General features: G+C 35.1%; 3 protein-coding genes across 4 annotated transcripts in view; 2 read left to right on the forward strand and 1 right to left on the reverse strand.

Annotated features, from left to right (window-relative positions):
• Positions 1 to 13,343: 13,343 nt before the first annotated feature.
• Positions 13,344 to 32,066, reverse strand: LOC101496170 (pyruvate kinase 1, cytosolic-like). Of its 2 annotated transcripts, XM_004491873.4 has the most exons (17): positions 31,932 to 32,066; positions 31,715 to 31,833; positions 30,644 to 30,740; positions 29,511 to 29,608; positions 27,852 to 28,007; positions 27,272 to 27,349; positions 26,541 to 26,672; positions 26,043 to 26,123; positions 25,467 to 25,538; positions 24,841 to 24,930; positions 24,631 to 24,775; positions 24,335 to 24,423; positions 22,891 to 22,986; positions 22,691 to 22,758; positions 22,431 to 22,530; positions 14,530 to 14,589; positions 13,344 to 13,677 (listed from the first exon to the last, which is right to left on the reverse strand). In XM_004491873.4, the coding sequence occupies exons 2-17, from the start codon at positions 31,781 to 31,783 to the stop codon at positions 13,525 to 13,527; spliced, it is 1,584 nt and encodes a 527-aa protein (XP_004491930.1). In that variant the 5' UTR covers positions 31,784 to 31,833; positions 31,932 to 32,066; the 3' UTR covers positions 13,344 to 13,524. The 2 variants fall into 2 exon arrangements, with proteins under 2 accessions (XP_004491930.1, XP_004491929.1); XM_004491872.4 differs by lacking the exon at positions 31,932 to 32,066 and having other exon boundaries at positions 31,715 to 31,924.
• A 2,144-nt stretch (positions 32,067 to 34,210) lies between these two features.
• LOC140920050 (uncharacterized) lies at positions 34,211 to 35,348 on the forward strand. The gene is made up of 3 exons (XM_073367361.1): positions 34,211 to 34,620; positions 34,750 to 34,837; positions 34,929 to 35,348. The coding sequence occupies exons 1-3, from the start codon at positions 34,211 to 34,213 to the stop codon at positions 35,346 to 35,348; spliced, it is 918 nt and encodes a 305-aa protein (XP_073223462.1).
• Positions 35,349 to 58,513: 23,165 nt separating this feature from the next.
• LOC101496723 (pre-mRNA-processing ATP-dependent RNA helicase prp5) overlaps positions 58,514 to 72,089 on the forward strand; it is a 15,566-nt gene continuing 1,990 nt past the window's right edge. The window contains exons 1-5 of the mRNA XM_004491874.4: positions 58,514 to 58,979; positions 59,817 to 60,392; positions 60,855 to 60,943; positions 67,546 to 67,645; positions 71,336 to 71,590. Coding sequence (XP_004491931.1) covers positions 58,824 to 58,979; positions 59,817 to 60,392; positions 60,855 to 60,943; positions 67,546 to 67,645; positions 71,336 to 71,590 — 1,176 coding nt within the window. The 5' untranslated portion in view covers positions 58,514 to 58,823. The remainder of the gene's footprint in view (positions 58,980 to 59,816; positions 60,393 to 60,854; positions 60,944 to 67,545; positions 67,646 to 71,335; positions 71,591 to 72,089) is intronic.

Below are 72,089 nucleotides of genomic sequence, written 5' to 3' on the forward strand. Positions count from 1 at the left end.
TATGTTTGAATTGATTGATTTTGGTGTGAATTGGCGGTAATGAGTTGTTTTCAAATAAATGAGTTTGAATGTAACACCCCGTTTTTCAAAGCGAGGGTATATTTTTTTTTCAAAGAATTTAAAATAAAGCAGAGAAATAAATAAAGAAATGCTTTTGGATAAATAATTGAGTCATTATAATTTACAGGCGGCGGAAAAGTTACTCCAATTATAAATCCAAACCATTTACCCAACAACAAATGGTACATGTAACCCATCGAAAATAACATGTCAAGCTGACAATATTAGTATAGGTACAGTCTTCCATTTTAAAATAAATGTAATACAAAAGAAAGACATATGTTCCCTCTGTGACAACCTAGTCTGATCATTTTACAAAACAACTAAACACCCTGACTGATCTCCACGCGCCCCGTGAGATCCTCCTATCGTAGCTGCAGTCAAGCGTTCCCATCTCCATTTTCGTCCGTAGGGTACGAACCGGTAAGACCGTCCTGACTCTCATCTGAGGGCAAAGCCCAGATTTCCACAATAATTGTAAAGGTCACCAACCGAAAATAACAGTTAACACATAACATTTAAGTTTTAAATGCTAAAAATAACTTTTCAACTAAGCATGCACCTTAGTAGGATTTTCAATATGCGAACAGTTCATACAATACTTTGCCAGTTAAAATGAAGGTAAAATGAGGTTCTCAATCCCCTAATTATAACATAACAAATCAAGACATGGATAGTTTCATGAGCAAACAATCATACAACTAAAACTGAGGATTTTCACTGAGCCAATCGATTAGGCAATCGATTGGGGTGAAGGATTTTGATGAAACAGAATCCTGGGCTGAAATCAATCGATTGGGAAATCGATTGAGTGAGTACTGAGCCCCTGACTTAATACCAATCGATTTCCAAATCGATTTCCTGAAGGTTTTTAGTGAAATTTTGAACTCTGGCTTGATTCAATCGATTGGGAAATCGATTGACAGGGTAGCTGAGCCCCTGACTTAATGGCCAATCGATTTCCAAATCGATTTGGTCGAATATGGATGAGTCCCTGACTTAGGCCCAATCGATTGGGCAATCGATTTCGTAAATGATTTTCGAAAAACTGATTACAAAATCGATTGGCTAATCGATTTTGTCCATTTGGCCAAGTCCCTGTTTACTATCCAATCGATTGGGAAATCGATTTACCTGTGTATTCTTTCAAAAATTCATAAACTAACTCAATCACATTCATGCATAATCCCAATTCTTAACACTTAACACTGATAACACAATTACTACGACATCATGGATTTCGAAATGGTATTGCAATCAACATTTGGCCAAGTCCCTGACTTCCATCCAATCGATTGGGAAATCGATTTCCCTGATCAGTTTTCCAAAAATTCATGAATTAACCTAAGTCATTCCTAATCAAGTTCACCACTTAACACTTAGCAATTTCTACGCGATTACTACGACACACAAAGGTTCGATAACCATCATACTCACACACAATACACAACACATAGCACTTAACACCTTCATCTCAGTTATCACGATAAATCAAAATTCGAATCACTCAATCATAAACTCAAATCAAACATGACTCGCGTGCCAGGCACCCTAATGCAATGCGTATATGCCAAAATGCATGGACTCGGAATTCCAAACCAAAACCCTCCTCGAAGGGCCGTAAATCATAATTGTACCGCCTATCGCAGGCCAAAGTACCAATTACCGAGGTGCCACCTATCACGGGTCAGCACAATTCACCAAAAATGTAAATCGTAAATGTACCACCTATCACGGGTCAGTACAGTTACCATGGTGTCACCTATCACGGGTCAACACGATTTACTAAAATATAAATCGCAAACGTACAACCTATCACGGGTCCGTACAGTTTACCAAGGTGCCACCTATCACGGGTCAGCACAATTCACCAAAAATATAAATCGTAAATGTACCACCTATCACGGGTCAGTACAGTTACCATGGTGTCACCTATCACGGGTCAACTCGATTTTCTAAATAGTAACTCGTAAACGTACCACCTATCACGGGTCAGTACAGTTACCATGGTGTCACCTATCACGGGTCAACACGAATTACTAAATAGTAAATCGTAAACGTACAACCTATCACGGGTCAATACAGTTTACCAAGGTGTCACCTATCACGGGTCGACACAATTTACCAAATGAAATGCATGAGCATACACAGACTCCATTCACAACAATCGTTAAGCAAATGCAGATATTAAAAGATTCCCCATTTTTAATACCCATTTAACTTAAACGACTTTCAAACAACATTAATTAAATAAGTCATTAAGAGATTCCCCGTTCTTAATACCGATTTAACTTAATGATTTTCAAAACAAAACGTTAAGCAAACAGTCATATTAAGAGATTCCCCATTCTTAATACTCATTTACCGAAACGATTTTCAAAAACGATAGTTAAGTAACCGAGACATTAAGAGATTCCCCATTCTCAACGCCCAGTTAACTTAAACATTTTCCTCAAATACACATTAAGTAAACCGAGGTATTAAAAGATTCCCCATTTTTAATACTCGTTTAACTCTAATGGTTTTCAAATTCCACAGAAACAAATTCAAACATACTTTCACATTCAAACCATAATTCACAACAACCACACCAATTAACAAACATCAAGTACGAACACACCAAATACAACGAACACAAATCACGCAACATAACACCCAGATACATCAAATTTCATTTACCCATAATCATACACAATGACATTCAAATTCATTTACCACGAAACATTCATCACTATAAACAAAACCTAACTCTAAGGTTTTTACCCATAACGCACTAGTTTCGTTTTTCCCCAAATCGATACATTTAACCCTAACAAATTCCTTCCCACACAACTACAGATAAGTCCCTAATGCAAGCTAGAAGTTTGGAAGGAGCCCTTACCTCAACGTTAGCTTTATCGTGCGTTTCCGGTACCGCGAGTAATTCCGGTAAAATCTCCGCTCGCAACGCCGCTTCCAAATTAGTTCACTAGCACCGTAGCGTGGTGGTGAGCAACTTTCCCTTCTATCTCTTCGAGAAATGAGGTTTGGATCTAGAAGAAACGGAGGGGTTTGTGTTTGGATCTCAAAACCGTTTTTCTTCGTTTTCGAATCAAAGAGGAAGAGTGGAGTTGCAAAAACCTTGATCTAACTCTCACCCAACCTTGGGTCACTAGCTTTGAAGAAAAGGAAGCAACGAAAACGAAAAATGGAGAAGGATGGATTTTCTTGGGTTGCTTGCGTGAAGCTCAGAGGAAGGAGATGGAAATTTTGAAATTTCCTTCCTTTCCTTTTCTTTCCTTTGTTTTTCCTTTCTTCCTTTTTCCTTCCTTCCTTTATATACTATTTTCTTTTCCTTTTCCTTCCTTCTAGTTTTCCTTTCTTTTTCCCTCCAAACAAACATATATAAATATAATAAATATAACTTAACAAATATCTCAAAATCTAGATATTTATTAAATTACCGTTTCACCCGAAACGCCTTAAATTCTCCGTAAAGTATTTACCGCAGTTAAATTCAATTTATTTATCGACGAGAAATTCTAATTGGCATCGAAATATCTTTTTGATTATAAAACTCCAAAATATTATTAACTTTGGCTTAAAAGCCTCCGAGCCAAAATCCAAAATATACCAAAAATACATAATTGGTACTTTAAAATTATGGGTCTTACATTGAACTAAAGTTGATATTTTACACACAAAAATTAGAGTTGTTAAAGTTGTGAAGAAGTTCAAATTTTAACTAAGTTAAAGAGTTTGAGCAAAAAGTTAGATTGAAATTAAAAATTGTTAGAGTTTAAAATGTTACTCTTTTAATTACTCTTGGGCTGAGTTTAAAAAGAAAAAAGTTTAGAGTATTTTATTAACTCAAAATTTTTGGTGCTTTGATAGTCGAGTGTGTGTATGTGAGATTTGGAAAATATTTGTTTTATTTAGTTTTAACTAAATAATGTAGATTATTTGGTTTTAAAAGTTTGGTGTGTTAAAAAGATTTAATTTTGGGACTTTTGTTGTGGTTGGATTAATTTTATTGTGAATAAATTGTTATAAATATTTATGTTTATGTAGTTAGCTCCTTGAGTTTCGAAAAGGAATCGAGACCGTTGACACCGAGTTAGCGGTGGGGAAAACTCTGATATATTAATGTTGTTGTGATGATTAAGTTTTGATGTGATTGTGTATTCATAACTGATAATATGTGTGTTATAAATTTTATTGAGGAAAATCTGTTTTGAGTATACTCTATGATATGTTTGAAAAATCGTTAGTGTTAAATGAGTATTAAAAATGGGGAATCTTTTAATAGCTGCATTTACATAATGATTATGGTGAAAAGAGTCATAGTATGCTCATGCATTTCATAGTACATTGTGATCACGATGGGGCCATGGTGATAGTGATGACCGTGATGGGCCACGAGATGATGCCATGTGACACGTTGGTTCATCTTATCCTTACGAGGATTATCGCGTTGTGCTAATCTGTGAGAGATTTCACCTTGGTAATTAGTGTTGATCTGTGAGAGATTGCACCTTGGTAGTTAGTGCTAGTCTGTGAGAGGCTGCACTCTAGAATGTGATGATCTGTGAGCGATTGCACTCTAGAAAATCGTGCTGATCTATGAGCGATTGCACGCTAGTAAATTGTGTTGATCTGTGAGAGATTGCACCTTGGTAATTAGTATTGGTCTATTAGAGGTTGTACAATTATGATTTACGCCCCTTCGAGGAAGGTTTTGGTTTGGAAATTCCGGAATTCATGTGCATTGGCATATACGCAATGCATTAGGGCGCTTGGCACGCGAGTCATGTTTGTTATACTATGATGATTGTATATACATATTCGGTTGTTATTGTGATTTGCCATAATTGCTTTGAGGTGTGAATTCGTGGAGATTAATTTGGTGTTAATTATGTGTTAATAATTGATAGTATGAATGTTTGAAGTGTTAACTGATTCAGAGCCATTTTAGAACTAAAAATCTTCATTTTCTCATTTGTATTCGACTACGACAGTGCAGTTTGTCAAAGGATAAAAGGTTGATGCCAGTTGAGCGAGAGATTGCAGGATCGTTTAGGGGTGCCGAGTCAGAGCTTCCATTTCCAGTGAATGATCCATTACCGACTTTCGCTGAAATAGCGGACTATTTTGAGATCCCAGCGCCGCCGAAGCCACCTATCTCATGGGTGGATATGACTTCTGAGGATATTGATCCTTCTATGAATGATGAGGAGGAGGAAGTCACTTCAAGGATAGATGTTGCATCAAATGGGACTTGCGGAGTGTGTGGAGGTCACTCGTGTTATGGTAGTTGCAAGGGTATGATCAGATTAGTTTCGTGTATAGGGACTTGACGTCTTTTTGTTGGTGGTTGTAAATATTTTATTTTGGGATGACTGTAACTAAACTTATACGATCAGTTGACTTTTTTTTTGTGAGTCCATGTTCTCTTTTTTTGACGTGACCATGGGGTGGAGTAGCATTCTTGGAGCAGTACTTTTGTGTCGGTGTCGGCCGAGAATATCCCAAGGTATGAGCGATGCCTGATAGGTCTCATAGCCCCAATGTATTTTGTTTAGTTGTATAATTTGGATAATCCTCTCAAAAACTATTTTAGTTTGTTTGTCGTTTGTGTTACGATTTGACATCTTTATTATATTGGTTTTAAAAATAAAAAATAAAAAGTACACTAGTGAAGTTTAAAAATCGGGGTGTTACATTGTGCATCTAATAAGTGCGTTTCTATCATTGGATTAACATTGATTGTCATTTTCGACATCCTCCGAATTATTGTAATCCATTTAGGATTTTTAAACAATCTTGTGCATCCATTAAGTGTGTTTGTGTCATTGGATTTACATTTAGGTCCTTTTCATCTTACTTCGACTTATTCTAATGCATTTAGGGTTTTTAACTAATCTTGGGCATCCAATAAGTGCGTTTGTGTCATTGGATTATCATTTAGGTCATTTGAGTCCTCCTTCGACTTATTATAATCCATTTCGGTTGTTTAACAAATCTTGTGCATCCAATAAGTGCATTTGTGTCATCGGATTAACATTTAGGTCATTTTCGTTATCCTTCGACTTATTCTAATGCATTTAGCGTCTTTAACCAATCTTGTGCATCCAATAAGTGCGTTTGTGTCATTAGATTAACATTTATGTGATTTTCGTCTTTCTTTGACTTATTCTAATCCGTATAGGGATTTTAACGAATCTTGTGCATCCAATAAGTGTGTTTAATTCATTGGAATAAAATTTATGTCATTTTCTTCCTCCCTAGGCTTATTCTAATCCATTTAGGTTGTTTAACCAATCTTGTGCATCCAATATGTGCGTTTGTATCATTGGATTAACATTTAGGTCATTTTCGTCATCCTTCGACTTATATTAATGCATGTAGGGTTTTTGTCCTCTTGGACTTATTCTAATGCATTTACCGTTTTTAACCAATCTTGTTCATCTAATAAGTGCGCTTCTATCATTGGATTGACATTTAGGTCATTTTGGATCTCCTACGACTTACTCTAATCAATTTACTGTTTTTAACCAATCTTGTGCATCCAATAAGTGCGTTTGTGTCATTAGATTAACATTTAGGTGATTTTCTTCTTCCTTTGACTTATTCTAATCCGTTTAGGGATTTTAACCAATTTTGTGGATCCAATAAGTGTGTTTGAGTCATTGGAATAACATTTAGGTCATTTTTGTCCTCCCTAGGCTTATTCTTATCCATTTTTGTTGTTTAACCAATCTTGTGCATCCAATAAGTGCGTTAATGTCATTGGATTAATATTGTTAACATTGAGAAGAGGAAGAAGAGAGACAACCACTCAAGCGTTTCATAACATAGAATGAACCAAACTTCAGTTAATAGGGTTACAATGAGTATATATATAAAAGAATAGGAATGTCTAAAATACCCTTACTACTAATATATAATAACATTATCTAACATCTCCCCTCAAACTCACGATGCATTAACATGGAGCATCGAGAATTTTTCAACTAAAAAACAAAAACGTTTAATGGAATGCATCTTTGTGAACAAATCAGCAATCTGTAAAGAAGAAGAGACAAACGGTAGAGTAATGGTTCCATGTTGAAGATGATGATGAGTTTTGATCTTGTATACCCAACGAAACCCAATAGCACGTTTTCCAAGAGGAAGAGGTACTAATTCCCAAGTATTGGTTTTGGGCAATGCAGATAGTTCTTCTACCATAGCCTGCTGCCAAAGAGGATCAAGAACAGCCTCTTTATTGGAAGAAGGCTCAGACAAAGTTGACGAGAGGGGTAACGAGGAAGATCAACAATCGCAGGAGGTGGTTGGACAGCCGGGGGGGACAAGAGGGATGTCACCAAAGAAGAACCAACAATCAAAGAGAAGAACTAACAAAGAGAGAAGCAACGAAAGAAGAAGCAGAAGCCAAAGAGAGAATCATTAGCTATACCAAACAATCACAATAAAGAGAGAAACCAAACCAACAAGAAATCATATCAAATAGTCACAATCAAGAGAAGAACCAAGCCAACAAAAAATCAAACCAAAAAAGGAGCGATCAAAACAAGGAGCAACAACCATATCAAAATCAAAAGATATGAACAACCAAAGAAGTAGCACCACGAAACCAAATAGAACCAAACAAAACTAAATCATATCAAACCAAACTAAACTACACCAAACCAAACTAAACAAAGAGAGAAGCAACCAAATAGATGAACCACAAGAGAGAAGAGCAAACAAATAGAACAAAACAAAAAATCAAACCAAAAAAGGAGCGATCAAAACAAGGAGCAACAACCATATCAAAATCAAAAGATATGAACAACCAAAGAAGTAGCACCACGAAACCAAATAGAACCAAACAAAACTAAATCATATCAAACCAAACTAAACTACACCAAACCAAACTAAACAAAGAGAGAAGCAACCAAATAGATGAACCACAAGAGAGAAGAGCAAACAAATAGAACAATCAATATGGAGAGAAGCAACAAAGCAAATCACTAGAGAGAGGAGTAATCAAACAGAAGAAGCAGCAGAGAGAGCGACAACACAGAAGAAAGCAACCGAAGAGATAGGAGAGACGAACAATAAAATTACCAACCAAATCAGCAAAGAACCACAACAATTGAAAGCATGTGAACCAAACCAAAATCAACTCCTTAATACTAATCATAACAAACAAGCAGTTTCTTATGAAGTTGTTCTGCAATATCAGATATTCGGGAAGCAGTCTCAGATGAGTATACAGAACCAGAACTAGAGCCAAAGGTAGAAGGAGCAGAAGCCACAATATTGTATGATGGCCCCCTAAAATTCTTCTTATGTGCTCTCCCCAATTTCAGACAATGTTTTTTCCAATGTGCTTGAAGAGAATCATCCTTAGCACCAGCCATAACAAATAATGACAGAAAATACGAAAAACACAATCACTTAGACAAAATAAATTAGGGATAATCTGGTGCTGTGAAAGCCCGATTTCTCCCCCTACAGACGTTGTTTCGCCGATCCAACCGTTGAAGACGAAGACCTGAATGTTGCGAACCTGCTGTCCAAAAATCAGCCTGATCCATCGGTTAATGAAGTCACTCTCATCATCCTTCGACTTAGTCTAATCATTAAGGGTTTTAACCTATCTTGTGTATCCAATAAGTGTGATTGTGTCATCGGATTAACATTAAGGTCATTTTCGTCTTCCTTTGACTTATTCAAATTAATTTAGGGTTTTTTACCAAACTTGTGCGTGAAATAGTACGTTAATGTCATTGGATTAACATTTAGATTATTTACGTCCACCCTAGGCTTAGTCTAATCCATTTAGGGTTTTTAACCAATCTTGTGCATCCAATAAGTGCGTTTGTGTCATTGGATTGACATTTCAGTCATTTTCGTCCTCTTCAACTTACTCTAATCCATATAGGATTTTTAACCAATCTAGTGCATCCAATAAGTGTGTTTGTGTCATTGGATTAACATTTAAGTCATTATCATCATCCTTCCACTTATTGTAATCCATTAATGGTTTTTAACCAATCGTATGCATCCAAAAAGTGTGTTTGTGTCATTGGATTAACATTTAGGTCATTTTCGTCATCCTTTGACTTAATCTAATGCATATAGGGTTTTTAACCAATATTGTGCATCCATTAAGTGCGCTTCTATCATTAGATTTACATTTAGGTCATTTTGGATCTCCTTCAACTTACTCTAATCCTTTTACTGCTTTTAACCAAACTTGTGCATCCAATAAGTGCGTTTGTGTCATTAGATTAACATTTAGGTGATTTTGTTCTTCCTTTGACTTATTCTAATCTGTTTAGGATTTTTAACCAATTTTGTGCATCTATTAAGTTTATTTTTGTCATTGGATTAAAATTTGTTTCATTTTTGACATTTTTCGACTTATTCTAATCCACTTAGGGTTTTTAACCAATCTTGTGCATCCTATATGTGCGTTTGTGTCATTGGATTAATATTTATGTCATATTCATCATCCTTCGACTTATGTTAATGCATGTAGGATTTTTTACCAATATTGTGCATCCGTTAAGTACGCTTCTATCATTGGATTGAAATTTAGGTCATTTTGGAGATCATTCGACTTATTCTAATTCATTTAGTGTTTTTAACCAATATTGTGCATCCAGTAAGTTTGTTTGTGTCATTGGATTAACATTTCATTCATTATCGTCAACCTTCCACTTATTGTAATCCATTAATAGTTTTTAACCAATCTTTTGCATCAAAAAAGTGTGTTTATGCCATTGGATTAACTTTTAGGTCATTTTCGTCATCCTTCGACTTAATCTAATGCATGTAGGGTTTTTAACCAATATAGTGCATCCATTAAGTGTGCTTCTATCATTAAATTGACATTTAGATCATTTTGGACATCTTTCGACTTATTCTAACCCATTTGTGTTTTTAACCTATATTTTGCATCCAATAAGAGGGTTTGTGTCATTAGTTTAACATTTAGGTGATGTTCATCTTCCTTTGACTTATTCTTATCTGTTTAGGTTTTTAACCAATCTTGTGCATCCAATGAGTCTATTTGTGTCATTGGATTAACATTTAGGTTATTTTCCTCATTCGTATGCTTATTCCAATCAATTTTGGTTCTTTAACGAATCTTGTGCATCCAATAAGTGCGTTAATGTCGTTGGATTAATATAGAAGTCACTCTCATCATCCTTCGACTTAGTCTAATCATTAAGGGTTTTAACCTATCTTGTGAATCCAATAAGTGCGATTGTGTCATTGGATTAACATTAAGGTCATTTTCGTCTTTCTTTGACTCATTCAAATCAATTTGGGGTTTTTTACCAAACTTGCGCGTGAAATAGGTGTGTTTATGTCATTGGATAAACATTTAGATTATTTACGTCTTCCCTAGGCTTAGTCTAATCCATTTAGAGTTTCTAAACAATCTTGTGCATCCAATAAGTGCGTTTGTGTCATTGGATTAACATTTCGGTCATTTTCGTCCTCTTCGACTTACTCTAATCCATTTATGATTTTTAACCAATATAGTGCATCCAATAAGTGTGTTTATGTCATTGGATTAACATTTAAGTCATTATCGTCATCCTTCCACTTATTGTGATCCATTAAAGGTTTTTAACCAATCTTATGCATCCAAAAAGTGCGTTTGTGTCATTGGATTAACATTTAGGTCATTTGCGTCATCCTTTGACTAAATCAAATGCATATAGGGTTTTTAACCAATATTGTGCATCCATTAAGTGCTCTTCTATCATTGGATTGACATATAGGTCATTTTGGATCTCCTTTGACTTACTCTAATCCATTTATTGTTTTTCACCAATCTTGTGCATCCAATAAGTGTGTTTGTGTCATTAGATTAACATTTAGGTGATTTTCTTCTTCCTTTGACTTATTCTAATCCGTTTAGGGTTTTTAACCAATTTTGTGAATCCAATAAATGTGTTTGTGTCATTGGAATAACATTTAGGTCATTTTTGTCATCCCTATGCTTATTCTAATCCATTTTGCTTGTTTAACTAATCTTGTGGATTCAATAAGTGCGTTAATGTCATTGGATTAATATTTAGGTCATTTTTGTCATTTTCAACTTATTATAATCAATTTAAATAAGTTAAACAACCAAAATGGATTAGAATAATCGTAAGGAGGACCAAAATGACCTAAATGTTAATCCAATGACACGAACGCATTTATTAGATGCACAAGATTGGTTAAAAAACCAAAATGGATTAGAATATGTTGAAGGATGACGAAAATGACCTAAATGTTAATCCAATAACACAAACACACTTATTAGATGCACAAGATTGGTTAAAAACCCTAAATGTATTAGAATAAATTGAAGGATGACGATAATGACCTAAATTTGAATCCAATGACCCAAACACACTTATTGGAAGCACAAAATTGGTTAAAAACCCTTAATGGATTAGAATAAGTCAAAGGATCACGAAAATGACTTAAATATTAATCCAATGACCTAAACGCACTTGTTGGATGCACAAGATTGTTTAAACAACCAAAATAAGTTAGAATAAGCCGAGGGAGGACAAAAATGACTGAAATGTTAATCCAATGACACAAACGCACTTATTGGATACCTGTGTATGTGTGTGTGTGTGTGTTGGAGCAGTATACCTCGTGGAGCTCACTCGCGAGAAGATCGATTATTGAGTACCCTCAGGATTGGTGCTCGAGATGAATGGAGGAATGGAGCATGGGAAGATGCAGAGTGTGTGGAGGTCACCCTATTATTGTAGTTGTTAGAGTATGATCAGATTAGTTTCGTGTATAGGGACTTGATGTCTTTCTTTTAGTGGTTGTACTTATTTTATTTTGGGATGATTGTAACTAAACTTATACAGTCAGTTGACTTTTCTTTTGGTGGGTCCGTGTTCTTTTTTTTACGTGACCATGGGGTGGAGTAGCATTCTTGGAGCAGTACTTTTGTGCAGGTGTTTGCCAAGAATACTCCATGGGTATGAGCGATGTCTGATAGGTCTCATATCCCCAGTATCTTTTGTTTATTTGTGTAATTTGGATTATGGTCCCAAAAACTATTTGAGTTTGTTGGTAATTTTGATGTCATTATTTATTATTTTTGTCTTATTGTGTTACGACGAGTTTTCTTTATTAAATTGGTTTTTTTTTTAAATGCACCCGCGTTGTTAATATCGAAGTGATACATTTAGTGGTATCAGAGCTTTGGTTTAGATTGTAGGTCGACCTGTAGGTTAGGAGTCGTTATTTGATCATGTGTCGGGGTAAGTTTTCTAAGTTGTCAGATCTGGAGTAGTTGTTATGTATTGATGTAGTCAAAAGTTAATTTTGGAATTATTCTAAGTGGTGAGAAGATTTCTTCTTGATGTTGGTTTTGAAGGAAACAATGCCTCCAAGAAGGAACGACGTTGCGAGAGTCAACGTCAATAGTGATGACCAAATGGCTGAAGCAATGAATAACATGGTTGCTTCTGTTGCTGTACAGACTGCTGCAAAGACACTGTGGGATCTGGAAAAAAGGAAAAGAGAGATACGTGCTGCTGAGAGTCAAGAGGATTGGAAGATTTTCTTCGTTACAATCCTCCAAAGTTCAAGGGTGATGAGAGCCCAGAAAAAGCTTATCAGTAGATTCAAGAAGTGAAAAAGATCTTCGAGATGATTAATTGTCAGGGGATGCTGAATATTGGTGGAGAAGTACAAGACTTTTAATGGGACCAACTCATGAGGAGGTGAACTGAGAATCATTCAAAAGGAGGTTTTTAGACAAATACTTCTCGATGAGTACCAGGACTAAGCTGGGTGATGATTTCCTTAAACTCTACCAGAAAAACATGACAGTGGATGAATATGCCATTAAGTTTGAATCGTTATTAAAAAAAATTACACTATTAATATATATTAATTAAAGAATTATTTAAATTAAAATAAATACAAAAATTATAACACAAAAACTATACTAGTTTCTTTATACTTGACTTTGAAAATTAATTGATTTGTAGAATTTAACTTGAAAAATAAATGTGATCTTTATCTTGTAGAATACTTAGATATCGTTGTGTGTACATTATTATTTTATAGAAGTTCTGTGTACATTTTACATTATAAAGTAATTCTTATTTTATCTATAAAGCTTCAAACTCAACTATGACTTGTGTTTGAATTCAAAATTCACAATTATGTACTAAATTCTTTACCGATTCATCTATGGATAAATAAATAAAAAATAATTCATATTATTATTAAACTAGTTACAATATTTTAGGTTTGAACTTGACCAGTCACAATTGTGTGCGAATTTTTTTACCATTTTATTTATAGAAAAAAGCAATAATTCTTATTTTTATGTTGTATAGATTATTACTTTGACATTTGTTTCCTGTCAAAAAATTATTATTACAAAATGCAACATAAAATATTAAAACGAAGCAGATATATTACAATGCAGCCTTGAAAATGATGCAGATTCTAATTTTCAAGCTCGATTATCTTCACCACCGATGAGTCACCAACTTTCTGGCAAATGACGACTCGATCATGTGACTTTATGATTCCATAAGCTTTGCCATGGTCTAAAGCAACCTTCAAAATTGATTCGTTTGTTGCAGTTTTAGACTCAGCCTACACTCAAAATACAAAATGGTTAACAACAGAATTGCCTGTGATGAAATACATCCAAAGATAGGATGTTGATATTATATTTTTATTGAATGAAGACTTCAAATGATAGGAATTAGGATTTAACCTTTTATAAATTGGAAATTAGGGATTAGTTGTTTGGGTTTGGAATATTTATGTCATTTTTTTTTTTGATAATATTTATGTAATTTTAAGTTGTACTACAGGAATTTTAAGTTCACCTCTCTAATATAAATTTTTTTTTTAATTGCAGTTTTGATTTTTTTTATTTTCATCAATTTGCGAAATTGACCTATTTATTATATTTCAATAGTTTCAGTCCCTCCTATAGACTTTTAAACTAAAAAATGATAATGTGATATATTTTAAATGATATAATATTACAAGACGGTCTTAAATTATTAATATTCATGAAATTGCAATAAAATTCTCTAAAAACTTCAATTTAAACTTCTAATAATATTCATTTTTGTAATTTAATTAATAACATATAAATAAATAATACATCTAGATGGTTCTACATTGTGAGATTGTATGTCACTTCATTTAAAATATATCAAATAACTATTTTTTTAGTTAAAAAGATTGAGAGAGGGACCAAGTCTGTCATATTTTAAAATAAGGGAATCAATTCTACGAATTGACGAAAATAGAAGATGAAAATTAAAATTAAGCCTTTTTATTTTATTTGCATTATACAAGTCAAATTATAAGTTTTAATATTTTAGATATTAAATATTTAACCATAAGAACTTCTTAAGTCTTGAGATATTCATTTGTTCCAATTGCCCATTTCACAAAACAATCAATTGACCTCAAATAATTAATACTTACTGGATGTCTAGGATCTGCCAACATTGGGAAAAGACCTCTCACAATGAGTGATTGCCTTGCCTGCAAATGATCATCAAAGAAAAAGGCAAGAATAAATTAGTTTCATTGTAAAATGTTGTAAAATATAAAGATGTCTGTTTTTTAACATTCAAACCAAATTAAAATCAAGTTCGAATCACAAGGTTTTCAAAAATTTCATGTATGAATATATGAAATATTCTATATACTAACTACCTTACGGCTAACTAAATTTATTATCTCTAATACAAAAATATAGCTAGTAGAGCCTTAATAAACGAACTATTACTAACTACCTCTAATTAAATTTATTTTCTTCAACACAAAAAACATCTAATCTTAACAATCCCCACAAACTCAATGTGAGAGAATTCTTAACTTAGAGTTTTAATTACAGTTTGATATAAAATATTTCATTTTTCTTTGAGAACAAATTACAAAAATTAAATGAAAGGAACAAATTAATCGCATAAAGAATTGAAATATCCAATAAGAGATAACGATTCTTCCAAGGTTGAATACAAAAAATGATGAAAGGAAAACATGGTGACTTAGTGACGATTTTGTTGTCTGGAAAAGGATGGAGACAATCATTGCGAATGCACACAATGAAAACAAATGAGATTGAACTAGTCTTGAAAGAAATAGAGATATCACATATGTATTTGTTCCACCGAGATTGAGCACCATATTTGAGTATGGAACAAAAGTTGAAGATATCATATTGGTTCGCTCAACTATAGTCTTCAGTGTCATCGTGATGGTTGTCGAAATCAACTTCTCAAGCTCAAACCATTGACGAATAAGATCTGAAGGAAATAAATGGAAATTGATGGAGTTGGATCTTAACTCATAGGTAGAGGAGCAAAGAGTGATGCACAAATACTAACACAAACGTAGAGTTGTCGCCATCCTTTATACAAGTGTTTACTTGAACTGACATTCTTGCTACAAAGATTTTGAAGAACATTTTTCATCTTCTTCACTAAAATTTTCACCATTGCATTCGTAACCAAATTCCTCATCTTCAAAATTACTGTTAATTGGGGTACAATAGTATCGCTCTAATATCATGTTAGAAATCACAAGATCATAGAAATGAAGATTTATCTCATATTGAAAATATTGAAAATAAGCTTGAGTTTGATATAAAAGAAAATTCCTTAGAATGTTTTATATTGATAAATAAAAAAGCTATCAAAAGAACACATTAAATGCCCTAAATATAGAAGAGACTTAATAAAGTAACTACCACTAAATAAATTTATTATCTCTGACACAAAAATATCTAATCTAAACAGGTATCAATGTGTGACTCTCAACCACCTCCTTCATACCTGGAAATAGACATCTGAAGCTTAACCCTAGTGGCTCAATAACGGGTGGTCAAATTGATATAAGATAGACTTCAATATCATCTTAGGTTTTTGGATTGGGTCAAACAAATCATCACAAAACTTATCTATGATGACCAAACTACACTTCACATTGCACCATATTCGGTCATCCATTAACTAAGCACATTAAGATGAACTGTCACTTTATAAATTTTTAAAAAGAGAAGTACTTTCAAGAGAAATCGAAACTAATTTTGTCAATTTAGGTGATCAGGAAGCGTACATACATACTAAGTGCATGTTTGGTTTTAAATTTGAGAAAGTCTAATCACTTTTATGTGAATATATACAAACATAAATCATTTTACATTAAATTCATTTTTAACTAAAATCAATTGATTCAAAATCAATTTTTTTACCACAAAACCAAACACATACTAAGTATTTGAGAAGCTCTTGGGTGGATCACATTTGTTAACATGGTTCATATGACATTGTTGAATGAGAAGAGAAACTTGATAGACATGTTGAATATTCGTGTGTTTCAACTACACAGCGGAAGTTTTTTATATAGACTATGAGCAATAAATACAATAATGATATAAATAATTACAAGATATTCTATTTATTTACATGATCTTATTTTATTCTCAACACTCCCCCTTAAGCTAGAGCATATAAATCAAATGCATCAAGATTGTTACATATATAACTAATTCTAGCACCTCGCAATGACTTTGTAAAAAATCTGTCAATTGATCATTGGCTTTGACAAAGCTAGTGATGATGTCGCCTAATTCGATATTTTCTCTAACAAAATGGAAATCTATCTCAATATGTATGGTTCACTCGTGAAAAACAGGATTTGAGGCAATGTGCAATGCAACTTGATTATCACATATACTAGTGTCATGAGGATGGCCTCTTCAAATTGAAGTTCTTGTAGTAATTGTTTCAACTAGATGAGCCCACATGTTACTAGTGTCATGGCCCTGTATTCTGCCTCAATGTTAGATGTTGCAACAACATTTTGTTTCTTACTCTTCCAAGATATTCAGTTTCCTTTAAGAAGTACAAAATACTTGATCGCCTATCAATGGGTGAACCTTCTCAATCAGCCTCTCGGTAACCAACTATCTGAGTATGTCCTATGTCTTCATAAATGAGACCTTTTCTAAGAGCACTCTTGATGTATTTCAAAATCTTGATTACAACATCCATATGTTCTTGGCAAGGAGAATTTAAGAACTGACTTACCACACTGACAGCGAAGGAAATGTCAAGATGGGTGACTGTGAGCTAGCTTAATTTTCCAACTCATCTCCTATATCTTCTTGAATCTAATAAAGGCTCTCCCTGATTAGGTAGCTGCTTGATATTTTGATCCATAGAAATATCAATTGGTTTGGCATTCAATAGACTTGTTTCTTCAAAAATATTCATATCATATTTCCTTTGCGAAGTTACAGGGCCATCATTGGATTGGACTACCTCAATATCCAAAAACTAACGGAGTTTATCGAGGTCTTTAGTCTGAAACTAATTTGAAAGATGTTATTTCAACCAGAGTATTCCTTGCTAGTGACTACCAGTTATGACAATGTCATCCACAAAATAATAAGATAGATGCACCCTTGGATTGAGTGACGAAAAAAATAAAAAATGATCGGCTTCACTACAAATCATATCAAACTCTTGTACTACAGTGTTGAATTTGCCAAACCAAAATCTAGGACAAACCATGGTGGAAGACTCCCTTGAGCAACAAACCCTAGTGATTGCTCCATATAAACTTCCGCTTCAAGATCACCGTGTAAAAAGACATTTTTAATGTCAAGTTGATAGAGAGGTCGATGTCGAATTGTTGCGATGGAGAAAAACAATTTGAAAGATCCCATTTTGACGATAGGTGTGAAAGTATCACTATAATCCAACTTTCACCATATAGAGCCAACGAAAACCTACTAAAGACTTCCCATGAAGTAGAGAAATCAGTTCCCAAGTACCACTGCTTTGAGAACACACATCTCGTCAAGCATTGTTTGCCTCCACTCAGGATGGGATAATGCTTCACCTAGAGATTAAGAAATAGAAACAGAAGACAAACAAGTGGAATGCAAAGGAGAAAGACGATGATAACACAAATCAATATAATGAGGAGATGATTACGTGTTTTGTGAATATCCTTATGAATAGCAATGCGAAGGTCATGCTTAGGTGGCACGGTCAGATCTGGTGATGGCGTCGGAGGAGAGTCAGCAATGGCCTCAGGAACGTGCACAATAGAGGGTGGGTGACGACAGTGATATGTTTGTAGTGGTCGTGGAGTTGGGGGATCAACCGCAGAGGTATCTAGGGGGCAGACTCAACAAGTTCAAGAGGAACATGAATGGGTGGAATAGGAATAACTACCTGTTGAGGTTCGGGATTAATTTCCATAGGAGGCTCAGTAGCTACATGGGTCGCCTCAAAATATCGTACTAACTCGAAAAAGATAACATCAACTGATGTAACGTATCGTTGTAGTGTAGGAAAATAACAACGATAACCCTTTTGGGACCGATGATATCCAAGAAGACTGCATCCCCCAAAAACGCAATGGAACATTACCATGGAGAAGTAAGGTATGAGCAGCTACCGCATTTTATTGGGGCGTAAGAGGACATGACGTTTGGTGAAGAATAACATTATAAGCCATAAAATTTTGAAATTGATGGGACAAATATTATCGAGCATTATCACTTTGTAAAGTACAAATAGAAACACCAAATTGAGTTTTAATTTCTTAATAAAATTGCTCAAAAATAAAAAATATTTTAGATTTATTTTTCATTAAAAGTAACCACATACAACAAGAATAATCATCAATAATAATTAAATAAAAAATAAAAAATTAGACTGTAAAGTAGACATAGTACGAGAAGGACCCCAAATGTCAGAATGAACTAAAGCAAAGGGGGAAGAAACCATTTTATTGACTCGATCAGGAAAATGACTACAAGTGTGTTTCTCTAACTGACATGACTCACAATGTAAAGCAGACAACTTAGAGAAATTTGGCACCAACTTTTAAAGTTTAGGAAGACTTGGGTGTTCTAGTTGAGCATGGATAGTAAAAGGGGAATATGTAGTTAGGGATGGGAATAGGCTAGGCCGTCCGTCAGGGGCCTATGGTCTGGCCTGGAATGGCCTATTTATTAAAAAGGTTAGGCTCAGACTGTTTTTAAAGCCTATTTATTTAAATAGGTTAGGCTCAGGCTTATAAAAAAACCTATTAGGCCTGACAGGCCAGCCTATATATATTTTATTATTTATTAATATTATTTATTAATATTATTTATTATTATTATTATATTTAATAATATTATTTCGTATTTTAAATTCTATCAATTAAGCAATCACCTAGCATTCCATATTAGTAGTTGTTCCATATTCGGTAGCGATTCCATATTTGGTAATCATTCCATATCCGTTCAATTAGTCAATCACTCAGTAGTCGTTTCATATTTGTTTAAGAGGTAATAATAAGTGTGTTTGTTTCAGAAAAAAAAAATCTATTATTTGACACCAAATTATTTTTTAGGGTTTAAAGGATATTTATTTCATATTTTTTAAAAATTATTTTAAATAGGCTTCCAGGGCAGGCCGGACTTTTAAAAAGGCAAGGCCAATCCTAAAAAGAAAAAAGCCTATGATAGGCCATATGTCAGGCTTAGGCCTAAAAAATAAATCGTAGGCCAGGCTCAGACCTTTCAAAGCTTGGCATGGCTTGGCCTATTCCCACCCCTATATGTGGTAAACAAGTCTTGAATGACAGAGAAAGATAATAGAGGCCATGAGACTTACATTTGACGTCAATCGTCTGTCCAGAACTCTGGTCTTGCAGGGTAACACTACCATTAGTAAAAGTAACAACACAGTCATGGGACCGAGTTAATCGACTAACTGAAAGTAAATTAAAAGGGCATTCAGGTACATAGAGAACACATGCAACTGAAATGGAATGGAGAATTTGGACAGTGCCAACTCCTTGGGGTCGCGTTTGGGAGCCATTGGCAAAAGTTATAGTAGATAAAAAACCAGATGTAGAGAGAGAATAGAAGAGACATTTATTACCAGTGACATGATTAAACGCACCAGAATCAAGAACCCAAGGGCCGCGAGAAGATGATTGAGAGAGATAAACAGATGAATTACCAATGTGTGCAACCAAAGTAGTAGAACCAGAGTTTGGATGACTCTTAATCCACTGGAGGAAATCTTCGTAGCTTGTCGGGGAGCCCTGTGGAGGAGGTGTGATCTAAATAATGTCAAGAGGATCAAGCTGAGTTGCATTTATCGAACGTGAAGGCTTATCATGCAACTTCTAATACCGATCAATAGTGTGTCCAAGTCGATTACAATGCTCACATTTAGGACAAGGCTTAGAGTTGGATGGCCCTTCTTGAGAACGACTCTGATTATGTCCCAGAGATTCTCGGGCAACAGTGTCACCCAGAGTTGGAGCAATAGAGGGCACAATTGAATTTTTTTATGGTACTGAAAAAAGGATCACTAAGGTAGTAGACATATCTGAAATAGTAACAGACCCCAAAATTTGATCACGAGTTGCATAGTACTCCTGGGGAAAGTCATAAAGTGCAAGAAGCATGAAAAGGGTGCTACGTTGATCCAACTCCTTCTTTTGTTCAACTGAATTACTTGCAGCAAGAGGGAGAAACTCATTAAAATCATGAAGTGCACTATGAATGTTGCAAAGATATGTAGATATAGAACCTTCTATCGTCGTCAGAGTAATGATATCCAGCAAGCGATGACAAACTCCAGAGAGACGTTGAGTGTCATTAGTGTAGAGTGTCTTTGTCTGACTCCAAACTGATTCACACGTGAGATATGGATGGAAAATCATTTTAATATCTATATGAAGTGTAGACTTAATGACATTGCACAACTGAGCATCAATTTTCTTCCATTTTGAAGCTTCAATCGCAACCACATTTTCATGATTTTTAGTGAGTTAATCCTCGTAACCTTGACCAAGCATCCATAATTTGATGTTGGCGGCCCAATTATCATAATTTGATCCATTCAATTATACTAAAGAGAGAAAAGAGGTGATGTAGTTGGTACAGATGTTTTTACCAACTAATTTGATCATAATTAGTTTCAGACGGGGACGCCATGGTCGGTAAAGAGCGCCAGAAAATGTGTCTTAACCGGAGAAATAGGGGTTGTTTGAACTAAAACGCGTATATCCGTTACTCGAAACTGAAAAGTAATCACAAATATCGAATCAGAATCATGAGGCGAGTGCAAAGAGAGAGTTCGTGTCGTAAACGACGATCAGACGCGTTGTAAGCAGCAGCCAAACGCGTCGTCACGCGCAATGAGAAGCGGTGGCATGTGAATCTTACGCGTGGTGATGGTAAGGTGCGTGTGGGCGCGTGCGGAGGCTGTTGGCGATGTGCGTTGAGGGGCGGGCTGGTCTAGAGAGGACGACACTGCTGGAGTGGTCGTTCGCCATAAAATCCGTCGGAGAATCCCAGCAACAAAATAGGGGCAAACCAAAGTTGAAAACACGTTTTTCCAGAAAAAAATTCACCGGAGACAGTGGTCTGCTGGGTAATAACGGTTTAGGGTTGCCTCTTAATAGGCTCTAGGTACCATGTTGAATGAGAAGAGAAACCTGAGAGACATGTTGAAAACCCGTGTGTTTCAACTACACAGCAGAAATTCTTTATATAGAATATGAGCAATAAATACAAATAATGATAGGAATAGTTACAAGATATTCTACTCCTAATTACATGATATTATATTTATTTACATTATACTCCTAATTACATGATATTATATTTATTTACATGACCTTATTTGATTTTCAACAAACATAAATGCACCCATTTGGGGAGGAGAGTTAGATAGCATATTTAATACACTTTTGCAAGTTTCAGTGATAGAAGAAACCGGTAACATAAAAGAAAATTTAGTTGAATAATTTGAGACAGTAGTTTGAGAGGGTCTAATTCAATCTGGTCTTATTGTGAAGTTCCACGACATAATCACAAACAAAGATCTCAGTTTAACTAAATTGTTGATGCCTCTAGCAGGACTGAGCTAAGTCAAACAACTTAATCATGCTGACTCAAAAGATGCTTAGCCTTTCCAAAGTTAAATGTCATTTGAATTTCTACCAACTTTAAACACTTTTCTTGCATTATTCTAACATCTATGTGAATATTCCATAATAGCGATAAAGAGGTCTAGGATCAACTCCCTCATTAATATAACACACTAACCACTAACATTTTCTGCTCAGGAAAAATACAAAAAGTCCATTGACCCCAGGAGTAACTCTTGCTTGAGTTACTTCACTGAATAACTCTTTGTAGACATTAAATTTCATCAATCCAACTGTCAAATTAATAATTCTTATTAAGTTGATCAAATATATAAATTTTTATAAAATTTTAATAATTTCATATTTTATCATGTAAGATTAATTCAACGTATTTCATATTAAATGTCAAGCTGTCAATTAAGTACCTCAAAAGCTCCTGTGAAAGTCCATCGCAGTTGATTTGTCTTTAGTTGGGGAATGACAACAGATAACACAGGCATGGTAGGTCGATACTTTGCAATAAGCCTACACATTCAATAACAAAATCTAAATTAAATGCTATGTTAGAAATTACCAATATCATAATTTATTTTTAATAAACAAATGCATAAACATTTGCAACAATGAGCATAACACTAGAAAACTCTTTAAATAATGAAGAGTAATAAGAGAGAGAAATTGAAACCTTGCAGCCCTTCCAGATGAAGTGAAGCAAATTATAACCGAAGCTTTAACCTTGATGGCTGCTCGGACCTGCATGTTTCAACAGAACTAAATTATTTCCAGATTTGTATTTTACTGAGAACAAATTTCTAAGTGAATAAAATGGAAGTGAAAAATGAAGTTAAAACAATCACGACAAATTTAGTGCAAAAGTAAAAGTACCGCAGAGGAAGTTATTGATTCCAAATGAGTCATCGGCTCTCCAACATATTTGACAGCCCTCTTGAAATATAAATCTTGATTGTAAACTTTCTCTGCCTACAAAGAGTAGCTAATTAAGAGACTCTAAAAATGCAGGAGCCAACTTCGTGTTGGGTAAAACAACAAAAATGAAACAAAGTAAAGAAACCAGAAGAAGAAAGCATGAGTAGAGAGAGATGGGGTGGGTCAATTGAAGGAAGGTTTTTGGCCGTGATCAAAGGTCTCCAGAAAGTTGCCAACGGAAAAGAAAGTTGTTTGAGAAATTTATTAGATTTAGTTTGATATTGTTTGAGGTAGTTACTAGTTAGTTATATTCAGTTGTTAGTTGGTTATATTCGTTGTCTTAGAATTATTATATAAAGTACATCCTACATACATTGTAATTATCTTTTCAATACTATCAATTCAAAAATCAATCATTCTCTCATTTTACTGTCCACTTTGTTGGACTCAACCATCCTTCTAAACAAAAGTTGCCGAAATTACCGGAAGGACAGTGATTGGGAGGATTATTGAATGATATGAAAAGTACTTTAGGCTACTGTTTTACATTTGGTTCTGGAGTGTTTTCTTGGTCTTCAAAGAATCAAGATATTGTGGCCCGATCAACTGCTGAAGCAGAATTCACAGTTGCAGTTGCAACTGTTAATCAAGCTTTGTGGCTGAGAAATTTTTTGGTTGATCTACAGATGAGTTAAGCAGAATCAACTAAAGTGTTTGTTGATAATCAAGCAGCAATTGTAATCTCTAATAATTCAGTCTTTCATGGGAAGACTAAGCACTTTAATATTAAGTCATATTTTCTTAGAGAAGTCCAGAAGGAACGAGAAGTCTTTTTACAATATTGCAAGACAGAAGACTAATTGGAAGACATCTTTACAAAGGCTCTTTCAAAAGGAAGGTTTCAGAACTCAAGAGAGAAACTTGGTGTCAATAGCTACTTATCCAAGGAGGAGTGTTAATAATATTGATCAGCACCTATTGTTAGAGTTTATTGTACAAGTTCTATGGTTATGAGTTTTAATTATAGGAATAATGGGAGGTAATGGGTTGTTAAAAATTAATAATAGGCTATTACAAATTTATGGGTAGTTTTATTTTTATTAATTTCCGATTACCAATTTCTTGTATTTAAAGGTTGTTAGAAGCAATGAAAGTGTGTGTTTTCAGTTTTCATATTCTTAAGTCTTGTGATAATTCATTTTCTATTTCCTACAGATTTGTACACAATGTATTAGATTTTATTTCCTTGTTGTAGGACAACTTCTATATAATACAAACAAACACTATAAACAACAAAGAGAGAACTTCACTCCAAAAAACTAAAAAATGGAGAGACAAGAAATTAGTTTATTTAGCGAAAAAGTGTGATAGGAATGCAATTTTTTACTAAAGCAAAACCTACCTCTGAACAAATTTTCCCAACAGTGGAAATAGTTTCTACAGGGTATAATCCGCGCAAAGTCTCTGCCCCAAGAACAATTGCATCACTGCCTGAACCAACGAAAAGGAGAAGGTGTATTTAGAGATGAAACGTGTATGGTTAAACACCAAAATATGAAGGAATATTAATGACTTGATAGAAACATGTACGTGTCTACAATGGTAGTAGTGTCTACACAAAGCCCTCAAACTCAAACCAAATCATTTAAGACTCACCACATATAGCAAAATGGAACATAAGTCGGGGAAAGAACATACCATCCAACACTGCATTGGCAACATCAGTTGCTTCAGCACGAGTAGGTCGTAGATTATCAGTCATAGTGTCAACAACACGTGTGACAATAGCCGGCTTTCCAGCCATGTTACACTTGTAAATAGCTGCTTTTTGGAATAGAAACACCTGCCAAATGATACAGATGAATCATATATAACATTGGATTCTCCTGTTCAGAAGTAAAAGCTAACCTTCTCAGGTGGAAGATCTATCCCCAAATTTCCACGAGAGAGGATGATACCGTCTGCTTCTCTCAATATCTCATCAAAATGTGTCAATCCCTACGAGAAATAACAGAAGAGAAATGTATTTCAAAATCACTACAAAGCAAACAAACAGAAAAGGATCTTGAACTACTGCTTTTGTCCATTACAGATGTGAACAGTATAAGACTCAAAGGTTTTTTGAATTTTCTCACAGTTAAGAAACTACATGTTTAGGAAACTGTACTAATGTGGGTGCAGGTCATTGAATTTTATTGTGTCAGTGCAGAAGACAGTGGACAGTGCACTACTCCCTCTGTTCCTATATACTACAAGTCTTTTAAGGTTGTTTAGCACAAACCATGAATAACTTTGATTAATGAGCAAATTTCAAATATACCCTTAACTTTTCATTTACTCTAAATTAATGTAAGGGTATAATTAGAAAAAAGTAGTTAATGTAACCTTGAAATTTGAAAACGATAGATGATGATAGGAACAAGTTATTCTTTAAAAACCAATTAAAAAAAGCGAAGGGAGTATAACATAGTAAATATTACACAAGTACCCTTTATGCATAAAGAAGGAAATAATACCTAACTCACAACACTCACCTCTATATTTTCAATCTTTGCAAAAATCTGTGTCTGTTTGAGTTCACCTAATTTAGAGAGAAAATCCCGGGCCTGCAAAATGGAAAATAATGTCAATTTTTATAAATGCTGACGAAAAATTAGAGAAAATGGTACACATAATCAACAATAACGTAGAAAGTAAACTAATTTACTTCATCCAAAAATGGTGGATTCGTTGTATTTTGTTTGATACAAACAAGAAGTTTTATTTTTATTGAAAGAAAAATAGAAATTAAAAAAAATGTATGTATAAACTAATTTTTTACTATAATTTATAACTTCCCACCGTCATAAGTAAATCATTCTCCCATTCTCTGTATTTTACATTTACTATAGGTCTCTCATCATTTTATAAACCTAACCAAAACAAAAACCCAATTATTTAGGAAAAAGGGCCATAACTAAATCTAACATGTCATGCCCACAAATTTGCTAAATAATAGATTTGTTTTTATATTACGGGAGGGAAGTCTTCAAAGTAAACACATAATAAAGGTGTGGGAGCACTCAAAATACATAATCAAGAAGATAAAAACTATCTGCAACAGCACTTACATGCCGAACGTCTTCAGCGTGTCTGGTGTATGATAATGAAAGGAAGTCTGTATTGTTTTTAACACCCCATGTACTTATTACCTGATTAGTGAGTCAAATGAGAAAATATTAACATTTAACAAATTGCCAAAAAATCTGTACTTACATTCTTGACCGTAAAAATCATAACTTAAACCTAGATACTCTTGTATTCAGTGCAAATTAAACAATCTAAGTTATGCATACAATAGAAGTTATATATTTTTGATTGCCAAATAACTAAGATCAGTTTCCCATAGTAATAGAAAAAATTTGGACAGAAAACATTGAAGTATCAAGAAGTATTACAATGATGCTATAATGTCATCAAAGAAATATAATTCCATTACCACCACCCTAAAATCTTCCATCAATAGATAAGATTTGAAACATACATTATGAAGCATCAAAAGTAGAATAGAAACCTGACCACATAATGTGAAACTCACTACTTCATGCTTACAAATTACTTATTGTTACCTCCTTATCTTTGTCAGTAAGAGTAGGAAGATCAATATGAATTTGAGAGACATGTAAAGTATACAATGATCCAGCAAGAGTAGCAGAATTTTTTATGACGCAAGTGACATCATCACCATCCACTTCTTTGACCTGCATTATGAAATCAAAACTACTTAAGTGACAGTAATGAATAGCAGCAGTATTCTACTTTCTTCATTCTCTATTGTAAACTGCTGAATGCTTCCTTAGATCAGCTAACTACAAATAAGCCGCATGCTTGTGGCTACTCTTATCAGAAGCAGAACAGACCTTCTATAATACACCAATATTGATTTAGTGAACAAGAAAACGAAGAATTACAATAGATATTAAGATGAAAAGAGGAAGGAAAAAAATTAAAAATTAAAAGGCAGTGCCTACTGCTGGAAAGTATCGTCTGCAATGGGAGGGTATAATCAATATGGAGAGAGTGTCTTCAGTTCTATTTTAGTTGAAAAGCACAATATTATTCTTTGAATAATAGATTAACCATGCTCGAAGTCTCTGAATGTGTATTCTTTTTGTGAAATTAGTCCTCATATTTAGGTATTTTAAAGACTAAATTGACCTGTAATGCATATATAGGAATTAATTTGACGTATAAACATTCACCTTCAAGGATCTCTAGCATAAATTTCATCATTCAAGGACTAATTTGACTTTACTCAACTAGTATAGAATTTTGAACTAGTCATCCAGGATTTCATTACCTCCAACCACACAGAAGTTGTTTCACTTCCAGTAAACAGGTATTGGCCAATAAAAATAGTATCACCATTCTTCACAGCCTGCAAATTATGGGCATACAGTCAAAGTCCAATGAGAAAGTAGAAAGTTTGATAGCATGAGAGTGTTTTATCATGTCTGATAACCACATCATCAATTTTTTCTTTTATAAAGCGGTGATCAGTCTCTACGTGTTTGGGTACTGTCCTCATGAACTCATCCTCAATCCTTAGTAATCCTGATAACAGTTTTTTTCGCGTAAGCCATTCATATTATAAGATAAGTAATTCCTAGTTCCTTGAGCTTTATTAGCAGTGAGTTCTGAGTTGTGCTTCAGAACTTCTTTGCTTTTATAAGTAACCAGTTTATCCCCGTACATGAAAAAATATGGATGAAAAACCAAGATTTAACCAGTAAACAACTGATAAAAACAAATTCAAATGCGCAACAACATAACTTTGATGTGACAATTATACACATATGTATGTAAACCTCAAAAAGATATATTCAAAATAATATGATACAGACGACAGTATATGTGCTGCATGGGAAATGTACACTGACCTTTGATAGACCACTGAAATTTACTGGCAAGAGGTTTGGAGTAGCTTCTTTGTTTTGATCAGGAGTTAAGACAACCAATGTGTCAGCTTCAAGGGAAATCGAGTGCTCAGCTTTGTTGACAACCTGTAGTTCTGGACCCACAGTATCTAGCATAACCTGAAGTTAGACATAAATGCATAAAATTTATTTTTACATTAGTTAACCTTCATATGGGTATTTGCGCATTTGGAAAGCGCATTTAAGGATAAAAAACTAATTCAAAACATAGTTACTTTTGGTTATATAGTATATAGCATGACTGATCATACTTTATGCACAACATATATTATGATTTTTGTATTTATTGTATAGGCATATCATATCATATAAATATGGATAGTATCTCCTATATTTATTTTTGTCTTTATTGCCTTGAGAGGAAACCCTAAACCATGCTTACCCAGTCAACCCACTCTCTTCGATGAGAAAAAATTTCGGCAAATCGTGTCACAGCTCTGGTTTACCCCTTCTCTACTGCCGTGTTACTCGTTTACGATGTTATTGTTCATCATGGTACTGTTGACGGCGTTAATCTTCATTGCACACTACTGTTTATCATGTGAGTACTATTCACCATGGCATTATTATTCTTTGGTTCCGATTCGCTGCTGTTTTTAGTCATCCTTTTACAAATTATGGATGGTTCTGAGTCTCAGGGACGTCCATCCCCCTCCATGAAATGTCCCAAATGTAAGTATTGTCGTAGTTAGGACATTCTAATATTTGGTGTTGGAAAATTCACGACTGCTCTCTTCATCCTCTAAATATCATCAGAACACAGATCTGCTGTTTGCATACATTGGTAATTCGTTTACTTGGTCTCTAAGTCACCTTTCCTTAACCCATCGGTTCTTGATTCTAGTGTGTGTCACCACATTATTGGTAATAAGATTGTCAGGGAGGAGATCCAATCAAGTGATATCACCACAAACTTTGTCAATTCCAACGATCGATGGGCAAATTTCTTCACTAAATCTTTGAGAGGTCCTTGAATCAGTTAGTTATATATGTAACAAGTTTGGTGCATATGATTTATATGCTCCAGCTTGAGAGAGAGTGTTAAATATATATTATGATCATTGTATTTATTGTATAGGCAAATTATATCATGTAATTAGGGATAGTAAGTATCTCCTATATTTATTTTTGTAATTATTGCCTTGAGCCTCTATAATATCAACTATGTTGTGTACTTTGAACACACAATTTCATCATATTCCTCTCTCATTTTCTCTCATTCAACAGATACCTATAAGTAAAAGGAGTGGATATCCTTGATGCTTGAGATTCAATTGGACAAAAGTCAACTTTAAGCATACAAGTTTAAAACAGCTAAAAGTTGGCATTAATGAATGTTAACTTATATAAATACTAATTTATTTTGTACTACTATTCAATGCTATACAAGATGGTAATATTCAATGCTATACAAGGATAGTAATAAGGAAGAATAAGTCAGAGGAGGAGGATAACATAAAGCTGTGCAGATACAAATTGTAACTAGTTGAGTGGTTCTTCCTTAAATTTACCCTAGAAGGTTTCAATCCCTGAGAACAAATCCCACATTACTGTTGAGACAAAAACAAATAAGAAAAACACAAAATAAGGAGGTGTGTTTACCGCACAGAGTTTGTTGGTACTTTTGATAGCAGCCTTCAAATTTTCCAGTGTCTCTTGGTGGTACTCTGGATCACCCCATGAGAAATCAAACCTAGCAACTAGCATGTCGTAAGAAAAGAAGAATAAGATGATTAATAGATGAGACTCTAGATAACATTCACAATAAGAAAAAAGAAGACAGCTGAAAATTATAACGGAAGAACTAACAAGTAACAACAACACTTGAACACAATAGGTTATCGGTATTGTTAAGAGTCTCACATTTTGGATGAGATATGGTTTGAAAATGTGTTTATAAGAAGAGTCAATCATCACCTTACGAGGCGGTTTTGGAGGGGTAGAGTTAGGTTTAACCCAAATTTTAAAATGGTATCAGATCCTATTTGAGATCCATTGGGTCGCCTACTATCAGGTCACCACTATCGAGACACTCAGGTCACGCTCCAGATGTCGAGTCTTGGGCATGAATGGGTGTTTTAAGAGTTTCACATTGTCCCGGTCAAAAAAAAAAATCTCACGTTGCGGATGAGATATGACCTGAAAATGTGTTTATAAGTGGAAGCAATCATCACCTTACAAGTCAGTTTTATAAGGGTTGAGTTAGGCTCAACCCAAATTTTAAGAGGTATTTCTGAACAAAAATATAAAATAGTTGCATGATTAGTAAATTAGTTACAACTCTCACATGAGTTAGTTACAACTCTTAGGAGTTAGTTACTGGTTATAATAAGTAATTAGTGGTTGTTAATATAAATAAAGCATCACGTATTCATTTTCATCATCTTTTTCAATCAAATCAATATGTTTTTTAATATGAAGTCTTATGAGTATCAATATGCTCTCTATCTTTCCTGTGCCTATTATCTTTCACCCTTTGATCGGTGGTTTCGAAACATTTCTTTCTCATTGTGTTTGTGTAGTGATAATTTTCTTAAAACACAAGACCTTTTTTAACCATCTCTTCAAAAAAATTGACTCCACAAGACAGAGCAACACTAGTTTTCTAACAAAGCAATCAGAAAAACAAATAGCCTTTATCATATTGTTCTTTACTCAAAGATGAGAAATCTAGAGCCTAGAGGTATATGTAATCAAATGTTAAATAAGAAAGCCAACGAAAAAAGGTAAAATACCAGACATTCCTGCATCAAGGCAACGGGAAATGACATCAACTGATCGTGACTTTGGACCAAGTGTGCCAACAATCTTTGTCATCGCTGGAAAAAAACTCTGCACAATGCATTTCAACCACTTAACTCAAAATCCAAATTGGCAAAACACTCACAATTTTCAAACAACAATTTAAGTGGCATGCTATTATACAAATTAGCAATGTATCATTTGATAAAGCACAAGCCATTTTAAATAATGCGCATGAATCAGTGCAATTTGTATAGTATCAATGACATAAATTGTCATAAGCAAGCAGCTCTCAAGTTTTAAGTTCTAATTAAGAGATATAAGATTTAAACTATGAAAAACTAAGTTTCCTGTAAGCTTGAAATTGAAAATCAAATAATCTCACAAAAGGCTTCGAAAAAAAGACTTGATTACTTTATGCACATCTTAACATTTAGTTATTCCTTTATTTTTCTTGTTTTGACATGTCTCATGATTTTATTTTGTGATGCCTATGGTCATGTTTATTTAAAACTTAGACCCAAAAAAAAAATCACTATATTAAGCTCTGTAAACACATGGTAATTTATCATGGCTTTGATTCATATACAATGTTACTGTAAAGAGCTTTTACTATGTCCGTCAATCAAAATCGTTAAATCATTAGAAATGATAACTTTTACAATTACTATTTTTTAAATCATACCCATAAATGACTATGGTCTATCGGAAAAACGTTTTCCACTTTAGACAATGGTTGGCAATTAAACTCATAAATAATAGATTTAAAATTACTTTTTTACTGTCTCTCTCTTTGAATCTTAGCATTGGATACGATTGGCAAAATTAGGTTGCTTGACATTCAAGATTTGAAGCGCGACTCAGAAACCTTGAAATTCAAACTCAGCAAGCATAGATCAATAAAGTTTAAAAAAATAACATCAACTTTTTAGCAGGAGAGAGTAACACGAAGCGCATGATTGGGTGAAGAAAGGGATCAACTAAGTGTGTAATTGAGAAAAAACAGAAAAGGTAGCAAAAGAAATCAAAAATTGAGAAAAAGAGAGAAAGATGGTTAGACTTACAGGCTTAGATGACTCGAGTATGGAAGCCATTCGAATTGGCTCCTCAAGAAGCAACGGACTCGACTGCATTTTTTATTTCTTGATCAAAACCGAAGTGGTTGATTTGATTGATAATTAATCTATTGAAAAAACCAGATGAAAAAGGTGATGCCGTGAGAGAGAGAGATAAAAGAAAGAAACCACGAAATCAAAGCCAGAGTTACTATCTCTGTCTTACTGTTATTACTATTACAAGATGCCCAAAATCGGTGCTGTCCGTCATTCACGGGTCATATGCATTTGGTGCTGCCTAGTCATTTCCTTGTTTTTTATATTGTAATATTCTTTTAAAAACACACTATGATCTAAATATGGATAAAGGTATTGCAAGATTTAATATAAGTCTCATCATATTAAATGTTTTTACAAACTTTTATCTTTTATTAATTGAGTTGCACTTTGAGGACAGTATTCGCCAGCTACTTGCATTTTGTTGTCTCATTGTAGTTTAAGACCATAAAACAGTAAAATATTGTCCATAACAACATATATAAAAATGACATTTCAACACAAACTTTTGATACAATTATAATTATACCTTATTTACGATTTAGATATTTGATTTTTTTTTCGTCTTAAATATGGATGAATATTTTTTAATAGGTGTATTTTATTAATCATTTAAATTATTTTGTTAACTATTTAACATAGTTATAAAAAAACTAAAATATAAAGATATCTCATTGAACACTTAGGATTAGGATAATCATTATTAAATTATGTGTTTGATTCCATGTGAATTTTATGTGGTCATACAAGGGGAAACTTCCTAACACTTGTTTTTGGAATGTCTATTTACATAATTGTGATCTTGGTTAGGTTTTTCTATTAACTATCGTATATATTTTGTTGGTTGAGGTTGTGGTCACAATTTCTCTTAGATGGTGCAATCAAGTATATGAGATTATTTGTATTTTCATAATATTTAGTTCATAAGATGCCCTATTTTTTTGCTATCTTTCTAGTCTTTTGTTAACCCTCATTAACCTTTGCACTCTATTGTTTTTGCTTAAAAAAATGATATGTTTGATACACACATGAAATCAAATATGATAATATTATTTTATCATGTCATGTATTTGATGCACATCTCATCATAGTAATATATATATATATATATATATATATATATATATATATGGAGGAAGAGAAAGGGGAAATGTATTCCGTGAGAACTAATGTTTATTGTGAGAAACAAAAACTATCAGTACCAACCGTCCGACTTACTTATTGCACCAAATTAAAAATTCAACTAAAAACCTCACTCAACCTTGTTCTACTTGAAAACTCTTCAATGTTATTGCTAACCATGTGAATGAACACTGCCATGAGTGCCCTCTACCTCTACATATTGCACGTTCTCCATTGTCTTAAATATTCAGCAAGCAATCCTTTAGTCAAAAAAGCTTCAATTCTTCAAATAGAAAAAGGATCGAAATGATCCTTGTAGGAAATGATGATGATATTAATGGAAGATTGTTGGATATAATGATGGCATGAATGAGAGCTAGTGTTGGTGTGAATTGAAAAATAAGGAAGTCTCACATAGGAGGGATATCACACACTAGTAGTGTTTATAAGGTGGAGGTATGGAACTTGAGGTGTGCCTCAATGCCGCCTCCGTCTGGGCGGCTCGGTCGGGCCTTGGCTTTATCTTTGGTTTTGGCTAAGTGGTGTATTATTTTTTAGTATATGAAAAATTAATAAATTATTTATTAATTTAATATTAAATAAATGTTTGTGTTTCTATTTTTTATTGATACGTTAATTACGTAATTACTCTCCATCGAGTCAAAATTCAACATCTGATCCAGTCAGTTCCTTGCCTCCAATTTCGCGCATCAGTTCTTTGGTCAAAATCCTAATCTTTGGTCTCACGCATCTATTATTGCCCGATCAAAAACCTAGGTCAAAACCCTACGTTTGGAGCGCACGTTTTTGTGGTCAAACAGAATGGAGCGCACGTTTCTGTGGTCAAAAACATAAAGAGTGGAACGCACGTTTAGTGTATCAGACCTAATGGATCGCACCTTTTTCTCAGTTCCATTTGCAGATTTTTCCTATAAATAGAGGATTCTCCTCAGTTGGAAAAGCATACCAAAAACTCTCAGAATCTGCAACTTTTCTCTCTTCTCCCCCTTTCTTACTCACTTTTTTTTTTAGTGGTCATAGTATCATATTACGAGTGACAACCATCTGACTGTCATATTGAGGGTGTAATTCTAGAACGATTTTCTACGGTGCAGTAGAACTCCAATACAGTGTATCTGAGTTGTTCTATCATGGGGACTTCATGGTTGATAGTTTGTCTTGCACAATTTGAGCAGTGCCTTGAAACATCTTAAAGAGAGAAACCTAGTACGCAACTCAACACAGTAATATTTTTTGTGGCATAGATTGATTTTTTTTTTAAATTCGAAACTCAAAAATAACAATTTTAAGACGTTTAATACTGCCATGTCTACTGATAAAATTACTGGAACATGTTCTTCTACTTCTGACTATAACAAACTGTTTCGGTTTGAGGGAAGTCACTTCAAACAATGGCAACAAAAGATGTTATTTGTTCTAACCACGAAAAAGGTTGCCAACGTTTTGAAAGATGACATTCCTATTATTCTAGAAACAATTGAACAAACAGAAAAGGATAAGAAAGCTGCTGAATTAATCCAATGGGAATATAATGATTACTTATGTAAGAATTATATTCTAAATGGACTTGCTGATGATATGTATAATTACTACAGTTCTGACAACAATACTACTAAACAGGTTTGCGATGCTCTAATGAAGAAATATGATACTGAGGAAGTTAGAGCCAAAAACTATGTTGTTAGTCGCTACCTCAAATATCAGATGACAGATCAGTCTCATGAAATCTAGAAAATTGCTCACAAGATCATCACTGAAGGTATGTCCCTAAATGAACTGTTTCAAATTGTTGTTGTTATTGACAAACTGTCCCCTGCTTGAAATGATTTTAAAAATTATCTCAGGCATAAAACAAAAGAATTCTCTCTAGAAAGCCTGATAACTCGCCTTAGAATTGAGGAAGAATCTTGTAAGCAAGACCAGAAAGATGAAGTTCTTCTTGTTGCAAATAACATGAAAAAGAAATTCATTAGTTCTAAAGCCAAACAACAAACAACTAAAGAATCTTAATCTCACTTTAAAGAGCAAAAACAAGAATGGGAACCCTCCAAAGGTTCCAATTATAAGGCAACAATCACCTCATAGAAATGGCCTTCTCCCACATTTTCTCTGTTTTCATTGTGGGAAAGAGGGTCGTATGGCTCGCAAGTGTAGGAACAAGTCAGGCCCTACTCAATACGCTAACTTGACAGAAGATAAGTTCATTGATATGATAACTGAGATCAACCTAGTTGATGGATCAGATGGATGGTGGGTAGACATTGACGCCTCACAACATGTTTGTTATGATCGTGCTATGTTTAAAACATACACTGCTGCTGAAGATAAGAAAGTGTTGTTGGGAGATTCCCACACCACTAGTGTTGCTTGTATTGAAGATGTGGAACTAATATTCACCTTTGGAAAGACCTTAATTTTGAAGGATGTAATGCACACTCCATAAATAATAAAGAATCTAGTTTCTAGGTTTCTTCTCAATAAGGCAGAGTTTACTCAGTCTATAAGTGCAAATTTGTACACCATTTCTAAAAATGGTATTTTTGTTGGGAAAGGGTACCCACTGATGGCATGTTTAAATTGAATGTTGAAATCAATAAAATGTTTCCTTCTGCTTACATGTTGTGTGATTTTAATATTTGGCAAGCTAGACTTTGTCATATAAACAAACGTGTGATTTCAAACTTAAGTAACTTAGGCTTTATTCCAAAGTTATCTTTAAAGGATTTTGAAAAATGTGATTTTTGCAGTCAAGCTAAAGAGTTCACATAAATCAGTAGTTAGAGAATATGAACCTTTAGACTTAATACATTCTGATATATGTGAACTTGATGGGACGTTAACCAGAAACGGGAAATATTATTTCATCACTTTTATTGACGATTGCTCTAACTATACTTTTGTATATCTAATGAAAAATAAAAATGAAGCACTTGACATGTTTAAGATCTTTGTAACTGAAATTGAAAATCAATTTAATAAAAAGATTAAGAGGTTTCGTAGTGATAGAAGAATAGTGTATGATTCCAATTTATTTAATGAGTTTTATAAAACCCAAGGAATTATACATGAAACTACTGTGCCATATTCACCTGAAATGAATGGTAAAGCTGAAAGAAAGAATAGAACTCTTACTGAACTAGTGGTTGTTGTTATGCTTGCTATGTTCTGAATAGATTTCTTAAATCTAAAAACAAAATATCTCCTTATAAGATAATGAAGAAAAGACAACCCAACTTGTCTTATCTTCGAACATGGGGTTGTCTGGCTTATGTCAGAATCCCCGATCTCAAGTGAATTAAACTCACTAGTAGAACCTATGAATGTGTATTCATTGGGTATGCAGTAAACAGTAAAGTGTATAGGTTTTATGACCTAAATGCAAAAGTGATCATAGAATCAAATGATGTTGACTTCAATGAAAATAAATTCCTTTTCAAATCAATAAATAGTGGGGGTAGCGAACCAAGTCACATTCCTATGATAAAAAGCATTGAAAGCAACAAATAAGATGAAACATAAACTCGAAGAAGTAAGAGAGTAAGAGATGCTAAAGATTATAGACCCGAATATATGGCCTATAATTTAGAAGAGGATTTTGCAAATCTTAAAGAAGCTTTGTCATCATTGGATGTAGATTTATGGCAAGAAGGTATAAACGATGAAATGGATTCTCTAGAGTCTAACAAGACCTGACATTTCACTACGCCAGAAATGACATTTAACAGCGCCCATTTTACAACGCTTTCTAAACACAAGCGCTGTTGTAATTATATTTTAAAAATAACGGAACCTATTACAGCGCTTTTTATGTAAAGCGCTGTAAAACAAGCGCTGTAGTAGGTCATATAACGTTTGCGCATCACGTTATAAGGATTTTACAGCGCTTGTCAAAAAAGCGCTGTAAACAGAAGCGCTTTCGCGAATCAGTTACAGCGCTTTTTTCACAAGCGCTGTAAAACACATGCGCTTTCATTGAATTTAACTACCTATTACAGCGCTTTTTTCACAAGCGCTGTAAAACACATGCGCTTTCATTGAATTTAACTACTTATTACAGCGCTTTTTTCACAAGCGCTGTAAAATACATCTGCTTTCATTGAATTTAACTACCTATTATAGCGCTTTTTTCACAAGCGCTGTAAAACACATGCGCTTTCATTGAATTTAACTACCTATTACAGCGCTTTTTTCACAAGCGCTGTAAAACACATGCGCTTTCATTGAATTTAACTACCTATTACAGCGCTTTTTTCACAAGCGCTGTAAAACACATCCGCTTTCATTGAATTTAACTACTTATTACAGCGCTTTTTTCACAAGCGCTGTAAAACACATCCGCTTTCATTGAATTTAACTACTTATTACAGCGCTTTTTTCACAAGCGCTGTAAAACACATGCGCTTTCATTGAATTTAACTACCTATTACAGCGCGTTTTTCACAAGCGCTGTAAAATACATCTTTAAAATAATTATATACGTTGGAAACCCTCATATCCTCTACATCTTTCAAATAATTATATACGTTGGAAACCCTCATATCCTCTACATCTTTCAAATAATTATATACGTTGGAAACCCTCATATCCTCTACATCTTTCAAATAATTATATACGTTGCGAACCCTAATATCCTCTACGTACTGTGCGGCCATCTACGTTGTCTAAGGTATTTTTTACACATGATCTGTTATGTTTTGAAATTGTCAAAAATTGTCAAAAACTCATACCACATGATCTGTTCTGTTTTGAAATTGTTAGTTGATATTGGTTTCTTTTTGAAACTTGTTGATATGTTTTGAAAGCTTATTATTTTTGTTACTGCATTTATATAGGTGGTATAATATGGATAGGAAATGGATTTCAGCCAATCGATTGTCAAAAGAGTATGAAATTGGAGTGAAGGAGTTTGTTGAGTTTGCAGTGAAGAATGCAAAAGATCCAAATAGAGTAGTTTGTCCTTGTTTAAAATGTTGTTTTGGAAAACGTGTTAGAGAAGATGAATTAGAAGGACATCTAGTATGTAATGGAATTGATCAAAGCTACACATGTTGGATAAGACATGGTGAGAAAAAAAAAGGAAACATTAATTTTGAGAATAGTTCTACATATGCTTCAACTGATTTCGATACAGATACATATGAGCCGGACCGAGTTGATGAGATTGCAAAAGCAGTTGAAGAAGATCTTCGAGATTGTCCTAAAATGTTTGAAAGTTTGTTGAGTGATGCAGAGAAAGAATTATATAATGGTTGTACTAAATTCACAAGACTGTCAGCGATATTAAAGTTGTACAACTTAAAAGCGAGTAATGGATGGTCTGATAAAAGCTTTACGGAATTATTAACACTCATAAAAGATATGTTGCCAGATGATAATGAACTTCCCAGTCGGACCTACGAGGCTAAACGGATTTTGTGTTCTATTGGAATGAGTTACGAAAGGATTCATGCGTGTCCTAACGATTGCATTTTATTTCGAAACGAATATGAACTACTTAAGGCGTGTCCGAAATGCAATGTCTCTCGATATAAGAAGAAAGAATCTACTCCAGCAAAAGTCGTGTGGTATTTTCCTATAATACCAAGATTTAGGCGCATGTATCGCAGTGAAGAAGATTCAAAACACTTGACATGGCATGCAGATGAAAGAATTAGAGATGGAATGTTTCGACACCCTGCAGATTCCCCACAATGGGCAAAAATTGATCACGAGTATCCTGAATTCGGGATAGAGTCAAGAAATCTAAGACTTGCACTTTCTACTGATGGAATGAATCCACATGGTCTTCAAAGCATCTCACATAGCACGTGGCCTGTGATTTTGGTAATATATAACCTACCTCCATGGTTATGTATGAAGCGTAAGTTTATGATGTTGTCTCTGTTAATTTCTGGACCCAAACAACCGGGGAATGATATCGACGTATACTTGACTCCTCTAATCGAAAATTTAAAAAGTATGTGGGAGACAGGTGTGGAAGTTTATGATGGGTATAAGAAAGAATGTTTCAATTTAAGGGTTATGTTGTTCGGCATAATTAATGATTTTCCAGCATATGGTAATTTATCAGGATATAGCATTAAAGGTCAGTGTGCATGTCCTATATGTGAAGAGAGTACAAATTGGATGCGGTTGAAACATTGTAAGAAGAATGTGTTTCTTGGACATCGTAGATTTTTACCTTATAGTCATCAGTATCGTGGGTGGAGAAATGCATTCAATGGAAAATCAGAGGAAGGTAAAGCTCCTTTAGCACCGACTGGATATCAAATACTTGAAAAAGTACAAGGTTTGACCAATAAATTTGGCAAACCTTTTGCGGGAGAGCTGGTGAAAACTGGGTGGAAGAAAAAGTCAATTTTCTTTGAATTGCCATATTGGAAGTCATTGTATGTAAGACATTTCCTCGATGTGATGCATATTGAAAAAAATGTATTTGAAAGTGTTATTGGTACGTTACTCAATGTTCCAGGAAAGTCTAAAGATGGCGTCAATGCAAGATTGGACTTGGTCGATATGGGAATAAGAAATGAACTGGCTCCAGTAAAGAAAGGAAATCGCACATATCTACCTCCAGCCGCTCATACTCTATCTAGAAAGGAAAAAATTGTTTTATGTAAATTTCTACACGAAGTTAAAGTTCCAGAAGGATACTCTTCGAACATTAAAAATTTGGTTTGTATGAAAGACCTCAAGTTAAAAGGTTTGAAGACCCATGATTGTCATATTATAATGGAGCATTTGCTACCAATAGGTATACGTTCCATTTTACCTGAAAAAGTTCGACTAGCCTTAACTAGATTATGTTTCTTCTTCAGGGAAATTTGTAGTAAAGTGATCGACCCTCAGAAATTACCGACATTGCAGAGGGAAATTGTTGTTACTTTGTGTGAGCTTGAAATGTATTTCCCACCATCGTTTTTTGATATAATGGTTCACCTTACTGTTCATCTGGTTAAGGAGACACAACTTTGTGGGCCAGCTTATATGAGATGGATGTATCCGATAGAACGATATATGAAAATATTAAAAGGGTACGTAAAAAGTAGAAGTCGACCAGAAGGTTGTATTGCTGAACGATACATTGTTGAAGAGGCTGCTGAATTTTGTACTGAATATCTGTCCAATGTTGAATCCATAGGGCTTCCCATGTCTCGTCATTCGGGAAGACTATCAGGAGAAGGGATAACTGGAAGGAGACTACTGACTATATCAAGGACAGAATGGGAGCAGGCACAATTGTATGTTCTGCACAATGATGATGAGGTTCAACCGTATGTTACAATACACATTGATCAGTTATCTCGTTTGAACATGAATAGGAATCAAAATTGGATAACTCGAGAGCACAATCGAAGTTTTGTAACATGGTTAAAAAATCACATAATGTCAAAATTTGATATAGACCCCGGATCAATTTCAAATAGATTGAGGTGGCTAGCAAATGGTCCGAGCTTACATGTCTTTTCTTACACTGGTTATGTTATTAACGGCTACACATTTTATACCAAAGAACAAGATGATCAGACCACTATGCAAAATAGTGGAGTCACTCTCGTAGCTGAAGCGATGCATGTCTCAAGTGCAAAAGACAAAAACCCAATATATGCAAATCTATCATATTTTGGGGTTATCGAGCGCATATGGGAGTTAGACTACACAATGTTTCGTGTTCCCATATTTGGTTGCAAGTGGGTCGATAATAATAATGGCGTTCGGATTGATGAGTCAGGATTCTTGCTTGTCGATTTTAATAGGGTGGGATACAAAGACGAGCCTTTTATTTTAGCGTCGCAAGCTCAACAAGTGTTTTATGTCACTGATCCTTCTAATGATAAATGGTCTGTTGTCCTATCGACCAATAAAATAAGTGATGATAACAATAATGATGAAGATGTTGGTAATGATCTTTTATTTGCAACATCACAACAACCACATGAAATTGATTCAACTGATGATGGTTTATATCTTAGAGATGATCATGATGAGGGAATTTGGATTAATCCATCGTTTCGTATTGTAAATGGACAAACAAATGTGAATGTCACCAGGAAAAGAAGAAGGGCATCTTAATGTATATATATGTTTAATTGTTTTATATAAGCTATGCATGTAATCTGAACTGTGTTATTGTAAATATGCATGTAATCTGAATTGAGTGTTTTATACTAAGTTCTGATTAATTTATTTTCTGATTAATTTATTTTCTGCTTATATTTAGCTTGATTTGAGTGTTTTATACCAAGTTCATGTAACAATGAGTGTTTTATATTTAGCTTGATTTACATGAACTGAACTGAATATAAATTAGTAATTTACATGAACTGAACTGAACTGAATAGAGAGATTCTCTTTTGCTCAGTGCATATATATATATAGATTCTTCAGAATACTCATTTCTAATAATTCATCATCTCCTAAAGTATTGTGATAAAGACAATGATAACAATATTTTTAATCCAATAAACAATGATAAAAATGTTTTTAATGTCATCCCAACCCAAATAAACCAAACACAAAAATAAAATAAAGAGACATTTTACAGCGCTTATCTTAAAAAGCGCTGTAAAAGATCCTTTTAAAAATAAAATAATGAGTGTTTTATACCTTTTACAGCGCTTTTCACACAAAGCGCTGTAAACGACTCTTTTGAAAGTGAGTAAAAAAGACATTTTACAGCGCTTATTTGACAAAGCGCTGTAAAAAAGCTTTAAAAATAATATTCATCAGACACCTAATTTCTTCAAACACCTTGTACGCATCATGGGAATCCAAAAAACATCAGACACAAACCCATTTCTTCAAACACCTTGTACGCATCATGGGAATCCAAAAAACATCAGACACAAACCCATTTCTTCAAACACCTTGTACGCATCATGGGAATCCCCAAAAACACCAGACACAAACCCATTTTTCGCAACATGGCAATGATCCTGAATACCAATTAAGTTTCGATTTAAGAAGGAAAGAGAATGTAAAGAGATAAAAAGGGTGTTGAGGTGGAGATTGAATTGTGAAAGAGTAAGCTTTGATGTTTGTGAAGAAGATGCATAAAAGGAGAAGAGTTTGGTGAAGAGGAAGGGATTTTTGTGGTGACCAGTTACTACTATGTGGGTTTTGCATGCATGTTGAGCTTGTTTAAAAAATAACATAACATAACAAAACACAAAAACAATAAGGCCTTTTACAGCGCTTATTTGGAAAAAGCGCTGTAAAAGAGCCTTTTAAAATTAACATAAAGAGACATTTTAGAGCGCTTATGTGGAAAAGCGCTGTAAAAGGCTTTAAAAAACATTCATATAACATAATAACACACGGAGGTCTTTTACAGCGCTTATTTGGGAAAAGCGCTGTAAAAGAGCCTCTTAAAATTAACATAAAGAGACATTTTAGAGCGCTTATGTGTAAAAGCGCTGTAAAAGGCATTCAAATAACATAATAACACACGGAGGTCTTTTACAGCGCTTATTTGAAAAAAGCGCTGTAAAAGAGCCTTTTAAAAATTTAACTAAAGAAGCCTTTTAGAGCGCTTATGTGTGAAAGCGCTGTAAAAGGCATTCATATAACATAATAACACACGGAGGTCTTTTACAGCGCTTATTTGAAAAAAGCGCTGTAAAAGAGCCTTTTAAAAATTTAACTAAAGAAGCCTTTTAGAGCGCTTATGTGTGAAAGCGCTGTAAAAGGCATTCATATAACATAATAACACACGGAGGTCTTTTACAGCGCTTATTTGAAAAAAGCGCTGTAAAAGGCATTCAAATAACATAATAACACACGGAGGTCTTTTACAGCGCTTATTTGAAAAAAGCGCTGTAAAAGGCATTCAAATAACATAATAACACACGGAGGTCTTTTACAGCGCTTATTTGAAAAAAGCGCTGTAAAAGAGCCTTTTAAAAATTTAACTAAAGAAGCCTTTTAGAGCGCTTTACAAAATAAGCGCTGTAAAAGGCTTATAAAAAGCGCTGTAAAAGTGTTACGTATATATAACAGTTACCTCTTCAGTTTCCTCTTCATTACGTAACCTTCATCTCAACCTTCATTTCTTCTCTTCTTTTGCAAACCCTATCATCCCGTCCTTTACGAACCTTATTTCCACGATCATCTCCTTCATTTCGAACCTTATTTCCATCCAAGATCATCTCTCCCATTTCACACAATATATTTTCATTGAAATACGTAACCCTCATTACGTATTTCTTCAAACCGTATTTCTGTGAACCATATTTCTGTGAACTTTCTGCAAACCCTCTTTTCTTTGCATTTCGTCTTTCTTCGAACCATCATTATTCAGGTATTGATGTTATTAAATTTTTGTAATCATTAGAATGCATGTTGAGCTTTTTTAAGATATACTGATACATGTTGAGTTTGTTTATAATAATGCATGATCCATGTTGAGCTTGTTGATGTTATACTAAAGTGCATGTTGAACTTGTTGTAGTTAAATGGATACAAACAAAGATTTAGAAGTTCAAAATGAAGAAGTTGGCACCTCTAAGACTTACGAAAAAGAAGTCAAACGTGGTGCAACTATCATGCAAAGGGTGATTAAAGCACGGAGCAGTGGCATTAAATTTGAGGTATACTATATATACTCTGTTTGCTGTGTGTTTTTTTATCTTTTTTTAGGGTTTAGGGCATGTACTTACTATATGAGTTTATTAGGTTGGCTGGAACGAGAGTGGTCAGCCAGTTGACCCCAACAGCTCCATGTTTGTAAGCTACATTGGGGCTGTTGTTCGTCAAAATGTCCCAATAACAATAGACAACTGGAGAGATAAGGCGTTGAAGGATGCCAAAGATATCATCTGGAATGACATTCAAGTAAATATTTTGATCTACTCTTTTGTCATTTATAATTTTTTTTCTGTAAAATACATTACTTATAATTGTTTTCATTGCAGACCACTTTTGTTCTTGATGAGGAACGAAAGTCATATGTTTTGAGAGTTGCTGGGAAAATCCATCGTGGATTTAGATCCCATCTCTCAAATTTCTATCTAAAAGATAGAGAAGGAAACACAAATGCTGAACCTCCAAAGATATATCAACATTATATATCAAAGGATGAATGGAGTGCATTTGTTTCCAAACGTTCTGACCCGGCGTTTGTCGTAAGTGATTAATTTATTAGCATTTGTGTTTTATTATTCATATTCGTAGCGTATTTTAAATTTTTACACAATTGCTATTTTTTTTTTATATAGAATATTAGTAAGGCAAATCGCGAACGGGCAAGCAACCCAAAACACCCATACAAGAAATCACGTATGGGATATGCACGCCTTGAACAAAAAATTGTAAGTAATTAAACATCACTTGTAATTTGTATTATAAACTATAGTGTGTAACTAATTTGTATTATTTTGTTTATGATTTTAACGAATAGAGAAAAGACACCCAAGCCGATCAACCCTTGGGTCGTCATATCTTATGGAAGGAAGCGCGTGTTAACAAAGAAGGAGTGGTTGATAATGAAAATGTCAAGAAAGTTGTAGAACTTTGTGTAAGTATATTATCACTTTAATATTTTTTAATATTGTATTTTAAAAATGCTATTGAACTTATCTTTTTAATGTTACATGTATTTTAGGAAACTATTGAACAAAGTTCTGAAACTCAAGAGGGCAACAAGGATACGTGCAGGGACATTCTTGGGAAAGTGTTTAATGTCCCTGAGTATTCCGGTCGAGTGAGGGGGAAAGGATTTGGCGTAACTCCCAAAAGCTTTTTTCCTCAAGAGAAGCGCCAAAAACCTTCCAACGAGGAAGTATTAGAGAAGCTCAGAATCTTATCGGAGCAAGTGGCACTCTTGGTGAATACGAATAAAGACAAGCAACTTCCGGTTCAGCTCCAACCTGAAATACAAATGGAGAGTGAAACCGGGAGTTGCAACGTCGGTTTGAAGAGTATTCCCGAGGTAATTAATTACTTACTACTTACTTGCTTATGTAATTACTTATGTATTAAACAAACTTATATATTAACTGTACTTATGTTTTAACTATTGATGTAGGGTGTCACTACATGTGTCCTATACTTGTCCTCGCCGACTCAACGGAAGGTGGGAAAAGGAATATTGCACAATACTTCGGGAGAAGTATTGCACAATATTCCGATCCCCGCGGGCCATGTCAAAGTATCGCCTACGGTTGCTTTCGAACCAACTGCACCGTTGCCCATACCGGACAACGATGGAGATATGAAGTTCTTAAGCGACGCTATTGGCAGTTACGTGGCATGGCCCACACACCTTGTTGCCCTCGAAAAAAAGATTCCCAAGGACAAATCAGTTACATCTCCCGAAAAGGTTTGTCACATTTATTGCCTAAGGTTTTTTATTTTTTCAGATTCAATAAACTAACATTTTACCTCATTTTTGTAGGTCCAAATAAATAAACCACCCCTACAGCCAAAAAAAGGCAGCAGACCTCAAAAATTGGAGGTTAATAGGGCTGCCAAACTACAAAGGCTGGAGGGTAATAAAGCTGCAAAACTTGCAGCAACAAAAAATCTGGATCGGGGAAAATCGGTCGCTGCTGCTGCTGCTCCTAATAAAAGTCAGCCACGCCTTGGTAAATACGGGGCGTGTCTTGACATCCAAATAAAAAGGAACATGGGCAGCAGCAACGATTCGCCCATTGTACAAATGAATCAAGACATCTTTGGAGATGAGTATATTGAATACCTCGAAAAGGAGCAAATGTACGATCTTCTCGAACATAAGGAGCTGAGTGTTACTGTAATCAGCTTGTACATAAGGTAAAAAATACTTTTAATTGCATTTATTTGTAATTAATTAAATGTATTGGTAATTAATCTAGTTTAAAATTTTCATTGAAGGTTTTTGTACGAGAAGGTCGTGTGCACGAGGAAACTGTCAAATAAATACTCATTCTTGTCTCCGCATAAGATGTCGATGTTCAAACTCGATCCAGACAATGTAAAACACTACATTGTAGATATGTTTTTAAGAAATAAAGAAAGTGATAAATTGTTCTTGGCACCATATAATTCAGGGTACGTAATTTTATCTTTTTTAATTGATGAGAATTTAATTTATTAGTTGTCTATAAACAAAATTGCTTAACCAATTTTTTGTTGTTGTAGGGCACATTGGGTGCTATTTGCAATCAATGCGGTCTCTGAAGTGATATACTATTTGGATCCCGTGCACGGCGATTACACCAATCACCCCGGAATAAAGAATATGCTCGACACGTAAGTAATATTCATTTATTTCTTACATATATATATTTATATATATATATATATAAATATATATATGTAAGAAATAAATGAATATTACTTACGTGTCGAGCATATTCTTTATTCCGGGGTGATTGGTGTAATCGCCGTGCACGGGATCCAAATAGTATATCACTTCAGAGACCGCATTGATTGCAAATAGCACCCAATGTGCCCTACAACAACAAAAAATTGGTTAAGCAATTTTGTTTATAGACAACTAATAAATTAAATTCTCATCAATTAAAAAAGATAAAATTACGTACCCTGAATTATATGGTGCCAAGAACAATTTATCACTTTCTTTATTTCTTAAAAACATATCTACAATGTAGTGTTTTACATTGTCTGGATCGAGTTTGAACATCGACATCTTATGCGGAGACAAGAATGAGTATTTATTTGACAGTTTCCTCGTGCACACGACCTTCTCGTACAAAAACCTTCAATGAAAATTTTAAACTAGATTAATTACCAATACATTTAATTAATTACAAATAAATGCAATTAAAAGTATTTTTTACCTTATGTACAAGCTGATTACAGTAACACTCAGCTCCTTATGTTCGAGAAGATCGTACATTTGCTCCTTTTCGAGGTACTCAATATACTCATCTCCAAAGATGTCTTGATTCATTTGTACAATGGGCGAATCGTTGCTGCTGCCCATGTTCCTTTTTATTTGGATGTCAAGACACGCCCCGTATTTACCAAGGCGTGGCTGACTTTTATTAGGAGCAGCAGCAGCAGCGACCGATTTTCCCCGATCCAGATTTTTTGTTGCTGCAAGTTTTGCAGCTTTATTACCCTCCAGCCTTTGTAGTTTGGCAGCCCTATTAACCTCCAATTTTTGAGGTCTGCTGCCTTTTTTTGGCTGTAGGGGTGGTTTATTTATTTGGACCTACAAAAATGAGGTAAAATGTTAGTTTATTGAATCTGAAAAAATAAAAAACCTTAGGCAATAAATGTGACAAACCTTTTCGGGAGATGTAACTGATTTGTCCTTGGGAATCTTTTTTTCGAGGGCAACAAGGTGTGTGGGCCATGCCACGTAACTGCCAATAGCGTCGCTTAAGAACTTCATATCTCCATCGTTGTCCGGTATGGGCAACGGTGCAGTTGGTTCGAAAGCAACCGTAGGCGATACTTTGACATGGCCCGCGGGGATCGGAATATTGTGCAATACTTCTCCCGAAGTATTGTACAATATTCCTTTTCCCACCTTCCGTTGAGTCGGCGAGGACAAGTATAGGACACATGTAGTGACACCCTACATCAATAGTTAAAACATAAGTACAGTTAATATATAAGTTTGTTTAATACATAAGTAATTACATAAGCAAGTAAGTAGTAAGTAATTAATTACCTCGGGAATACTCTTCAAACCGACGTTGCAACTCCCGGTTTCACTCTCCATTTGTATTTCAGGTTGGAGCTGAACCGGAAGTTGCTTGTCTTTATTCGTATTCACCAAGAGTGCCACTTGCTCCGATAAGATTCTGAGCTTCTCTAATACTTCCTCGTTGGAAGGTTTTTGGCGCTTCTCTTGAGGAAAAAAGCTTTTGGGAGTTACGCCAAATCCTTTCCCCCTCACTCGACCGGAATACTCAGGGACATTAAACACTTTCCCAAGAATGTCCCTGCACGTATCCTTGTTGCCCTCTTGAGTTTCAGAACTTTGTTCAATAGTTTCCTAAAATACATGTAACATTAAAAAGATAAGTTCAATAGCATTTTTAAAATACAATATTAAAAAATATTAAAGTGATAATATACTTACACAAAGTTCTACAACTTTCTTGACATTTTCATTATCAACCACTCCTTCTTTGTTAACACGCGCTTCCTTCCATAAGATATGACGACCCAAGGGTTGATCGGCTTGGGTGTCTTTTCTCTATTCGTTAAAATCATAAACAAAATAATACAAATTAGTTACACACTATAGTTTATAATACAAATTACTTCATTATATAAAAGTGATGTTTAATTACTTACAATTTGTTGTTCAAGGCGTGCATATCCCATACGTGATTTCTTGTATGGGTGTTTTGGGTTGCTTGCCCGTTCGCGATTTGCCTTACTAATATTCTATATAAAAAAAAAATAGCAATTGTGTAAAAATTTAAAATACGCTACGAATATGAATAATAAAACACAAATGCTAATAAATTAATAACTTACGACAAACGCCGGGTCAGAACGTTTGGAAACAAATGCACTCCATTCATCCTTTGATATATAATGTTGATATATCTTTGGAGGTTCAGCATTTGTGTTTCCTTCTCTATCTTTTAGATAGAAATTTGAGAGATGGGATCTAAATCCACGATGGATTTTCCCAGCAACTCTCAAAACATATGACTTTCGTTCCTCATCAAGAACAAAAGTGGTCTGCAATGAAAACAATTATAAGTAATGTATTTTACAGAAAAAAAATTATAAATGACAAAAGAGTAGATCAAAATATTTACTTGAATGTCATTCCAGATGATATCTTTGGCATCCTTCAACGCCTTATCTCTCCAGTTGTCTATTGTTATTGGGACATTTTGACGAACAACAGCCCCAATGTAGCTTACAAACATGGAGCTGTTGGGGTCAACTGGCTGACCACTCTCGTTCCAGCCAACCTAATAAACTCATATAGTAAGTACATGCCCTAAACCCTAAAAAAAGATAAAAAAACACACAGCAAACAGAGTATATATAGTATACCTCAAATTTAATGCCATTACTCCTTGCTTTAATGACTTTCTGCATGATAGTTGCACCACGTTTGACTTCTTTTTCGTAAGTCTTAGAGGTGCCAACTTCTTCATTTTGAACTTCTAAATCTTTGTTTGTATCCATTTAACTACAACAAGTTCAACATGCACTTTAGTATAACATCAACAAGCTCAACATGGATCATGCATTATTATAAACAAACTCAACATGTATCAGTATATCTTAAAAAAGCTCAACATGCATTCTAATGATTACAAAAATTTAATAACATCAATACCTGAATAATGATGGTTCGAAGAAAGACGAAATGCAAAGAAAAGAGGGTTTGCAGAAAGTTCACAGAAATATGGTTCACAGAAATACGGTTTGAAGAAATACGTAATGAGGGTTACGTATTTCAATGAAAATATATTGTGTGAAATGGGAGAGATGATCTTGGATGGAAATAAGGTTCGAAATGAAGGAGATGATCGTGGAAATAAGGTTCGTAAAGGACGGGATGATAGGGTTTGCAAAAGAAGAGAAGAAATGAAGGTTGAGATGAAGGTTACGTAATGAAGAGGAAACTGAAGAGGTAACTGTTATATATACGTAACACTTTTACAGCGCTTTTTATAAGCCTTTTTACAGCGCTTTTTTTGTAAAGCGCTCTAAAAGGCTTCTTTAGTTAAATTCTTAAAAGGCTCTTTTACAGCGCTTTTGACAAATAAGCGCTGTAAAAGACCTCCGTGTGTTATTATGTTATTTGAATGCCTTTTACGCCTTTTACAGCGCTTTTGTCAAATAAGCGCTGTAAAAGACCTCCGTGTGTTATTATGTTATTTGAATGTTTTTTAAAGCCTTTTACAGCGCTTTTTACACATAAGCGCTCTAAAATGTCTCTTTATGTTAATTTTAAGAGGCTCTTTTACAGCGCTTTTTCCAAATAAGCGCTGTAAAAGACCTCCGTGTGTTATTATGTTATATTAATGTTTTTTAAAGCCTTTTACAGCGCTTTTTACACATAAGCGCTCTAAAATGTCTCTTTATGTTAATTTTAAGAGGCTCTTTTACAGCGCTTTTTCCAAATAAGCGCTGTAAAAGACCTCCGTGTGTTATTATGTTATATTAATGTTTTTTAAAGCCTTTTACAGCGCTTTTCCACATAAGCGCTCTAAAATGTCTCTTTAGGTTAATTTTAGAAGGCTCTTTTACAGCGCTTTTTCCAAATAAGCGCTGTAAAAGACCTCCGTGTGTTATTATGTTATATTAATGTTTTTTAAAGCCTTTTACAGCGCTTTTCCACATAAGCGCTCTAAAATGTCTCTTTAGGTTAATTTTAGAAGGCTCAACATGCAAAACCCACAACTGATTGTGAAGTGATTTTGGATCAAAAATAATTTTGGATACAAAGATAAAAGACAGCGCTTTTTAAAAAAAGTGCCATAAAAAGCTAAAAAGCACTTTTCATTTCAAATAATTAATTTACAGCGTTAAAAAAAAAAAACACATTTTACAGCGCTTTTTTTAACAAGCGCTGTAAAATGTTGTTCTAAAGCGCTTTAATGGTGCACCTTCTACAGCGCTTTCGTGAGAAAGCGCTGTAAAATGTACAAGAAAAGCGCTGTAAAATGCAGACCCATAATATGAAATTATGGGTGGGCATTTTACAGCGCTTTTTCGAGAAAGCGCTGTAATATGCACACCCATATATGAAATTATGGGTGGGCATATTACAGCGCTTTTGCGAGAAAGCGCTGTAATATGTACACCCATATATGAAATTATGGGTGGGCATATTACAGCGCGTTTTTGAGAAAGCGCTATAATATGCACACCCATAACTCATATGATGGGGTGCATATTACAGCGCCTTTTGTGAAGAAGCGTTGTAAAATGTGCATAACAAGCGCGCGTTGTATTTACATGTTTTATAGCGCTTTTTTAAAACCGCTGTTGTATCATTTACAGCGCTCGTTTCCACAGCGCTTATTTTTTTGAAAAAGCGCTGTAAATGGCTTAAAAAAGCGCTGTAATATGCGTTTTTTCGCGTAGTGTTTAGTAAACTTGCCTCTTGGTTGCAAACCAATAGGTTATAAATGGATCTTGAAAAAGAAACTAAAAAATGATGGAACTGTTGATAAATACAAGGCACACCTTGTAGCCAAAGGTTTTAGACAAAGAGAAAATATAGATTTCTTCGGCACTTTTTCAGCAGTCACTAGAATAACATCCATTAGGGTGCTCATATCACTTGCGGTTATTCATAACCTGGTGATACATCAGATGGATGTTAGAACAACATTTTAAAATGGTGACCTGGAAGAAGAAATTTATATGGAACAACTTGAAGGTTTTGTAATTCATGGATAAGAAGACAAGGTCTGTAAGTTAGATAAGTCTTTTGTATGGTCTTAAACAAGTTCTTAAGCAATGACATGAAAAATTTGATAACTTGACTATATCAAATGAGTTTAAAGTGAATGAAAGTGACAAATGTATTTATTACAAATCTGAAAATGACATTTGCACTATCATATGTCTCTATTTAGATAACTTACTCATATTTGGTTCAAACTTTCATGTTGTAAATAATGTGAAATCATTGTTGAGTAACAACTTTGATATGAAAGACCTCAGAGAAGCGAGTGTAATCCTTGGAATCAAGATTACTAGGTCATAAAAGGGAATTTCTTTTGATTAGTCTCACTATGTTGAAAAAATCCTAAAAAAATATAATTACTTTGACTGTAAACCTGCTTGCACACCATATGATCTAAGTGCAAAACTTTCAAAAAACACTAATGAAGGTGTTAGACAAAATGAATATGTAAGCATCATTGGTAGCCTCAAGTATGCCACTGATTGTATTAGACTTGACATTGTCTACGTCGTGGGATTGTTGTGCAGGTTTACTAGTAGACCTAGTATGGAGCATTGACATGCTATCGAAAGAGTCGTGAGATACCTAAAAATGACCATGAGTCTCATATTACATTATCAAAGATTTCCTGCCAACCTTGAAGGATACATTGATATTGATTGGAACACCTTATCAAATGACTCTAAAGCAACCAGTGGCTATGTTTTCAGTATATTTGGTGGTGATGTATCTTGTAAATCAAAGAAATAGACGATACTGGCTCATTCCACTATGGAGTCTGAAATGATAACACTAGTTACTGCTAGTGAAGAAGCAAGCTGGTTGAGATGCTTGCTAGCTGAGATCCCTTTATGGGAAAAACCTTTGCAACCTGTGTTGATCCACTATGATAGTATCGCAACTATTGCAAAGATTGAGAATCGTTATTACAACGGTAAGAGACGAAAAATACGTTGTAAGCACAACACAATTAGAGAACTACTTTATAAAGGAGTTTTTATAGTGGATCATGTACGCACTGATGAAAATTTAGCAGATTCTTTGACGAAAGGATTAGCTAGAGAGAAAGTCCTAAATATATCCAAAAGAATGGGACTATTGCTTATAGATCAATGATTCACTCATGATGGTAACCCGACTTAAAATATTGGAGACCCCGAGAATTAGGTTCAATGGGTAATAACAAGTCATAGTGATAAGATATGAACATGTTATATTATATATGAGAGAAGCATGATTCCTGAAGCGATAAAAGGATTAGATAACAGAAACTCTTAATGAGATCTATACTCTATGTGGAGTGGAGTACCTAGCTATAGGAGTACTCTTGATAGACTCACTTATGTGAATGTGGAAGTGGGGTCTCTTTCTATGGAATTTCGAGGCAAAATTCCTAGAGTGTTCACTATACTAGGATACACGTGCATGGCCATAAATGCATGGGCTTTTGAGAATACACCCAATGAAAAGGTTGTGTGTGGGTTTGATGTCATAGATAGAGTTCAAGACTACAAGTCACTCTTATTGAATATGAATCTTACTTGATATGCAAATGTTTAAGTCAAGAGACACATCTGTTTATGCATGATCTTATATAAACATTTGACGTTATTTCAGAGACCTTCTATTTAAATTCAAGTGGGGGATTGTTGGAAATGATGATGATATTAATGGAAGATTGTTGGAAATAATGATGACATTAATGAGAGTTAGTCTTGGTGTGAATTAAAAAATAAGAAAGTCCCACATATGAGGGATATCACACACTAGTAGTGTTTATAAGGTGGAGGTGTGGAACTTTGGGTGTTCCCCAAGGGGTACCCCAATTTTGTAAAGGAGGAATAACACATGCAAAATTGACCACCACACGCGTTCGTGCGTCGTTCGCTTGTCCGGCTCAACCGGGCCAGGGCATTGGCTTTGGCTTTGCCTAAGTTGTGTATTATTTTTTAGTATATGAAAAATTATAAATTATTTAAGGGAGGTAAGGAGATTTTGGCAATAAGGAAGGTCTGGAGGTCAAGGAAGCCATATGAAATGGATTGTGTTGAGGGAATTATTGCGAGAGGGATGGAGGAGGTAGTAGATTAGAGGGGAAATGGGGGAGAGAAAAGGCAAATGATTCTTCTAATAATGTATCTGATACAAGGTCGACAAGTGTTGGTGCAATATGCATAACTTCTATGGTAGAGTGATGCAGATAGGGCGATCAGGTCGGGTGAGGTACTTGAGAGGAAGAAGGAGAGAGTGGTGGTAAATTGGTGGAAGGGATATGTGTGTCAACAGAGGTACTGACTAGGCTTTTGAAGGAAATAATGAGTTTTGTATTCAAGTGAGGAAAATTGCTCATCTAGAGTAGCCTCTAACATATCATATGAGGTATCAGAGTCGGAAGTGGGATGGGTGCAGGGTTAAAGGAAAGACGAATAATGTTGGTTGGTTGGGGATAGAGAATGAGAGGGGTTGGTTTAGGGTCAAAGACACGGAGAGGAATATAGTGCTCATAGTATGAACGTACCTTTTGTTTCTTCCTTAGAAGAGGGGTTGTCATGTCTTCATCGGCGATTGTTATGTCTTCCTCATCCTTTTCAATGCTTAGAGTCGAATGGACTCTTTTCAGCTTCTTCGCATAACCTGTGCAACATGAGGCAGAGGCAAGCAAATTGAGGCCACAACTTGGCTAGACTAACACATTCTCAAATATTCCAGAACTTCCTTTATGAAAACATGGGAGCAATAGAGGACACCAGCCTCATGTTGATAAGATTGGAGATATTGAATATGTGAGTAGAGGATCATACAAAATGTTCTTCTTGAAAAGAACCTCCAACTTCCTCCAGGGCCTGAATGAGATGAGTACTGCAGTTATCAGTATAAGGTAGGGAATAGTCTTACTTTTGCCTATTCTGGAGTATATGATGCAGGACCTCATGTGCTCCAAGATGATGTGAAGGTTCGTCTTGATTTTTAAAGCGATTAGACCTTTGTGGTCTTTGCTAACATGGTTCACCGACCCACCCTTGGGCCCCACGCACCCAATAAGAATTTTGAAAAGAATGTGATACTTAGATTTGAGGTGAGCAAACATGGAATTCACCTAGGGGTCTTCGAAGAGTTCTTTGTTGATTTTAAAGGAGTCAACCCTTGATTCATACCCATTTTCGAGCATCATGCCTTCGTATGTGCATCTTGTGATGGCATCAAGGGATTAATGAGTGATCTTGATGGGGAGACCCAACACAATGTTGGAATCAAGTTGGTCCCTCGAACAATTCCTTGTGTATTTTGATGTTAAGAAAGGTATTTGTGAGAACAATTTATTGCATTAATGGCTTCATTAAATATGCAGAAATTAGAACAGAAAAATCAGAGGAAAACGACCAAAAGATATCACTAGAGGAAGTTAAAAGGTCAAAGGAAACTAAATCAAATTAGTCAAATCCACGTGTTGTTGTAATTCAAGTTTTGAATTAGTGGATAAATTCTTTTGTGTGATGGGACTAAACTTAACTACTAATTTGGTGGTGAACTTGAATAAAATCTGGTTTGTTATTTTTACCTTTGCTCCGTCTGTTTACTGCAACCACTAATTAGTTACAACAACTAAGTCACCAAACCAGAATCAGAATTGAAATTAAGATTAAAAAAAAAAAAGACAATCATAATTCAACCCCTCTTATCGTGTTTGTACTTCTTCAAACAATGCTTGAAACCTCGTCGTCAATACTAGGACATCCAAAGCAACGTCTAGTCCTAGGTTAAAGTATTCAAACCAGCCTACCACAACTAGGTCATTAATGAATTTGAAATTGTTCTCAGCTAGGTTTGCAAGATCGACTTTCAATTCGTGAGGAATCTCAAGTTGATCCAGGTTACATTAAAGCATTTGAACAGAGGAAACATTGATAGTTGAGGGGATTGAGGAAGAGTTTGACACCATTGAAGCAAGAGAGTTTTAGGCATAGCGGTTAGTTAAACAGTTTGTAAAGAATGAAAGTGTGGGAGTTGTGAGAGTCGTAAATAATAAAAAGGTGTAAAAGCCAAAATAGTTGAGTTTAAAAAAAAAAAGATTACTAGATGCGCGCGTGAGACACATGTAAGAGTATCACACCTTATGAATATAAAAACTCTTCATATTCAAGATTAACTTAATTTAGATTAACTAGAGGCACAAGTAAATTCAAAGTAATTTGAGGCAGAGCAAACATACTCTTAACCATTCACTTTGTTTCACCAGAGGCAATGCATATGGAGAATTTAAACATCATTCTTTGATAAACAAATTTAGATGTTTCTTTATAAGATTGAACATGTCCTCAACAAAGGATTTTGTAAAAATATCAGCCCACTAATGATCATTGTCGACAAATTTAATGTCTAAAATACCTTTATGGACATAATCCCTTATAAAGTGATGTTTATCTCTATATGTTTTGCTCTAGAATATAGAATAGAGTTTTTGGTTAATCATATGATTGAAGTGTTATCACAAAAGATAGGAATATTACTCTTATAGATTTTGAAATCTTCTAGCTTATGGTTCATCCACAACAGTTGACTGTTGCAAACCAGCTGCTGAAATACATTATGCTTCTGTTGTAGATATAGTAGTAGTGTCTTGTTTTTTTTTTTCGACAAGGAGATCAGATTGTCACCAAGGAATGTACAATTTTTACTGATGCTCTTCCCTTCTAGTATATCCCCAACATAGTCAGTATCACAAAAACCTTCTAACCTGTACATGGAGGATTGCTTTTGATCTACCTTTTTTCCCGACTCATCTTTGTTAAGAGAACAAGTTGGACGCATAGGTGTGGGCATTGGTTTATAGTCATTCATTTTAAACTTCTCGAGCAGTTCTCGTGTGTATTTTGTCTTGTGAATAAGTACACCCTTTGGGTTCTGATGAATTTGAATTCTCATAAAGAATTTCAATTCTCTCACCATACTCATCTCAAATTCACTATGCATTAGCATAAAAAATTGGCAGAGATTTCCAATAGTAGAGCCAAAAATAATCATCAATATATATCTAGACAATGAGAATTTCATTTTTACATGTTTTTCTAAATAAAGTAGTGTCAATATGACCTCTCATTTTCTAAAAGAAAGTTGTTTAGTTTGTCATATCAAGCTCTTGGACCCCTTTTTAGACCGTACAACGATTTCTTTAGTTTGAAGACATGGTTTGGAGATTCATTGTCCTCAAATCCAGGAGGTTGTTTGACATACACCTGCTAATTTACGTAACCATTTAAGAAAGCATTTTTCACATCCATTTGATATATAGTGATTTTATTAAATACAACAAAAGAAAGTAAATGTTTGTTAGCCTCTAACCTTGCTATAGAGGCAAAAGTTTCAATGTAATCAATACCTTCCAGCGGATTGTATCATTGGGCTACAAGTCTAGCTTTGTTTCTAACCACTTCACCTTTCTCATTGAGTTTATTCTGAAAAACCAGTTGGTTTCTTTTCTATAGGTTTGGGGACGAGATCCCATACACCATTCATTTTGAATTGATTCAAGTATTCTATCATAACTAGTATTCATCCATCATCTGATAACGCTTCGTCTATTGTGTCATGTCCAATTATCTTACCCTTCTAACCAGCTCGAATTCCTACGAATCCGCCGTTCTTGAGGGTCAAGTCTTGGAACATAGACTTTTCTTCCATCATGTGTCATTAGTATCCACTGTTAAGGTATCATGATAGCTGTTTCAACTTTGTTGCTAAGAATATCTCAATTTCTTCTCCAGTAGCTTCAAATCCAGAGTCAGAATAGGAGTTAGAGTGGGTATCTACCATCATAGCCATGTTTGCATGTTCCTCATCTTCATCAGATGATTCATCAAAGTCATCCTAAGTAGCCATAAGACCTGTCTTCTTAGTCTTGAAGTTTTTCCTCTAGAATTTTCTTTTCTCAAGTTTAGGATATTTAGATTTGAAATAACCTACTTCCTTACATTCATAGTAGATGGGCTTTTTTTGTCCAACTTTTCACTTCCTTCTCTGCTATTTTGGGACCGTCTGAAATCTTTTTTGCGAAAGGATTTCTTTCTGTTGTTCCATATGCACTGGATTTTTCTTGAGATAAAGGACAACTCTTCATCATGTAAGTCTTCACTTTGATTTTTCTATTGGCTTTCCTATGAGTCTGAGTTGCTTGTAGAGCCTTATAATTTTTCTTTTTTCCTTGAGATTTGATAGTCAAGCATTTTGACTTCTTTTTGGGCTCATCTTCAACCAATTCCATCGCATGGGATATGAGTGAATTCATTAGCTATTTAGAGACAGTTTGTTTAGATCCTTAGCCTTTTGAATAGTCGTTACCTTTGGTCTTCATTTATTAGGAAGATTTCTGAGGATCTTTTTGACATGGTCGGCAGTAGTGTAGCTCTTCTGAAGAACCTTCGGTCTAGAAATCAGAGTTTGGAATCTAGAAAATATTTTTTCAATGTCTTCATCTTCTTCCATCTCAAAGAGTTCATACTTTCTTACGAGTAGATTAGCTTTCGCTTCTTGTACATGTTTATTTCCTTCATAGTTGAGAACCGGAGCATCAAAGATACTACTGGTCGTTTCTTTGCTGTTGCATTTTTCAAACTCCTTAAAGGTGATAGTGTTCATCATGAAGGTTTTGGCTTTATGATGCATGTATCTTGTATTGTTTCTTTTGGTCAACATCGAAATTCTTTCTAAATATTTCAACATCAGCAACATCTTTTGGAGCCTCATAGCCATCTTCAACTAGGTCCCATAGTTCAGGATCGTGATTCGAAGATAGTGATTCGATGTTGGTGATCTGGTAATGCGATAATGGTGATTCGATGTTGGTAATCTAGTGATGGTGATACAATGATAGAGAAATGATGAGATGCCCATAATCCCTAAATTTATTTATGATTTTGGATGGATGGAGTAAAACATTACACCTTCAACTTTCATTCATTTAATTTTTAATTATTTAATTTTATTTATTAATTTATTAATTTTCTTTTTTAATTATTTAATATATTCCTTTGCCATATCACTACTCTTTTTGCCACATAAATCTATTTTTTAACCTACATAAATAATTTTAAAATTAAATTGAACTTCAGTTTAAATTAAAAAAAAAACTTATATCATAAAAATAAAAAATACACAACTTTCTCAATCGAATCAAATATTGAAACTTTAATATTATAAACACTCATTTTATTTTATGACATAAGTTCTTATGTTTATTTTAGAGCAGTAAAATCCATAACTTATTTATGTTTGAGATATTTGATATAACAACGCGAGTTGGAACCCTAAATTTCTGAAGATCACATTTTAACGTTGTTGAGTTTTATTGTATGAGACAGAGTTTTCAGTAAGACCTTTTTTTTCTTCTCGTGGTGTTAGATTCTGTAAGACGGTTTAAAGGCAATGAAGTAGGTAAAAATAATACTCGTCTAAAATTATCGAAACAAAGCAGAAGGTAAAGCGAAGACAGTGGACGATTGCAAAGCGCCGCAATAGAATAGAAGACACACAAAAACCTTAACCTCAGTTCCATAAGATACTCCCATTGCAGCAATGGCCAAGGGTGATGACTCTGTCATGAGAAAGCAGAACAAAAAGCTTAGAAAAAAACAAAACAGCAAGAATGACTCCTCCGCCGTCTCTGCTAAGATTGCCGCTGTTATCGCCGCCAAGAAGCGCCGTAAGGCCGGCAAACGCCGCATTTGCGAGGTTCTATTTCTTCCTTTTATTTATTTATTTATTTATTTATTTATCATTTCACCACCATTAATCCCATTTCTAATTGATTTCATAACGATGATTTTTGTTTCTAGATGCTTTTTGTTTCCTTTTCTTTTTACTGTTTCTGTAGTTTGCTTTGTTCATTAAACTGTTTTCGTTATTATTTTCTTCAGACATATTTTCCCTTTTCTTGATTTTTATTTGAAAATAAGGCTCTTTGTCATAAAGATTAAAATTTACTCATAGAATAGAAACAATATGGATGGAAATACACGTTAAGACACTAGCAATAGTTAATGTAGTACCTCATGTTAATAGATTTTACTTTTTTGTACAAAAAATTTAGGGTGAGGGATAATGCCTAATCCAAGGTAGGGAAGAAGTTAGGGTTAGCTGAACACTTAGAAAGAGATTTACATTTGCCTCCCTTTGTTGGCACTAGCAGGGATCAAACCCGCAAGCCAAGATCCAATGCCTGTCTTTTAATCACTAAACCAAACCATTGGAGTTTCATGTTAATAGAATCTTCAGTTGCTATTGGGAGGTTAATAATCTATTTATTTTAGTTTAGTTAAGCTATTGGAAGCGAAAGTACCAATTCTTTTATCAGTTATTGCTGATGCCTGTTTGATCACAATTTCTGATTCTTAAGGATAGATTTGGTTTTCGGATAATATAAGCAATGTTGCTGGTTAAAATCATTGAGTTGTAAACATTTGTGTGTTCTGTTTTCATAAGTGTGTGTAGAGTAAGAGTTGTATTCACTGTGATATATTCTATAGTAGTAGAAGAAATGCATAAATAACATTTTCCGTGATGATACAGGGAATGTGCTTTAGTTTACCTACTCCAGATGATCCATTCAATGATAGACACGGGAAAGCAGAATTCAAAAAAAAGGATCCTGAAAAGAAAACACCTTTCCAAAAAGAGAAGACAACTTCTGTTAAAGAGAAGACTGCACCCAGCAAGAAACTTACAGTTGGTGGAAGTATCTCACCGAAATCAAAACAACTAACACGAAATGAGGCTGTCGCTGTGAATCAGATGGCTGAACTTTGCTGTGATCAACAACAGCATGATGATGAAATTTCAGACTTCCCTTCCAAATTTGTTTTTTGGTGTCTGAGTGCAATTGAAAATGCACTCCGACATGGTGATGCCTACACTGATGGAGAGGGTAACTCTTTCTTTTTAAACTCGTGGGGATTAGAATTTTCAAAGTGTTTTTCTACTGGTAAAGATTTGATGGAGACCAGCGGAACATTTGCTACTACTGAGCAAATTGCATGGATGATTTCTGGGGCAGCTGATGATTTTGTTAGAAAAGAGAAACAAGGCATATCATTAGACTGTCCCTTTCTTTTGTTCCTTGTTCCTTCTGAAAAAAAAGCTGGCCAGGTTAGATGAAATTTCTTTACATGCTTACAATTTCATTGCTGGTCCTTTTACTTTTCAAAATCTTAGATATAAATCACTATGCTGAAACATGCACCCAACACCGTGCCATTCCATTTTATTCTCAAAATGAAGTTGAGTAATGGGATTCCACTTGTCCTTAAATTCGATGTTATTGTTATGATTTAGTTTTGTTTGCTTTGAAACATGACTTTGTTTTCAGAGATTCTGAATTAAATTTATTTTATATATTGAACGTCAATGCATTTCATTCTCCTATTAACAGTAAGTACTCTATAAAGGAAAAGATTTATGAACGTAGTCATTTAATGATTTAGTCTGAACGCTACTAACTGTTCCTGATATGAACTTCTACCTTGCTGTTTAATAAAAGGAAATAGCTATAAAGGGAAGGAAATTTTACTAATATTGTTTATTTTTGGGAACCTTAAAATTGATACACAGGTTCGAACAGTATGCAAGCCTTTGAAATCTTTAGGAATACATACAGTGAGTATTCATCCTGGTGCTTCCTTAGATCATCAGATTCAAGGGTAACTGTTTAAATTCATCTTTTGTTTTTCATTGTTTAACATATTGATATTACAGTTAGTATTCATCTTGGAGTGTAGGAATTTTTTTGTGCTGATCATTTTTTGGTAATGCATGTCGTTGTTTTTTTTCTTCAAGTTCGCTGATAAGTACTCCTTAGATTGTCCCATTTTAAGCCTTTCTGTATTACGATATCTGTAGTAGTTTCTGGTTTGTGCCTAAACACTAGCCACTTTAACATTGGATTGATGAAATTACTCTTGTATATTTGTGATTTACGTCATGGAATCTTTGATTGATGACGTATGAAACGTTATTGTCACAAGTCTTACACAAATCACAGACATTCTTTTTGTTTTTCAATCGATGTGTATGTTGCATGTTTTTATGTGAGAGCGGATGCAGTGCATCTAGAAGGTGTTTTGATTTGTACACATGTTTGCTTTCTTTAAGAGAAGATGAAATTTTGTTAAAGAAACAGAGTAAGGGGATACATCAGTTGATGACAAGTTATCCTGCTAAAAGAAACTAGAATACTCTAAATTAATAAGAGAAACAGAAATGAACTAAGCAAAGCTTGCCAATTTCTCTTTGTTTATTCATTACGTTGTCCTCCTGTTGCATGGTGCCTAATAGGAATGAACTGGGCCCCACAAGTGATGAGGGGGATCTCTTAGTAAATAGAGATGAGGTGGGGCCTAAGCAATGGCAAGTATATGTGAGAAAGAATAAGAAAGGGGATGCAGAAAAATAATGATTGCCTAGCTGGCATAGGGAGTTAATATTCCACTAATAAATAGGAATTAATATTCCACTAATAAAGGGGAGTGTGTACAGAGATAGCTGGATGGTTTTTTCATTTTTCAGTTACACCTTATAGGTTGGGCAGTAAGAGAATTGTTTTCTCTAACTGAGGAGCATTAGCTCTGGAATCATTTTCTGTTTTCTTATCAATTAATACAATAATTCTTTTTATCTAATTCTATCTTATCTCTGCTCTATCAATTGGTCCGACCTGCTACGTTCATACAAACCAGAATGGACGCAAGAATCACCGGAGTAGAGGAGCGTTTGGGACGTGTGGAGGACAGCATTGAGTCGTTACGTGACTTCATTGGTTCTGAAATTCAGAGGGCTTTGACGGCGGTTCAAGACAATATTACAGCGGTTCCCTTGCCGTTAGATGAGTTCCATTTAGCTGCGAAGAAGGTGGAATTGCCGGCGTTTACCGGTGATGATCCAGTGGCTTGGATCACTCGAGCATAAACGTATTTCGACGTACAACGCATTTCGGCAGACGTGAGAATTCAATTGACGAAGCTCAGTATGGAAGGTCCTACGATTCATTGGTTCAATTTATGGCACGATTCTACGGAGGATCTGTCTTGAAGAATTAAAGGAATTAAAACAATCTGGATCTGTTGAGGATTACATTGCTGAATTCGAATTGTATTCTTCACAGTGTGGCCGTTTACCAGAACAACAGTTTCTTGGTTATTTCATTGGTGGTTTACGTCATGACATTCGTTCTCGTGTGCGTACCTTCAGGCCTCGTAATCGTTACTTAGCGATGCAAGTGGCTCGTGTTGGTGAGGGGGAATTTGCTGCTGTTTCGGGGCAGGGATCTGAATCTGGATCTCGCTACAAACCGGGTCAAGGTTCTTGGGCCCGATTTCAAAAACCTAATTGGGCCAATCGCGAAGGGGAAGGGAACAGATTTGCAAACCCTAACCAGACTAGTAACAATGTGGGTAAAATGCGTACCGGGCTGGGTCCTGGATCTCAAACCGGGTCAACACACCCTCCCAATTCTACTCCTCCTTCACGTCTTAACTCTGGTGACGTTTCACGCCGTCACTCACGTGGCGTTCGCCATTTACCAAGCGCAGAGGTTAATGAGCGTCGCGCGAAGGGACTTTGTTTTCGTTGCAATGAACGATGGGATCCCCTCCATCAATGCGCAACGAAGTAGTTACGATTGATTATCTTGGGGGACGATGAAGTGGTCAACGATGAAGGAGAGATTGTGGTGCTGGAGGCCAAGTCGGAAGAAGAGATTGCACAAGAGGAGTTAGAATGTAAAGGGATGGGAGTTTTCGGTGTATCCACCACTCCAAACCAGGTTCGAACAATGAAAATAGAGGGCTGTTTGCAAGGTGCGCCTATTTTGGTTCTTATTGACAGTGGAGCCACGCATAATTTCATATCTCCTAAGGTGGTTGAAGCTCTAGGGCTGCCTATGGTACCTTCTACTCCCTTGGGCGTCAAGTTAGGAGATGGTCATCGTGTCCTAACTATGGGTAGGTGTAAGGGAATTCAGATGGATGTGGGAACGGTGCAGATTTGTTTTGATGCTTATGTGTTGGAGTTAGGGGGTGTGGATCTGATTTTGGGAGTTGTTTGGCTGGAAACTTTGGGGAAGGTGACCATGGATTGGAAAGAAATGTCTATGGTGTTCAACCATAAGGGGAGTATGGTGAAACTCCTTGGCCAAGCCTTAGATGAGAAGATGGCTACTTTCCAAAGCATCATCACTTCTTCCCGGCTGATAACAGACTGCGAATGGCCTACCTTGATGGAGGTGGTAGGTTCACAAGTGTCTCGTGTCTCAGATCAACAGACTAAGGAGTTGCAAAAGTTGTTAGATCAGTTTGCTATTGTATTTAAAGAAATCCAGGGTCTTCCTCCTACAAGAAACATTAGCCATTCCATTGAACTTCTGCAGGGTGCTGGTCCGGTAAGTGTGAGGCCTTACAAATATCCTCATTTACACAAGGATGAAATTGAAAAACAGATTCAGATCCTTATGCAGCAGGGGGTGATTCGAAACAGCACTAGTGCTTTCTCTAGCCCCGTTATTTTGGTCAAGAAGAAGGATCAATCTTGGCGCATGTGTGTAGATTACCGTGCACTTAACAAGGTTACAATTCAAGATAAGTATCCTATCCCTGTGGTAGATGAATTGTTAGATGAGTTACATGGCTCGGGTTATTTCTCTAAGATTGATCTTAAATCTGGTTATCATCAAATTCGTATGAAGGAAGAGGATATTCATAAAACTGCATTTCGTACTCATGAGGGTCACTATGAGTTTATGGTGATGCCATTTGGCCTTACCAATGCCCCTGCAACCTTTCAATCAGTGATGAATGATATTTTTAAGCCTTTTTTAAGGAAGTTTGTATTGGTTTTTTTTGATGACATACTAGTGTACAGCGATAGTTGGACTGCTCATTTGCAGCACTTGGAGATGGTTCTAAACATTTTGAAACAACATCAGTTTGTGGCTAACGGAAAGAAGTGTGCTTTTGGTAAACACCAAGTTGAATACTTGGGTCATGTCATTTCCAAAGCAGGGGTTGCTGTGGATCCTGCCAAGGTTAGCAGTGTGTTACAATGGCCAGTCCCTAAGAACGTCAAGGGGGTGAGGGGTTTTTTGGGATTAACAGGTTACTATAGAAAATTTATAGCTAACTATGGGAATATTGCTAAACCCTTGACCGAGTTGACAAAGAAGGATGGTTTTAGATGGAATGTTGCGGCTGCCGAAGCTTTTGAGAAATTAAAAGTAGCTGTTACAACTGCCCCAGTTTTAGCTATGCCTAATTTCAAATTCCCTTTTGAAATTGAATGTGATGCCTCTGGAAAAGGGGTTGGTGCTGTGTTGTTGCAATCTAAACATCCCATTGCGTATTTTAGCAAGGCTTTTGAATCATCTAGGCTATCTAAATCGGCCTATGATAAGGAGTTAATGGCTTTGGTGTTAGCTATTCAACATTGGAGACATTATTTGTTAGGAAGGCGGTTTGTGGTTTATTCTGATCAAAAGAGCCTAAAACACTTGTTACAGCAACGCATTACCACAGTAAATCAACAGGAATGGATGGCTAAGTTGTTGGGTTTTGACTTTGAGGTGGTGTATAAGGTGGGAGTGGAAAATAAGGTGGCTGATGCTTTATCTAGACAACATGAGGATGCTGAAATTCATGCTCTTAAATCCTATCCTATTTGGCAGCAGAGCAGCCAATTGCAACAAGAGGTATCGAAGGATCCCTGGCTTAAAAGCATTGTGGAGGCTATTCAAAAGGATGTTACTGCCAAACCTGGGTTTTCCTTAAAAGGTGGCATCTTATTCTACAAAAATAGGTTAGTTATACCGGCTAACTCACCACTTATTGAAGATCTACTTAAGGATTTTCATTCTTCCCCTAGTGGGGGTCACTCCGGCTACCTACGCACTTATAGGAGAATGGCAGGCACTTTATATTGGCAAGGGATGATGAAAAGGGTGCAAGATTTTGTGAAAGCTTGTGACACTTGTCAACGTCAAAAATATGCCGCGACTACGCCTAGTGGGTTACTACAGCCGCTACCTATTCCAGTTTTGGTGTGGAGTGAGATATCTATGGATTTCATTACTTGTTTGCCCAAAAGTAATGGATTTGAAGCTATTTTGGTGGTGGTGGATCGTCTCTCCAAGTATAGTCATTTCATTCCTCTTAAACATCCATTTACTGCTCGCTCCATTGCTGCTATTTTTGTGAAGGAGGTGGTTAGACTGCATGGAATTCCGGAGTCAATTCTTAGTGATCGTGATCCCTTGTTTGTGAGTATTTTTTGGAAAGAGTTGTTCAAGCTAGTAGGTACGGTGCTTAAAATGTCTTCGGCATACCATCCCCAAACTGATGGCCAAACAGAAGTGATTAATCGCTGTTTAGAGGCCTATCTACGTTGTTTTATTGCAGATCAACCTAAGTCATGGGCACATTGGATTCCGTGGGCAGAACTATGGTACAATACCACATTCCATGTTTCCACAGGGTTTACCCCTTTTGAGGTGGTGTATGGCAGGAGACCTCCAGTATTGGTGCATTTTTTGGAGGGAGAAACCAGAGTAGAAGCTGTAGCCCAGGAGTTAAGAGACAGGGATGAAGCTTTGCGTCAATTGAAAGCTAATTTACTCAAAGCTCAAGAGTACATGAAATACCAAGCTGATAAAAAACGCAAGGCAGTTCAATTTGAGATTGGTGATTGGGTTTTCCTCAAATTACGTCCCCATCGACAGCAATCGGTGGTGCATAGAATTCATCAAAAATTGGCTCCCAGATTTTTTGGTCCTTATCAAGTCATTAAGAAGATAGGGCAGGTTGCTTACAAGCTACAGTTACCAGCAACATCTAAAATACATCCTACTTTTCATGTTTCTCTATTGAAGAAAGCTATAGGCAATTATACTGCTACAACTCAATTACCTAGCAGTTTTGAGTCTGACACTGGGGATATTATTCTTGCTACGGTTTTGTCATGGAGGGATAAGTTTGATGGTGGGCAGCATAAGCGAGAATGGTTGATTCAATGGGAAGGCATGGATGTCGGAGATGCTACCTGGGAAGAGGAATTGCTGCTGAAGAGTCAATTCCCTGATTTGCGCCTTGAGGACAAGGCTACTGCTGAAGGTGGGGGTGATGATAGGAATGGGCTGGGCCCCACAAGTGATGAGGGGGATCTCTTAGTAAATAGAGATGAGGTGGGGCCTAAGCAATGGCAAGTATATGTGAGAAAGAATAAGAAAGGGGATGCAGAAAAATAATGATTGCCTAGCTGGCATAGGGAGTTAATATTCCACTAATAAATAGGAATTAATATTCCACTAATAAAGGGGAGTGTGTGCAGAGATAGCTGGATGGTTTTTTCATTTTTCAGTTACACATTATAGGTTGGGCAGTAAGAGAATTGTTTTCTCTAACTGAGGAGCATTAGCTCTGGAATCATTTTCTGTTTTCTTATCAATTAATACAATAATTCTTTTCATCTAATTCTATCTTATCTCTGCTCTATCAATGCCTAACAATAACAATACCCCCCCAAAAGAGGGTTTACCTTGTCCAAGAAAAGATAACCATTCATCAAAAGGCACTCCTCTGGTGTCCCATTTGTTGAAGCAAAAGGAATAACTTTTGCATGGAACTAGTATTATTATGTATTTGAGATTTTACATTTCGTAATTAATACTAACACTAATATTACACTGTATGTGGGTTGTTACAGTCACACAAATTCATCCAATCAAGTTTAATATTTGAATTCAAGCACATGCAAATCTTTGGGGTGTGCCATCCCCCGGCCCAAAGGTGGCCACAAAAACTTAACACAATTCCTCCCTCCCTCCCTAGAATCAGTCTTAGGGACTAGCATAATATACTGTATGCACATGTCTATTACTCTAATAAGAACTGTGAATACAATTTTCTGTGAATTTTACTAAAGTTTTAATGAATTGCATAAATATCTTGGGTAGAAAGTCTGGCCACTTGGCTTAGTAAAAAAATACCATTACAAAGATACTAAGAGGGAGTTCCTTGCAAGTTTGCAAAATAATGTTTTGACAAAAAACTTAGTACCAGTACTGCAGTTCGAAGAAATGAACATTTTTAAAAGACATTCCATGAAGTATTACCTCTTTGGGGAGTTAGTAAGCAATTCCAAAAATTAAAACGACATGATCCTCGTTTGCATTAAGGTTTTGAGAATGTGTATGCACATACTTGTTTGTTGTAAGGTTTTCTCAGCTTACCCTTTTGAACATTTGGTTTGCCTTTAACAGTCTGAAAAGTTGTGAGCCGGAATTTCTCATTGCTACTCCAGAGAGGCTCTTGGAGCTTGTTTCCATGAAGGCCATTGATATTTCTGGTGTCTCTATGCTGGTAGGTTTTCTTTATAATGTTCCATGTAGAGAAGTCTTTCTTCTTTTGGCTACTATCATACACTTATGCGTTGTTATTATTGGTGAAATAATTTTGACTGAAAGCAACCATCTTAAACAGGAACTTGCAAGCACATTTCAAACTTTTTTTATCTTCTAACTTCATGTTTATCTTTGTCTTACTTATGTGATATTATAATTGGTATGCATTTCTTAGTTGTTTACCTTGTGATCTTTCTTTTAGTTGTCTCTGTTAGTTTTCCAGACATCTAGGACACATGCTGCATATTTGAAACAAATGGATAGCTTCAAAGTGCCTTTTTAATTTGTGTGGCTTTTGTGTTACGGTACATCTTTATTTAGATTTTCTATGTAAATTTTTCATGACCTTCCATTAATAGTTAAATTGCATGACCAGATAAAAGACTTTAATTTCTTGTTAGGAATTTTTAATTTATAGTTTCATTCTTTGATGTGGGATACATGTGAGTCACAAAATATTTTCTTTATAGCTACAGAGTTGTACACATAATGATCAACTCTGAATTTTATCTTTATATATTAGTATCAGATTGGATGTACTTATCAAGCATATGAAGGAGCTGTTGCCTCAATGAATGCTTTTGCTAATAGAAGTATAACGAAGCTTTGTAATAGCAAGTTGTTATCTTTCTATATAACGAAGTATTATATTCTATAGTCCTAGCAGAAGAGTAAAGAGAAGGAATAGATGGTAGTGCAAATTTGTTAAGAGAAACTTTGTAATCATATGGCTTGTAGTTAGCCAGAAAGAAGTACAGACTCGTGCATTAGCATTGGCATGGAGGTGAAAATTGATGACAATACCATACTACTTTGGATCTATCATGAAAAGTGATGGAGAAAATGAATGAGATGTAAATCTTAAGATTTTAAGCTTAGGGGATGAAACTGAGGAAATGCTAGGTTCAGAGTATGCAAGGGTTGAGCAGACCCAAGAAAAGTGATGATTTACAGTAACTATTGTTGAGTAGTAATAAAGTTCCAGCAAGAGCACACCTTAAGAGTTGTTTGGATGTGATGTGCTATTTTTGGATTAGAAAGATCTCTTTTGAACAGAATACCTATTGGCATTGAGGTGTCAATAGTGATTTGGAAAAAATGCCACGTCAGCATATTCATTATTATTAATTTATAAATAAGTTTTTTAAATTAAATAATGCTTATAAAATCTGAGACTCTGATGCTTTTTTACCCCAATTTGAAATGAACCCTAATCTGAAAGCGTGTTCCATCGCGCACCGTTTCTTCTTCCATTGTTGCTTCTTGCTTCTTTTGTCTCGGATGTGTGGATGTTTCACTGTGCAGCTGAACTTTTTGTTGCTGCCTCATCTCTGGTGTTAGTGATGCTGCTGTCACTTGAGATGTGTCAGAGCCAACTACCGTAAGTGTCCAAGAGGTGTTGGTTTTGTAAATAGAAAGGTCTATTTCTTAGAAATCTGTGGTTCTTAGTGGTGGTCTGGGTGTTATTCCTAATAAAATTTTAATTGGTTTTCTTAAAACCAAAAAAGAATTCTGTGGCTATGGAATTGATTTCTGGTGATAATTTTGGTGTTGGTGTTGTTGAGAATGGTGATGGTGATGAGGTTGTTGAGTAGTTTACAAGTGGTGGAGATTTTGTTGTTGATACTTTGGAGTTTGGACTTTGAAGGTGTAGCTATTGTTGGGGATGAAGTGAAGGCTATGTGGTCAGTAGCAGATAGTGTAGAGTAGCAGCCGACTCCCAAAACACTATCGCGGTGTAGTGGATAGCGGTATGGCCGCTATGTCGAAGTCTAGAAAAACATTACAAGCCCTTTCAACCTTACACATGATGGCTAAAATATTAGATTAATTCACAAACTAAACAACATATTTATAACTAATCACCAAATCAGAAACAGAAAAACATTACAAGCACTTTCAACCATACACATATCATGGCTAAAAAGTTAGATTAACGCACAAAACTAAACAACATATTTATAACTAATCACCAAATCAGAAACAGAAAAACAGGGGAGATGAAAAGAACTAAGATGATGCCATAATAGGGGACTGTTAGCACAGAAACAGACAGAAATTGAAAAACAGAGCAGAATAATGGTCGATGAGATGGAAGGAACAGGGAGGAGATGAATGGTTGCAGAGATGAGGGGAACGTTGGTGCAGAGAGATAAGGGAAACTTTCTTGAGAAGAAGTCACGGGAAAGAAAGGAACAGAGGGGCGGTTGCTAAGAAGAAATTTTGTAGGTTTCCAAAAACAGAGCACTGCACTTGTAATGTTTGGAGAAGAAAGGTCTAGAAAATTCCAGTTAAAAGTTACCCAAAAAGATAAAAATCAAGGATATTTTCGATTTTTCCCTCATTAAAATCAAGGGTATTTTAGACTTTGCGCTCTTAAAAACTGTTGTGGCCTCCTTTTTTTGTGTTTCTTACTCATCTTCTCCGTGATTGTGCCGCGAAGAACGCCGCTACAGCCACAATCCTAAACTGTGCTGCAACACCGTTTCGTGTAGCGCAGAGCCATTGCCATCGCCACAATCGCGGCCACAACGGCTGCTATTGAGTACATAGAGTGAAAGTTGGGAGTCTGGAATCGAAGGGGTGGAGGTTCCTGCTCCAGATGTGTGGCAACAATCTTGGTGGTGACGGTGTTGTTGTTGATGAAATTTGGAGATTTAGATTTCATTTTCTAAATTTTATAAACATTATTTAATTAAGAAAATTTATGTATAAATTAATGATAGTAAATATGTTGATGTGGCTTTTTTTTTCCAAGTCACTATTGACACCTCAATGCTATGTCATAAGTCACAGCCAAATCATCAAAATGGAATGGGGACCAAAAAAATTCCGTAAAATGTGAAACAAGCAGACCAAAAACCCAAATTTTGAAATGAGAGGATCAAAAGTTAAACTTGAACAAAGTAGGGGGGGGTCAAAAGTGCATTTAAGCCTTATATTTAAATACACCAATGGTTAATAAGGACAACTTGGTAAAATCATTATTCTCTCTTTTTCATTTATCATATTTTCTTAATTCGTGTAAAATGATAAAATGCGACGGTTATTTTGTAAGAAGTGTTCCAGTTTTAGAAGACCATGCAAACAAGTCCTACTGTTGTGGAGATGAGATTGTTGGAATGAATGAGTTTACATACAATGCCCTACTAAGTGGAGTTCATACGATTATGTTTGCTTTTGCCATGTTTCTCTCTCTTCATTTAATATACATATATGTGCTTGCATATCAGTTTATATAAATAAAATATTACTTCCACTAGTCTCAAATATAAACAACAAAAAAGTCTACTTTTGTGGTCTTGAATATAAACAAAAGTTAACTAACTCTACCACATTTGATGCTCCTATTCCTACAATATACTTTCATTAATTTAAATTTGGTTTTTCCAATAAATCTTTTCTCATGGAACAAGTTACTATGAAGGACAATTTAGAGAATACAATTAATACTTATATTACTTTAAATATATTAAATGAGATCAACTACTTTTCTTATAGGGTGTGAGGTAGTTATTTTTGCTTATATATGAGAGCCAATGGAGCATCTGTATTCTTTATAAGTCAGTTTCAAACACCTCTCTGATATAATCTATTCTGTTCTATTTATCATATTTTATTGATTAGTTTATGTTTTGGCATTATACAGGTTATTGATGGCATTGATGCTATTTGTAGTGCTGGCCACGCTGATGCAATAAAATCCATCAAGAACGTTATTTCTGGCAATCCCCGGCTTGTGATTTTCAATGATAGCTTCAACCATACAGTTATCCCAGTGGTTCGGCATCTTCTGACAGGATCTATTTGTAGACTATCTCTTAATAATTCATTCGCCAGCCTAAGTTCATGCATTGTCCAGTCTGTTCAAGCGTGTACATCTGAAGAAGATAAAGTTCCTAAGGTAAATTATTGGTATGCTAATGATGGAATTAGCACTTAGGGGTACCTTACAGACTCAGCTTTTGTTGTTGTTTTTGTTGACTTTATCAAATGAATTAAATTATTTAAAGATAGAGTAACTATAGGAACTACCGTAGTCTTTCTGAAAATGGTTTACCATTAAAATGACCTTGCTCCCCTCTTAATAGATTTAGAGAAACTTCAGTGATTCATTTGATCTATCTATACAACCTCACCTAGTGGGATAAGTTTCAATTATTGTTGTTGTTCACAGATATCCACCAATGTGAGTTCAACATGAATCTCGGCCTTTACTGTTGCTCTAGCTTTCTGAAAATGATTTACCATTAAAATGACCTTGCTCCCCTCTTAATAGATTTAGAGAAACTTCAGTGATTCATTTGATCTATCTATACAACCTCACCTAGTGGGATAAGTTTCAATTATTGTTGTAGTTCACAGATATCCACCAATGTGAGTTCAACATGAATCTCGGCCTT

This window comes from Cicer arietinum, chromosome 4, assembly GCF_000331145.2.
Source record: "Cicer arietinum cultivar CDC Frontier isolate Library 1 chromosome 4, Cicar.CDCFrontier_v2.0, whole genome shotgun sequence".
NCBI classification, from domain to species: Eukaryota; Viridiplantae; Streptophyta; class Magnoliopsida; order Fabales; family Fabaceae; genus Cicer; species Cicer arietinum.

Bases quoted from the DNA above. Each gene is read 5' to 3' on its own strand.
- LOC101496170 (XM_004491873.4), bottom strand. From the start codon at position 31,783: ATGCAGTCGAGTCCGTTGCTTCTTGAGGAGCCAATTCGAATGGCTTCC. The intron at 30,741-31,714 runs GTAAGTCTAACC...TGCATTGTGCAG, and splicing joins TACTCGAGTCATCTAAGCCT to AGTTTTTTTCCAGCGATGAC. The intron at 22,759-22,890 runs GTACTTTTACTT...TGAAACATGCAG, and splicing joins AATCAATAACTTCCTCTGCG to GTCCGAGCAGCCATCAAGGT.
- LOC140920050 (XM_073367361.1), top strand. From the start codon at position 34,211: ATGTCTACTGATAAAATTACTGGAACATGTTCTTCTACTTCTGACTAT. The intron at 34,621-34,749 runs GTCTCATGAAAT...AAATTATCTCAG, and splicing joins AAATATCAGATGACAGATCA to GCATAAAACAAAAGAATTCT. The intron at 34,838-34,928 runs GTTCTTCTTGTT...CTCACTTTAAAG, and splicing joins AGCAAGACCAGAAAGATGAA to AGCAAAAACAAGAATGGGAA.